Source organism: Lactuca virosa, chromosome 9 (genome assembly GCF_052849685.1).
Source record: "Lactuca virosa cultivar CGN04683 chromosome 9, Lactuca_virosa_CGN04683_v6, whole genome shotgun sequence".
In the NCBI taxonomy this organism is placed as follows: domain Eukaryota; kingdom Viridiplantae; phylum Streptophyta; class Magnoliopsida; order Asterales; family Asteraceae; genus Lactuca; species Lactuca virosa.
In genome coordinates, this window is record NC_136434.1 from 293,050,683 (window position 1) to 293,122,771 (window position 72,089).

General features: G+C 39.2%; 3 protein-coding genes and 1 pseudogene across 7 annotated transcripts; 3 read left to right on the forward strand and 1 right to left on the reverse strand.

Annotated features, from left to right (window-relative positions):
- The first annotated feature begins 26,932 nt into the window (after window positions 1-26,932).
- On the forward strand, window positions 26,933-28,960 carry LOC145136403 (putative protein phosphatase 2C 59). The gene is made up of 3 exons (XM_079070522.1): window positions 26,933-27,076; window positions 27,166-27,213; window positions 27,878-28,960. The coding sequence occupies exon 3, from the start codon at window positions 27,900-27,902 to the stop codon at window positions 28,788-28,790; it is 891 nt and encodes a 296-aa protein (XP_078926648.1). The 5' UTR covers window positions 26,933-27,076; window positions 27,166-27,213; window positions 27,878-27,899; the 3' UTR covers window positions 28,791-28,960.
- A 482-nt stretch (window positions 28,961-29,442) lies between these two features.
- On the forward strand, window positions 29,443-31,576 carry LOC145136402 (pentatricopeptide repeat-containing protein At3g62890 pseudogene; annotated as a pseudogene).
- A 16,966-nt stretch (window positions 31,577-48,542) lies between these two features.
- Window positions 48,543-53,924, forward strand: LOC145137935 (zinc ion binding / DNA binding protein). The gene is made up of 10 exons (XM_079072078.1): window positions 48,543-48,957; window positions 49,257-49,327; window positions 49,415-49,605; window positions 49,704-50,607; window positions 51,049-51,152; window positions 51,280-51,339; window positions 52,001-52,051; window positions 52,250-52,320; window positions 52,643-52,845; window positions 53,352-53,924. The coding sequence occupies exons 1-10, from the start codon at window positions 48,857-48,859 to the stop codon at window positions 53,708-53,710; spliced, it is 2,115 nt and encodes a 704-aa protein (XP_078928204.1). The 5' UTR covers window positions 48,543-48,856; the 3' UTR covers window positions 53,711-53,924.
- A 1,517-nt stretch (window positions 53,925-55,441) lies between these two features.
- LOC145141372 (Cytochrome c oxidase biogenesis protein Cmc1-like protein) lies at window positions 55,442-58,214 on the reverse strand. Of its 5 annotated transcripts, none has more exons than XM_079074653.1 (5): window positions 58,082-58,214; window positions 57,835-57,950; window positions 56,110-56,184; window positions 55,824-55,928; window positions 55,442-55,632 (listed from the first exon to the last, which is right to left on the reverse strand). In XM_079074653.1, the coding sequence occupies exons 3-5, from the start codon at window positions 56,152-56,154 to the stop codon at window positions 55,531-55,533; spliced, it is 252 nt and encodes an 83-aa protein (XP_078930779.1). In that variant the 5' UTR covers window positions 56,155-56,184; window positions 57,835-57,950; window positions 58,082-58,214; the 3' UTR covers window positions 55,442-55,530. The 5 variants fall into 5 exon arrangements, with proteins under 5 accessions (XP_078930779.1, XP_078930782.1, XP_078930783.1 ...); XM_079074656.1 differs by lacking the exons at window positions 57,835-57,950; window positions 58,082-58,214 and adding exons at window positions 57,023-57,293; window positions 57,421-57,807; XM_079074657.1 differs by lacking the exon at window positions 57,835-57,950 and having other exon boundaries at window positions 58,082-58,160.
- Between the last annotated feature and the right edge of the window lie 13,875 nt (window positions 58,215-72,089).

A 72,089-nucleotide genomic window follows, 5' to 3' on the forward strand; every position in this document is an offset into this window, starting at 1 on the left:
TTCTCCATCTTTGTTCATATTTTGGTGTTTATCCAAGTAACTTGAGAGGGGAAGAAAATTTTCGTGATTTCTTACTTTATTTTCAGTTTATGTTACAAAAAATGACCTTCAGTTTATGATTTTCTTTGCAAAGCTTCTCTGAAGTAGTCTATTTAGTGTTTTCTCTAAAAAAGATTAGAGATAGAGAATGAAAATTGTTCCAGATCTGTTTCTTGCTCATATCTTCATAGCTTGTTGAGCAAGCTGAAAAGTAAAGAAGGTTTCGTGAGGAAGAAACCCCTTTTTAGACCCGTTTTTTGTTTATTTGTCGGAGGATTGTTGAGCAATTTCAGAAAAAAAAATTATGAGTTTTTACTTCATTTTCTGTTTATATGATACAGAAAAACGATTTTAGCTTAGATTTTCTGTAAAGAACTTCAATTCCTGAAGCATTTATTTGTACATACAGCTGTGTTGCTTGTACATTTTACAAAACTCTTCAAAAAAAAAGAGAAGGGAGGAGAAGTTTTGATGGGTCTTAACCCACCCTTAGTTCATAGCTTTTCAGAAACTTCATTTAATTTATGCCTTTCCATTTATCTTCGGTAGTTTTGAAAAGCAAGAGAATTCTTATGAGTTTTTACCATCTTTCAGATGTCATATCATCAAAGGACTATTTCAGTAATAAGTCTAAATGCACAAGTCTATTTAAGTTGTGCTGTAATTTTTGCACATTTCAAAGGGTAAAAATTACTTCTACCCTATAGCTTTACCATTTTGGTTAATGGTTTTCAAAAAAAAAAAAAAAAAGTCGTGCGTGTTTTTATTGCAAGATACATCTCATTATCTTTTACCACACTAAAAAAAATACAAATTACCATATCACTTCCACAGTTTACAACACAAGAAATAGTATAAAAAAAGAGAGAAATAGTTGGTGTTTCTTTTCAGTCAACAGAGCCAAAAAAGAAAAAAAAAGGAGGGGTAGTACGGGTGTATACAATATACTGTGTACACTAAAAACCAAAAGACAAAAGCATTTTCGGGTGGGACCACCTGGTCCAATTCTCGATACACAAAGTCAAAACTATAGCTTTGCCCGACATTTGCTGCTACTCTCCAAATATAAAAAGGCGTGCGGGCCCTACACGGTCAAAAAAGCTAGTAGAAAGTCAAGAGGTGGAGCCGACCTGATCCATCCCTTCCATGGAACACCCAGTCGGTGATTTTAATCAGTCCATCACCGACCGACTGTCGTTAAGCGACCACGGAAGCCCTAGCAGTGACGAAAGTGTTGCTCCGACCTACTTTATGTTCGATGACATCCAATCACCCTCTTCTGTGTTCAATTAATAGTCGCCCACCAGAGCCAGGGCACCACCAAATCGCCTGCATCCACCGGATCCCACCTGGCCTCCTTCTCGTCGCAGACAAGAGCCACTCAGTTAACCCAGTCGACGGACATCTTCAACAAGCCATAATTCCCGTCACCGGGAAACGAAGCCAAGACATCACCGATCAATTTCAGCTCAATCAAGCATCGCCATCATCAAGGGGGAGAAGGGTCGTCGGTACCATCCTCGCATCACAAGCCATCTCCAAGCGAGGGTATAGCATACCTGTACAGCCAAACCAAAAGCCCCAATCTCCTTCTACAAGCCACGATTTCCAATAACAAAAATGGGGAGTAGTCTCCGGTAGCTGAACGACCACCACCAGCTGGAGTCACATTACCAGTCAAATCACCACCGGTATCGATGGGCGGCCACAGTTCCTTGAGCCGCCGCCGCTCCAGTCTGCACCGCCGGTGGTCGTCACCCGAGTATCGCCAATTGCTATTAACCTCGCTGAGAAGCATCCGACAATAACATCAATCGACGACTCCCGCTCTCTCGATCCGCCGGTCCCTGTTTCTTGATTCATCGTTGGGGAAGCGGAGACACAACACCACCAGTTGGCCATTTCCTCTAGTTGGTCAGTGGGCAAACTCTAGCCCCTGAGAAAACATAATCGATGAAAATCGGAACCCGATTATCACCGACCGCTCTCACCCATCTGAAGGCAGTTATAGAAACCTCACCCGTCGCCTCCAATGTCTCCACCAGCGAACTCGCCACTCCGATTAGCTTCGCACGCATCGTCGCCACTCACCGGCGAACTCGCAGTTTCATTTCCTTCTACAGTCGGCGTCCTCCGGCGAGGAACAACCCACCTCCAGTCACCGATGTTTTCCTTTTCGGAGATAGATATAATATGAGAGTGGGATATGACTTGAGGACTTTTTCAAAGATCAAACAAAGAAACACACTGGGCCCAAAGCTGATAACCTCACACGCTTTCTTTAAAAAAAAAAAAAGAAGGTTGATTAAAAAGAAACATAAATAAAAGGAAAAGTTTGGGCCAACAATTAGTAAAGGGTTGGCAACTTGCAAGCAGGCTAGTACTTTTTGCCTTGGGCTCCCCCTATCACGAAATTGGGCTAAAATTTTATTTTTGGGCTTCTTCCAAATGTGACACTTCATGCGATTGGGCCACATCAACAAAAAATAGTCCAATTTTGCAAGAGAAAAATAAGCAATTTAATACCCGCGCATCGCAAGCTCCGCTCAACAAAATGCGTTGCCACTCGGACTCACGCAACGTTCTCAAGAAAATAAAAGGGGGAGGGAGAAGAGTAGTATGCTACTGGTACTCGCGAAGCACAACAGACAATCTGAATCAATTTATTATTTCAAGAAAAATACTAACTATTTGATTGAGTTGTCTTTTCAGATAATCGCTCCAGCGCTGCGATACTCAGAGTGCGCCAACAACAAACTCGCGGAGCAAAGCCCGGCCTGTAAAATATTTACAGGGGACTTGTGAAGTGTGCACCGCTGACCAGTCACTCAAAGTTCCCATCCAGCGGGCATAGAAATATAAATCCCCACCCGGTGCTGGCTACGGGTCTCGTCCCTCTCACCGAGGTGCGCGCGCGACGCTCAGAGCGTCTATTTCTATGAACAACTTTCAGCTGTGACTGGAACGCGGGAATCATGGACCAAGTACGTTGTATCTATTTACAGACTTCGGAGCTCGACAACAGTCTCAGAGACTATATGGCGAGGTTATGCCTCCTAGCTACCCCGACCCGACATTTTATCGACATCAGTATCATGCAATGCTCTTTAGCAGCCTCGGTCTGCATGATCGCAACAACAGTTATGCTGCATCTCACCGACCGGCTCGCACTCCTCTCAATGAAGGAGTATCCATGTCAGCTCAGGATACATAAGCAATGTTTGGCTCACCGCACAACCCCACAGCTCTCGTGGGCGAGGTTCGGTCATTCTCTCTATTATTTAATGCTTTGGTGCTTTATCTAGTCCGATCCGATTGTTAGCAAACCAATCGCATCAGACTAGGGGGACTTGACGACGCACAGTTTATATGACTAGTTCCAGTCCGATGTCATTGGTCGTGTACCAATAACACCAGACTGGGGAGACTTGATGATATATGGTCCACTAGCATGGCCCAGACTGCTCTAGCGTGCCAGCCTAGCCTGGCGCGCTCCTGCCAGCCTTGCCTGGCGTTCTCCTGCCAACCTTGCTGGGGACTCCCTTGTCAGCCTCGCTGGGGACTCTCCTGTTGGTTTATATGACTAGTTCCAGTCCGATGTCATTGGCCGCGTACCAATAACACCAGACTGGGGGGACTTGATGATATATGGTCCATTGGCATGGCCTAGACTGCTCCAGCGCGCCAGCCTGGCCTGGCGCGCTCCTGCCTAGCGTTCCCTTGCGAGCCTTGCTGGGGACTCCCTTGCCAGCCCTGCTGGGGACTCTCCTGTCGGCCCGGCCAGGCGCTCCCTCGCCTGGCACTCCCTTGCCATCCTCTCCTGGCGCGCGCCCGCCAGCCCCGCCCGGCGCCTTCGTGCGGCCTTGCCCAACTCCTTGCTAGTTGGGCCTGAATTGGGCTGGCCCAAGGCCTAACCCAATTCCCCTTGACCTAATTATCCACTATAAATAGAATAGTGCCTCCTCCTTGAAGGAGGACTCTCTCCCAAGTGGTCCAGCCACCACTATCCTTCCCTTGGCTCAGCCGCCACCCTATACTCCGGCCGGGTGGCTCAGCCGCTACCCGCCGCCTTCGGCCACCATGCACCACCACTAGCACCAAGATGGTTCTCTCCAGCTATGGAGGACCATATCAGATCTTCTAGCTGATCTAACTTGACCGTCGAAGCCCGCTCCCGGGGCACACTCCCTGGGTCAGCTCTAACGACTTTGCACTGTGATATCCAGATCTTCGCCGCAGCAGAAGACCAGAAGATGTGCCGGAGGTCGATGTCGCATCACCGCATCTCCAACTCCGGCTCCCAAGTCAGCTCGGACCCTTTCCGATGTTGCCACTGGACCTGAACCAGGGACACCTCCTGGTTCCTCAGAACCTTGATCCTCCGATCCAAGATCGCGATCGGCTTCTCAACATAATTCAGGCTCGCATCCACCTGAATATCTTCTAGTGGTACTACCATCGACTCGTCGGCTATACACTTCCTCAACTGAGACACGTGGAAGGTATCATGTATCTGGCTCAACTCCGCAGGTAGCTCTAAACGATATGCTACCCTGCCCACCCTCGCGGTCACCCTAAAAGGACCAATGTACCGGGGCCCCAGCTTGCCCCTCTTCCTGAATCGGATCACTCCTTTCCACGGAGACACCTTCAGGAGTACGAAGTCACCAACCTGAAACTCGAGCTCGGATCGTCGCTTATCCGCATAACTTTTCTGGCGACTCTGAGCTGTCAGCAACCTTTGTCTGACCTGCTGTATCTGCTCAGTCGTTTGAAGCACTATCTCAGTGCTACCCATCACTCGCTGCCCTACCTCTCCCCAGCAGATGGGAGTCCGACACCTCCTCCCATACAACAACTCGAAGGGAGGCATACTAATACTCGAATGGTGGCTGTTGTTATAGGAAAACTCAGCCAATGGTAAGTACGTGTCCCAAATCCCTCCGAAGTCCAACACACATGCTCGAAGCATGTCCTCGAGCGTCTGAATCGTCCGCTCACTCTGTCCGTCCGTCTGTGGGTGGTAAGCGGTGCTGCAATGCAACCTCGTACCCAACTCCTCATGGAATTTCTTCCAAAATCTGGAAGTGAAACGTACATCTCGATCTGACACAATCGAGATCGGTACTCCATGCCGCGGTACCACCTCTTTCACATACATCTCTGCCAGCCTCTCTGCGGAAAAGCTCTCACTAATAGCAAGGAAGTGAGCGCTCTTCGTCAGCCGGTCAATGATCACCCAAATTGCATCGACACCCCTCGCGGTCCTCGGTAATTTGGTGATAAAATCCATGGAAATCTGTTCCCACTTCCACTGGGGAACCTCGAGTGGCTGCAACTTGCCATGCGGACGTTGGTGCTCGGCCTTAACCATGCGACAGGTCAAGCACCTCTCAACAAACCACGCCACATCCCTCTTCATACAGGGCCACCAATACTCTCTCTTCAGGTCCAAATACATCTTAGTAGCCCTGGGATGGATCGAGAACCACGATCTGTGCGCCTCCTCCATCAGGATGGTACGTGCCCCGCCCGTAAACGGCACCCATATGTGACCCTGAAAGGTCATAAGCCCTCGGCTATCGGTAACAAACTCAGATACCTGCCCAATCACCCGCTCTCTCTTGCGGTTCTCCGGTCTCACAGCCTCTGCCTGGGCCTCTCGGATGACATCCAACACCGGAGTCATCACCGTCATCCTCATACAAATATCTCGTATCGGAGCACTCTCCGCCCTACGGCTCAGGGAATCGGCTACAACATTAGCCTTTCCCGGGTGGTACAGGATCTCGCAGTCATAATCCTTTACCACATCCAACCATCTCCTCTGGCGCATGTTCAGGTTGGGCTGATCCATCAAGTACTTCAAACTCTTGTGGTCCGTGTATATGATACACCGAACCCCATACAAATAGTGACGACATATCTTGAGGGCGAACACCACGGCCCCCAACTCCAAATCGTGGGTGGGATACCTCACCTCGTGAGGCTTCAGCTGCCTCGATGCGTATGCTATCACGTGCCCTCTCTGCATAAGCACCGCACCCAACCCCGATATCGCTGCGTCACAATACACCATGAAATCCTCCATTCCCTCTGGAAGGGCTAACACCGGGGCTTCGCACAGCTTCTGGCGAAGAGTCTCAAACGAGGTCTGCTGCTCTGGCCCCCACGTAAAAGCAACGCCCTTCCGGGTCAACCTAGTGAGTGGCACGACAATCTTAGAGAAATCCTTGATAAATCTCCGATAGTAGCCGGCCAACCCCAAAAAACTCCTGATCTCGGTGGGGGATCAAGGCACCTCCCAACTCATTACCGCCTCAATCTTGGCCGGATCGACCAATATCCCATTCTGATTAATGAGATGCCCTAAGAACTGGACCTCTCGTAACCAGAAATCACACTTGGAGAATTTGGCGTAAAGCCTCTCCAATCTCAAAACCCTAAGGATCTCCCTCAAATGCTCCTCATGCTGCTCTCGGGATCTCGAATACACCAGAATATCGTCGATGAACATGATCACCGATCGATCTAACATCGGCCTGCACACCCTGTTCATGAGATCCATGAACGCTGTCGGTGCATTGGTGAGCCCAAAAGGCATCACCACGAACTCGTAATGCCCATAACGAGTCCTGAACGCCGTCTTCTGGATATCCTCATCTCGCACTCTCATCTGGTGATATCCAGACCTCAATTCTATCTTGGAGAACCAAGACGCTCCCTGTAACTGATCGAACAGATCATCGATCCTTGGTAAGGGGTAACGGTTCTTGACCGTCAACTTGTTCAGCTCCCGGTAATCAATGCACATCCGGTGTGAACCATCCTTTTTCTTGACAAAAAGGATCGGCGCTCCCCACGGCGAGCTACTCGGTCGAATAAACCCCTTCCCCAGCAGCTCCTGAAGCTGGGAGGATAACTCCTGCATCTCTGGCGGCGCAAGGCGATAAGGCGCCTTGGCGATAGGTGCTGCCCCTAGAACCAAATCGATACGGAACTCCACCTGCCTCTCGGGAGGCACGCCCGACAACTCCTCGGGAAAAACATCCGGGAACTCACGCACTATCGGAACATCATCAATCGAACTCGATCTCTCCTCTGCCACCCGTGTATCCATCACATAAGCTACAAACCCGCTACATCCCTGCTGTAAACTCTGTCTTGCTCTGGCAGCCGAACAAAATGCTGACCCACATCGGGTACCCTCGCCATATACAGTCAGCACTCCCCCACTAGGGTCTCGTATCGTCACCGTCTGCCGCTCGCAGTCTATAACCGCCCCAAATCGGCTCAACCAAACCATACCCACTATAACACAAACGTCCCCCATCGCAATCGGGACCAGATCTATCGGGAACTCAAAACCGAAGATCTCGAGTACACATCCTCGAATCATGTCAGTAGCATACACCGCTCGCTCTTCAGCTATGGAAACTCGTAGAGGTCGACTCAACGCCTCTCGTCGAATACTGATGTGCTGACTAAATGCTAATGACACAAATGATCGACTCGCACCCGAGTCAAATAACACCAAAGCAGGTACAGAACTCACAAGAAAAGTACCTACGCATATCACAATATAAGCACAATATCTCAACTCAGCATAAATAAATGATTGAATACATACCAGCCACGACATCGGGCGCTGCGCGGACCTCCTCCGCTGTCAACTGGAAGGCTCTCCCGCGAGCCTTCGGTGCCTCGGCCTTCACTGGCCGACCGCCGGTAGCTCGTGCAGTAGCAGGGGCAGATCCCTGCGCTGATCCCTGTGACAGCTGTGGGCACTCGGCCCTACGGTGACCCGTCTGGTTGCAATGAAAGCAAACCATAAATCCCTTGGGGCAGTCCTTGGCTATATGCCCCTCCTTGCCACATTTGTAGCAAGCACCCGCCCGACACACTCCATCATGTCCCTTGCCGCACTTCCCACAAGTGCGGCCCTTCTGGCCTCCAGATCTCGTATCAGCGGGCTTAGCCTGCTTGGCTGCCGGCTGTACCTGTACGGGTCGCCTGTCGCTCCTCTGAGACTCGGCCTCCTCCCTGGCCTGAGTCTCTAGCTCAATCTCCCTCTTCCGGGCATTTGCCTGAAGCTCAGCAAATGTCCGGTACGTCGAGTTCGCCACGAACTCGCGAATGTCACTCCTCAGTATGCTCAGATACCGGCTCATGCGTGCCTGCTCGGTAGACACATGCTCAGGGCAAAACATCGCCCTCTATGAAACTTCCTGGTGATCACAGTAACAGAATCAGTACCCTGCTTGAGGGACAAGAACTCCTGGGCCAGTCGTTCCCTTTCCACCGGGGGAACGTACTCATCACGAAACATAGTGGTGAACCTCTCCCAGGTCACCGCAGTAAGCTCAGCAGGGGTGAAATCCGCCGACACAAACTTCCACCAGTCCTTCGCCCCCAAGCGAAGCTGGTTCAGCGCGAACCATACTCTCAGATGCTCCGGACACGAGCAGGTGTAGAAGCATCCCTCAATGTCGGAAATCCATCTCATCGCAGCAATCGGATCCTGCGTCCCAACAAACTCTGGTGGATTCGTGTTGCTGAACTCCCGGAACAACAACGAGTCACCCCCCTGAGGTCTAGCAGCAGCAACAACTGCAGTAGCTGCAGCGGCTGCAGCCTCAGTAACCGTTGCGTATCTCTCGTCAAACGTCTCAATCAGGGTGGTCTTTATAGACCCAAACATCTCTAGTATCTCTGCGCAGATAGCCGCAGTCACCTCATCGTGGATCATCTGACGAAGCTCCTCGTCACTCACACCGCTGGCCTCTGCTCTGTGGCGTGTCCCAACCATGATGTCACTGAAATACAACATAAAAATATCAGAGACTCGCTCGAGTATGTACGCACTCGATAACCCATCCCTACTTGTTCCTTAGTACCCTAAGGATTCTTATTTGGACTGCGCACTGATCCGGTGTTTTCAGTAGTACGGGCCCTATACTACCGTCCACACCGCATCAGTATTCACCCCAAGTCCTCCTCCTAGGATCCCAGATCACAAGTACTCTACTTTTCGCGAAGCACATGCTACCCTTCGGTAGGCCCCTCGTAAGCTCCTCACTGCTACTTACTCACTCTCAAGCATCTCATAACATCAGTAATCTCCTAGGCTAAGGCATCACAAATCAGGCCACTCTAGTCCTAACATGAATACCTAGCCTTCTCTATCATACATAACATATCATATCATATCTCATAACACATAATGTAAGGGTATTTTAGGAAATCACCGTTCGGGCGCTGACTGGTCGTACACACAGCTTCTTTCCGTTTTTCTCAAATTCTTTTACTTTTTAGAAAAATTGTTTCTTTTGTGAAAAACTTTCTCAAATCCTCAGTTTGAGTTCAGATACACCCGTAGGTGCATCCGAATCCCACAAACCAAGGCTCTGATACCAACTTGTAACAACGTAAATTTTCAAAACAATTTTTCATTTTTAAAACATAATTTCATTCATAAGATATCATAAGAAACCATTGTATCACATGTCATCACAATAAAACAAATCCCAAGATCTCTAATACATAAATTCCATCAGTGTGTACAGATCATGCCGGCGCCTTCCCGCGATCCTCACTGGTACCTGAAACACATCACACAAACACTGTAAGCATAAATGCTTAGTGAGTTCCCCAAAATACCACATACGCCACTCAAGGCTATAGCTCTACAAGACCTTCCGGTCCATGTGTCTCAGGGGACTTCCGTCCCACAATCCTGGTAGACCTTCCGGTCCTACCCATAATGACCTTCCGGTCCATATCATAATGACCTTCCGGTCCATAACATACTACTCATAACATAACATAGCACATGCATATTAAATAACAGCATACATCACATACTCCTCACATAAGACCTTCCGGTCACACATATTACCACTCTAGGTAAAGTATAGTGACAAAACTCACCTCGTACGATGTCGGATAACCTCTCGTGCTCAATAACCCGACCTACCCTATTCCTATCAACACAATAACATTTCTAATTAATACTTTCTCTTGTCCTCATTTCTAAGGAGTGGGTAGAAGACCATTCTACCCCTCCCAGGTCTCTCTCTAGAACCAGCTTAACCAGAACCCTATGGTCAACTGAAGTCAACTCAAGTCAACGGTCAAACTTTGACCAGACTCGTCGAGTGCATTCGTGTGACTCGGCGAGTCCAGGCGTCTTCCGAATCCTCATAGGTCCTCACTCGACTCGTCGAGTTAACCTTTCACTCGACGGGTTACTACCGGCCATGAATCGTGGGGCAACCCGACTCGACTCGTCGAGTCCCCTTATGGACTCGGCGAGTTCCTTCCATGGCAACACTCAAATGACCTTCTGAGGTCAGATCTGCTTCTCTAACCTATAGATCTGACCTTACCATACTCAATAATCACGTAAAGGTCCGACCTTTACACTCATGCAACGTTCAATATGCTTCTTTTGGTGAAATAGCCTCTAAAATGACAACCTAGGCTCATATCTCTAAGGAAGTAGCATAAAGCAGGGAGGTTGGGGCTCTCTGGACCTCTCAAGGTCCAGATCTAGAGTTTAACACTCAAAGGGACATCAAGCATCATATCCAAGCCAATAAAGGATAGAGAAAACCCTAGATTCAAGGGTTCTTCACCAAAACAGAAAAGGGTTCGATTTAATACCTCAAAGATGGAGTTTCCTTGCTTGAAATCACAGAATGGCAACCCCCTTGACCTTCTTTTGCTAGAATCTCCTTCTTCTTTGCAAAAACCACACCAACAAAGATTAAAATAGCCCTACTCTTCACACCATACACTCAAGCTCACTAGGGTTTCTCTCTCTAGACTGGTAGCCGCAAATGAGGGCCATGAGGTTCCTTAAATAGGGCACATGCCCGAGGATTTAGGGTTTCCACCCACAGCGCCTACTCGGCGAGTCTACTCTTGGACTCGTCAAGTAGTTCATTAAACTCACGTGGCCACCCCGCTTCTACTCGACGAGTTATAGCACCAAATCGTCAAGTAGGTCAATGATTCACAAAATAAATAATTAAAATAATATACCTGGAAATCCGGGTGTTACACCCCCAACGAAATACAACGGCCTTCTTCGTCAGCCGGGTCAAGGGTACAACTATCTTGGAGAAATCCTGGATGAACCTCCGATAGTAGCCGGCTAATCCCAGGAAACTCCGAATCTCGGATGGAGATTTCGGAACTTCCCATCTCATCACGGCCTCCACTTTGGCCGGGTCGACCAATATCCTGTTCTTGTTGACCAGGTGCTCCAGAAATTGCACCTCACGCAACCAGAACTCGCATTTGGAGAACTTGGCGTACAAGCTCTCCCTCCCCAGGGTATCCAAAACCTCTCGCAGATGCTCCTCATGCTGGTCCTGCGTCTTGGAATAAACCAAGATGTCGTCAATGAAAACAATCACAGATCGATCCAACATTGGCCTACACACGCGGTTCATGAGATCCATGAACGCGGCAGGAGCATTGGTGAGCCCAAAAGGCATCACCACGAACTCATAGTGACCATATCGCGTCCGAAAAGCAGTCTTCTGCACATCCTCCTCTCTGACCCTCATCTGATGATAACCCGAACGCAAATCAATCTTGGAGAACCAAGATGCTCCCTGAAGCTGGTCAAAGAGATCATCAATCCTCAGGAGTGGATAACGGTTCTTCACTGTTACCTTATTCAGCTCCCGATAATCTATACACATCCGATGCGACCCGTCCTTCTTCTTTAAAAATAAAATCGGGGCTCCCCAGGGTGAACTGCTCAGTCTGATGAATCCCTTGTCTAACAGCTCCTACAGTTGTGTAGACAACTCCTGCATCTCAGGAGGAGCCAACCGATATGGTGCCTTGGCTATCGGAGTCGCATCAGGGACTAGGTCGATCCTGAACTCTACCTGCCTCTCCGTAGGTATTCCAGGCAACTCCTCTGGAAATACATCCGCAAACTCTCGCACCACTGGAACATCACTCACCATCACCTTACCCGCCTCCTGGGTATCCAAGACATAGGCGACATACCCTGCGCACCCCTGTTGGAGATAGCGCCTAGCTCTCGCTGCTGAACATAAAGTTGGTCCATGTTGTGGCCTCTCGCCCTGAATCACCAACTCTCCCCCACCTGGGGTCCTGACCCTGACCAACTGTTGCGCACAGTCGATCACCGCCCCCATTGGGGCTCAACCAATCCATGCCTATAATAACCTTATTCCCCCTCAAATGGTATGGGAACCAAGTCTACCAGGTAGCGCTCCTCGAACAACCTCAAAACACAATCCCTGAAAACCTCTGATGCTTGCACTGATCGGTCGTCCGCAATCTCGACCTCCAGAGGGCAATCCAACATGCCCGAAGACTCGGGAAACCTCTTGCTAAGTGCAAGGGAGACAAACGATCGGGTAGCACCCGGATCAAACAATACATGAACTGGAATACTGTTCACATGGAACGATCCTAAACAGAGCACATAATATAACATATCAAAATCACAACGACATATAATAAAATATTAGAGAGAAGAAATCATACATGTCACCACATCGGGTGCGGCGTGTGCCTCCTCGGCTGTCAACTGAAACGCTCGGCTCCGCACCACTGGAGCCTCTGTCTTGACCTTCCGGCCATCCACAACTCGTGCTGTCGCTGGAGTCGGCGCCACCACTGACGCTGCTGCTGACAAACTAGGGCAGTTGGCCTTTTTATGGCCCCTCTGATTGCAATGAAAGCAAATCAAGTATGATGTCTGAACTGTGGGGTCGGGCAGTATAATCCCTGCCAAAGTGCCCCGTCTTGCCGCACTTGTAGCATCCCGACAATCCCGCTCTACAAGCTCCCTCATGCGGCCTACCGCATTTCCTGCAGCGGCTCTGGCCCGACTGGCCCTTCGACCTAATATCAGATCCCTTGGGTTTCTTTCCCGAAACCCCCGTAACCTGCTCAGTCTCTGCCTTCCTCTTCCTGAGGTGCTCCAAGTCAATCTCCCTTTCCCGCGCCCTGGCACTCATGGACTTCAGGGTCGGGCAAGCTGAATAGCTGACATGCTCCCGGATATCAGCCCTCAACATATCATGGTAGCGGGTCTTCCGCATCGCCTCATCCCCCGCATACTGAGGTACCAGCAAGGCCCTCTCCCTGAACTTGGCGGTGATCTACGCCACTGTCTCGGTCGTCTGTCTCATGTCGAGAAACTCTCTGTCCAGCTGCTGAAGCTCCACAGCTGGCGCAAAATCAGCCCTGAACCTGGTCACGAAATCTGACCAAGTCATAGCCTCGATTGTTGGGCTCCCAGCGAGTCACCGACTGACTCCCACCAATCCCTAGATCTATCCCTCAAACAACCCGCAGCAAAGCGGACCTTCGACCCCTCCGAGAAGAAGTTCGTCAACTGCGCAGACTCAATGTCTGCGATCCATCTCCTGCCAGCAATGGGGTCCTTCACCCCGTGAAAGTCTGGCGCACCACTCCCCCTGAAGTCCTTGAAGGACAGTGTGCGTGTACCCGACTGGCTGGACGCCGAGTCCCTCCTGAATGCCTGGAGGCGATCCTCCATCAACTCGATAATTTCCTCCTTGATCGACCCGAAAATGATAGGGGTCGACTCAAGGATACCTCTAGTGATCTCAGACGCGATGAACTCGCGTAAACCGTCATCAACCTGCTCGGATCCCGCACCCGAGCCCGATCCCGAACCTGATCCAGACCCTGAACCTCCCGCTCCATGACGCGTAGTCACCAATCTGAAATAAAACACATAAATGTCAGGGTCATACATACTCTCGAGATGTCTCACACGCTCTCCAGGTCCTTGGTTCCATCTCAGCCTCCCTTGACTCGAGTACGGATCCTCTGCTTCTAGTAGTACGGGCCCATCCTACCTTCCACATCTATCCGTACTTTCCTCAAGAATTGCCTTGACTTCACCAAATTACTTATACCAGTTCTGCTCTCCAAGCTAATCTCATCCTAGGCTTGACCTAGGGCCCTCTCCGACCTACTCTCCGCCATCAGTTGCATAAGGAGTCCCTACCATCCTTCCCTAGCTAGTTTGCGAATACTTTTACATATCCACTTACTAGTTAGTTAAGGCTAGCTAGAACCCCTATAAGCACAAAGAAAGCAACATTCGTGCATTGAGTAACCAAATCAAACATAACCCAATTAGGATATCCTACTGCTGACTAGACAGCCCTAGCATACAGCTCAATAAGCTCATACAACAGGCATGTAAGGCATCCTTCCTAGATCCTTAGTTCTATTCTAGCATGCAGTTCTCAGAATCATATAACAGGCATACAAGGCATCCTCCTAGATCCTTAGCCCTAATCTAGCATGCAGTTATCATAATCATATCATATAACGTAACGTAACAAGTATGGGTATCTTGGGGAAAACTTACTTGAGCTCCGCCGGTCGCACGCATCACACACCTTGTTCTTTCTCAAAATTCTTTAACTTAGATTATAGAAGACTGTTTTCTTGTAAAAATCCTTCAAGCCCTCGATTTGAGTCCAGACACCCCCGAGAATGTGTCCGAATCCCTCAAACCAAGGCTCTGATACCAACTTGTAACATCCCAAAATCAAGACCCAAAAATTTTTGTTTAATTATATTACTTCAGAAATAGCTCACAGAAAACATAAGTAAAATTGTTTCAACACCAATTTACAGATTGCAAGTCTCGAACACCATAAAAGTTAAGTGGTAAAATATCATAGTACAATCCCAGAAAACTCAATGTGGAAATCATGTGTGTGTGATGCGCTGCTACACCGCCGGCTCCTTCCCCTTGGATGAAGAGGTACCTGAAACCAAAACTGAAACTGTAAGCACAAAGCTTAGTGAGTTCCCCCATCATACCACATACCAAACAACATACATATTTCCGGACAGTTCTGGGGTGCCCGACCTACCCATGTCAAGCCATTCTAGGGTGCTGACCTACCCATGTCAAGCCGTTCTGGGGTGCTGACCTACCCATGTCAAGCCATTCTGGGGTGCTGACCTACCCATGTCAGGCTATTATGGGGTGCCGACCTACCCTCCGGTCTATCTTAACCGGACACAGGGACTATTTCACCCCCTACTACTAGCATATAATATCATATCATAATCATGCTGACATATAAACATATCACACAATAGCAAACCAGACAATTATCACAAAGACAATTGTCTCCACTAAACAACTGCTAGTGGGTCGACATTGGTGCCTTAGACCCACTTCTACTGGAAGGTAACTCACCTCAATGCCGCGTAGTGTCTGTACCGCCCTCGATGTGAAGATCGACTCTCATCGACTCCTCAGTCCCTACACGACAACTCTACTAAGTTATCAATTCGTACTCACAACCCCTACAAGGTTCAACTCAAATCCGGGTCAAAGTCAACTTTGGTCAAAGTCAACCTCCAGTTGACTTGACTCGCCGAGTTGGTCCACCAACTCGTCAAGTCCTTATCTTATCAAAATGATACAACCCCCGACTCTACTCGTCGAGTCTAGCAAGAGCTCGACGGGTTCTCCTTCAACCATAATATCGGGACCATCTTCAACCGACTCGCCGAGTATATCCTTGAACTCGTCGAGTTCATCTTCATCATATGAATGTGTTCAGTTTATGACTCGCCGATTTATATGAACAACTCACCAAGTCTGTCTTCATGGGTTGGGAGATTGCCTTGGACTCGCCGATTTTGCTCATACACTCGCCGAGTCCCATGATTCCCAGGTCCATAATCACGTCCCTCTTTGTTGAGTCCCCTTCTAGACTCAACCAGATTCCTCAAAAACAGAAAATGTTGGGGAATCAATACACGACTCGCCGAGTCCCAAGAACGACTCGCCGAGTCCCCCAAAGTCCATGTCTATAAACTCGATTTTTGTTGTGCTCATCTCATCCAAAGGGTAGACCTGACCTCCTAGGGTCGATATAACACGTAAAGTCACGAACTTTACGTCCATGCATGGGTCTTTAAGCTCAAAAGATCCAAAAATGAGGTCTACAAGATGCATGGGGCTCTCATGGCCATAAAGTTGGCACCTTTATGCCATGAGAACCCTCCAAGGTTCAAGATCTGAAGCCATTTCTCTACATTACACCCTACAACCCGAAAATGGCTTAGAAATGCCCCAAAGATGACAATACCCAAGCCCTAGAGTAGATCTAACAAGTAAGAAGTCAAGGTAGGAGCTTTTTACCTCAAACAAGCTGGAAATGCAACCAAATCACTGGATCTACTGACTTCCTCTTGAATCTCCAAGTCTTTCCTTCCTTCTTCCAACTTCAAATCACAAAGAATGACACAAAATAGTTCAAGAACACTCAAAAGTTGACTAGGGTTTGGAGGTGATCGAGGCTGGGGTGGAGGCCTCATAAAGTGTTTAAATAGGGTGCAAACCCTCAAATTTAGGGTTTCACTCAGACAGCTCCTACTCGCGGTCACTTAACCCCCCCAATCCGCCGCCGATCCTACTCGACGAGTTGGGCCTCCAACTCGCCGAGTCCCAGTGTAAAATATGAAGTTTTGCTTGAATTTAATTACGTACCTGAAACCGGGTGTTACACTTTATATCCATGGAAAGGTGACGAGAAGCCATACGCTTCTAACTACTCCTCATTACCTAACAACTTTCCGAACAAGAACCCAAAATCCCTAGAAGACCGAGATGTCAAATTACAATTATACCCTTGGCCTCTAAAGACACAATCAAACACTTGGATCACGTATACCCTAACACCCACATCCGAAATGGGCCAAATCGTTCCTTTCCCAAGGCCCTAACCCTTATGACAACTGATGATTGGGCCGCAACCCCTAGCAACGAAGCACTTTCAAAACTAGGTGTTACATATAACGAATTGACCAAGAAATATACGAAATGATATGATCCATTAGGAATTGATTTTCCATTTATTTACAAAAACAGTCTCTATTAACACAATATATGGTTGTATTATTTATTTAATAACTAATGTTGATTTGCATAAATTCAATTTGTCGGATTAGTCTGAAATCCGAAGCCATAGTTTGAATTACAAAGGTGCCCCACGGTCAATTTTCATGAGTGTTGTTTAAAAAAATGGATTTTACAAATAACAATATTATGAACAATCTATAAGAATTTTCAAAATTAGAATCGTTTAAGGTAAGTTTGAATTTAAAAACTTCCATTATATTCGTATTTTATTATACTAAAAATACAAATTTTTATTTTCGGAGACAAGTACCAAAGGTGGGGAAAAATGAAAGAAAAAAGTCACACGCAAACCCACCAAAGTCAAACATATGAATTAAGAAGGAAATCATAGAGGAAATTAAAACTTAAACTGAAAGCAGATAGATATCCCAAATATGGGAGCGGGTCGATCTTAGACAAACATATTATTTTAGACTAGTGTAACATGTGTTTTGGATGTTGATAACTCTACAAACTATATACCGTTTTATAATGTTTGTTTTTATATTTGGAACCATATAATTTTTAAAGATTTTTATGTTTTCTTTTATCAGAATCTTCAACATCCACTATTTCACCACATCCACCAATAAAATATGAAGTGCTACGCGTTGAGGTTAGACAATAGGGTCTTGCTGATAGGATCGAGTTAGAAATGATTCATGACTTTCACCGTGCGAAAGAGAAATCGGTGGAAAACCCATTACTGCATTCTATTGCCGAGGATCATAGAAAATTAGTGTTGTGTAATATGAAAATGTTCCTCATTACAATGTATAAAGAAATACAAGTGTTTGTTAACTCAATGTAATGAATCGAAGAAGCATGTGGGGAAAGTGCAACACTAGATGAGTAAGTGGAAATGGTTGATACTGCATTTGGCATAATTGGAAGCTACACATAATTTCTTGAAGTTTATATAGACGCTGCATGTTTGCACCATATGCAAGTTACAAGTAATCATGAGAATCAAGTCTAAATAAAGAAAATGCAATGTCATTTTAAACTTAAATATGAAAATTGTTATGATTTTAATGATTGACAATACTTTTCGTTATAATTAAGTGAACGAACCTTACAAAATGATAAAAGAACCTTACAAAAGCTATTGTGAACTTAATTTCCGATTGACACATTGATACAAATTTTATATGCTTGTTTTTAATTTATATAACCTACCAAATCTAAATCAGCTTAAAACACAATTAGGCAGTGTACCTAGTCATGAAATAATATAATTTTAGGTAAGAACGGTTTGTCGAACACTTGGGAAACGGGAATGATTTCAGATTAAAAAGATCTACTAAAAGTCACCTAGTTAAGAAAATAAGAAAAAGTGAGGGTGTTGTTATGATTTTGCAAGTTCAGAAAACTTAATAATAGTCAACTTTTGAATACCACGGTAATACCCTATCAACCAATTCATTATATATATATATATATATATATATATATATATATATATATATATATATATATATATATATATATATATATAAGGAAACAAAATCATATATTTCAATTGTCAATTGTGTTTAGTGTTTACAGTTTTAAGAACATGATATATATCATTTAGCCGAATTAGTCAATAGTTACTACCAAGTTAAATTAAAAAAAATGTTACTTTAATGTTATTTCTATAGAATTATTTAGTAAATTAAAGAACAACGTAATAAATTCATTTACTAAATATCAAAATCACCTGATACATGTCTTTGCTTTTCTTTAAATCTTACAATAGAAAATTAAAGGAAGTTGGTATATACCATTACCAATTTGTACCAAACAAATTTATTGGTAGCCAAACATGTTGGTACCAATAGGCACAGTCCTGAGATTTTGGAGGCCTTATGGAAAAATTAAATCAAGGCATCATATATGTCACACCCCGCTAAAGCGGAAACACAGGGCGTGGCAGTACAAAGGGTTTCATAGCAAAAGTTAAAAGACAACACCAACCATAGTATTAAAAATCATTACAAATTTACAATGGGTTTGAACAACTTTTAAACGAAATTACAATGTAAATTGAAATACAACACATGCGAATGCTCCTAAAAGTGAAGTGTCCCTAAGTGCCACTTACTCGATGATTCCTGAAAAAGTATGTAAAACGAGCGTCAACTATAAAAATAGTTGGTGAGTACTCACAGATAAACAAAATAATACTGGTTCCATGAATTGAAATCAAAGTTTTGATAAAAGTTTCCAATAATAAAAGTATATTGTTAAAATGAGTAAATAAGTTTGTAAAAACAAAGTTCTTTGTCATCATGAGAGATAAGGTATGTTGCCCAAATAAGATGCAACATTCATATTCTCATGGAAGATAAAGTTCGTTACTCAAACGAGTAAACAAGTTTCATTGCTAAAATGAGCAATCAATTTCGTTGCTACAAGGAGCAAACAATTTCATTGCTAAAACATGTATATAAGTTTTCAGTAATAAAAGTTCGTTGTTGTAATGAGAAACAAAGTTCATTGCTATAATTAATAAACAAGTTTATTGCTATAATAAGTAACGAGTTTGTATGTGTATGAGCAAACAATGAGTTCTCAACCAAACCTATGACTGAAGCCCTATCAAGATCTATGCTTATCGTTCCATAGATTAATATGGTATCATGCACTCCAGCAATAGGGCGAGTGAGGAGTTGTCAATTCCTAATAGCGCTATCCATAATGACCATTGGCTCAAAGAGTTAATGGTTAGAGATAAGGGAAGGGCCTTAATACGATAAGTTCTCATGTTCCGTGTTGCATAGACATACATAGAGAGATATAGCAATAAAATAGCAATCATGTTTGATACAAATCAATTTAAATACAACATTCAAATAATATTTTTTCGGTACATGCTTTTCCACCCCAAAACATAAAAACTGAAAATAGGGGAGTGCGTGAATACTCACAATGCATTGAGATGATGCAAATGATGCCTTGAACTACGTTCCACGTGTACCACTACCGATTCCTATAATAATGGTATTCGCTAGTGAGTCTCTAATGGAAATCTAACACTAGTATACTTACTACTACAATAGAATTATGCCAATATTGTGTCAAAATTTAATATTGATAAGTTACAAACATTTTTCTGAAATGGTGAAATTTTATAGCTCATGTGATTAAGACAATTTTGGATATTAATTTCCAGATTTTTGTAATATTAATTGATGGTATTTCAACACATTTAAATGTGTTTTAAGCTCTTAAAAAGACAAAATATTATCAAACAATTTCCAAAAATTCTCAAACTTTGCATTTTCATTCTAAACACATTAGAGGTCTTCCAGAAATTTTCCCTTGAATTTTTGTTGTGATTTACTATTTTTCCCAATTTTTAAACCTTCATAACAATATAAATTTGTGAAAAATAGGATCCAGATGATAAAAATTCCCAAACTTTTTATAATACTGCCATTACACATACTTGAGCTGGAAAAAAATATAAAAACGGTCTTCTAAATTGTTTAACCTAATTTTATGATTTTTGTGCATTTATTCTAATAAAAATTGAAATAAATAGAAAACAGTTTCCAAAATTACCCAAACTTTTTGTATTACTGTTATTAAACATTATTAAGCTGGGGAAAATATAAAAATTGATTTTTAAACTGTTTAACCCAATTTTATGATTTTTGAGCATTTATTATAATAAAAATTGAAATAAATAGAAAACAGTTTCCAAAATTGCCCAAAATTTTTGTAACACTGTTATTATACATATAGAAGCTGTGAAAAATATAAAAGATATTTTTCAGTTAGTCTTTCTATTTTTCTTTGTTTTATCCTCTTAAATAATCATTAATTGGAGAATAATTATTAAACAGTTAAAGTAAATTACCAAATTTTTTGTAAAGTTCATTTACAGTGTAAATAATCTGGGAAAAATCCCTAAGGTGGTTTTTATCTACTGGAATCCGATTTTGTGTATTTAAGTGTACTTAATCTTAGAAAATAGAAGAAAAATAGTATACAGAATAGAAAAATCATCAAAATTGTTATGTAGCCTCCTAATGTACTACAAGGTGTTTTGGTAAATTTTTATGAATTTTGGATGAGCAGAACTATTTTTTCTATTTTTAGGCCATTATAAATACAAAAATCGGGGAAAAATAGGAATGCATTATGAAAAATTCTGAAAATATTTTTCTAAGTCTTATACCTCTGGTAGCAACTGCGAAAATTGTTATATATCATTTTAAGATTCTCTAAAGTGCTTTTATGATTTATTGGAGCCAAACAAAAAGAAAATTCAAAACCATATTAAACAGTAACAAAAACCGATGAAATTTAATTTGGGGTCAATTCTTAGCATAGGGGTCATCCACGAATTTACCTAGGATTTATAGACATCAAAAAGTATTTTATATGATTTATTGCCCTATTTTATTTCAACAATTATAATAATTCGAGAAAAATGAATTATTTTCTTAAAATTTGTTGAACATCTCATTTTGTTGATGGGAATCTGGGAAAAATCGGATTTGGTCAGAAAAGGAGTTTTAGATATTTATTTGGAAATAAATCCTTCATGAACATATTTGAAAGCTTTTAACAACATACTTTGATGATCTAGCATCTAAGCTTGAAGATCATCACATGCATGTTTGTTTGAAGACCATTCATGAGTTTGAAATGTTCAAAAATCGTTTTTGAAAGAAAACTTAGAGTGCATGTGGTGATTTTCCACCAAAACTTGTAGAAAAGTGCATTTTCATGATCTTGACTTAGGTTTAGGTCCTTGGATTTCACCATTTACAACATGCATGTTGTTTTTGGGTGAAATCCTACCACCATCATCATCAAAACTGAAGTGAATGAACATGCACACATATTTTCTAAGAGAAAGGTGTAGAAGAAGAAGGAAATGCAAGAAAAACCTTGAAAACATGGAGGAAAATGAAAGGAAATCGTGTTCTACCTTAATGAAAACCACTAGATGATGAAGATTTTGAGTTTGAGGTGTATTCTTGGACTTATTCTCTGGAAAATTTCGTGGGTATAGAGAAAGGAAGAGAGAAAATGGAGTGGTGAAGGTAGAGAGAAATGATAGAAAATGAGAGAGAAGGTGGAGTGTGAGAGAGAAAGAAGTGATTATGTGTTTTGGGAAGAGGGGGAGTGTCTTGGGAAGAGGGTGGCCGGTTTTGGGGGATAAGAAAGGGTTTCCCTCTCTTTTATTTTTATAAAAATTCAAATCTTTTATAAAAATATCAAACTCTTTTATAAAATATACACTAAAATCAAGTTTTTATTCATAAAACCTTTATTTTTGATTTATAAATTAAGGGTAATGTTAATGAGTTAAATTTTATTTGCCTTGAATATATTATACTAATTTTAATTATTATACGATAATATTATAAGTTTCATAATTATTTTTATAGAAATTTTAAGGTTAAAGTTCATAAATATGAGTTTTTTATGGCTTTTAGGGTTTTGGAGTTAAATAAACTTTGAATATCAAAATAAATAGAATATTTGAGACTTTAAATTATCTTATGGTATTATAACTCTTTTATAGTTATAAATAATGTTTGTAATTTATTTTTTTTATCGGTTTATTGGCATTCTATGTAGTGATTCCGAGATTCAAGCGAAATTGAGGAATCAAGTATACTAGTCCTAGTCTTCAACTTTGACTTAAGTTTCTATGAGACTTTGACCTAATTTCTACCACTAGGTCAAGTGCATGATGTGTGTATATGATTCATGAAAAGGTGTTCGAGTCAAAGAGTGACCCGAATATGGATAGTCTCTACAGTTAAGTAGTTATAGAATTCACATATCAATGTGAAATCTATGCACACTATCCATTGATTCTAATTGTTTCCAAGTTTCTAGTAGGTTATAACTTAGCTTCTAGTTACTAAGTCTAGTATGTGTAGTGCCTATATGTGCAACTAAGTTTAGTCAAATCTAAAACCGACTCGAATTTTGACGACTGTCACAATATATTTCTTGTAAAATATTATTAAGAAAAGACAAAATTACAAAAATGGTCACTGTGGTTTGCCAAAAGTCACAAAGTCAGTCCCTGCTAATTTTTTTTGATGCAAATGGTCCTTGTGGTTTGTAAAACTTGCAAAGTTCGCCCTTTTTACTAACACTGTTAGTAAAACGCCGTTAGGGACTGAATCTGTATGGGCATTTTCATCTTTTCAAGTATAAAAAGACTGAATTCGTGACATTTGACAAATAACAATATTATGTCCATATGGTTTGTCAAATGTCACAAATTCAGTCCCTTTATACTTGAAAAGACGAAAATACCCTTACAGATTCAGTCCCTAACGGCGTTTTACTAACGGTGTTAGTAAAAATGGCCAACTTTGCAAGTTTTACAAACCACAAGGGCCATTTGCATCAAAAAAAATTAGCAGAGACTGACTTTGTGACTTTTGGCAAACCAAAGGGACCATTTTTGTAATTTTGTCTTAAGAAAATTTCTTACAGACAAAAAAAGTCCACTACTTGATCACAAATCAAAATTCTATCAAAAAAATGATAATACATTCATTATGTTTTTTTTTTCAAAGATTGAACATTATCATTATCGAATTTTATAGTATTATTTTCAAATACATTTTACTCCACTGAGCGGACTCTTCGTTATGATGACATTTTGGTGCTTTTTTTATAATATATCCTATTGAACTAATAATTTAACTATTGTTGCATCCCTCAAAACTAAAATCGTGATCCTTTTCATATACTTAAATTGACATTATAGCCAAATACATTTTCAAAATTTGAGTTAGTTATATAATATTAAAGAAATTTCTCAATCGGAGGCCACTTAAGATTGGAGCTCCCGTACGACGGCACGACCCTAGGGCCGCCACTGGGTACCAATTATATTTGGTATGTATTTGTAGGAAAAAATTTATACTAATTATAGTTAGTACGGTATATAGTTTAGAAAAAAAATTAGCATCGTACCATGTCCACCACTGTACATTACAAGTGATTATAACATAAATCGCTCAGCTTTAAAAAAGTGTGTTGAATACTCAATACACGATGTACTTTTATTTACATGTTTATTAAAATTATTAAAATATAATATTTTGAAAAATATATTAAATTATAGCAATATAATATACATATAAAAAAGTTACTAATTTAAATTATAATGTAGGTAAAAGAAGAGGACAATACATTGATTATGGTAAAAAAAAAAAGTTAAAATGTATCATAAGGGGAGAAATTTTATTGTTACAGAAAAAATGAAAATAAAATGTATAATACACAAATAAGTTAAAACTAATAACAATTTTTATTTTTTTGTTAGACCTGACAAAATTTAACACGATACGATAACTCATTTAGCGGGTTTGAGTAAGATATTAACGGGTTAACACGATACAATACGTAAATTAAATTGGTTGAGTTAAGGTCAAAACTTTCAACTCGAATATGACCGGTTTAATTATATTTCATTTTTTTTATACATTTTTTATAAATATATTATATATTATAGACATGTAGTTGGTCAAACTTAAAAATTAAAATTAAAATTCAAACTTTCAAAGTGATTTAATTTTATTCCTCACCACATATTACTTTTGCTCTCCATCTCTAACATTTTTCATTTTGTCTTCTAAACTTATTATGAATTTTGTCATTCCACCTCCGAACGCAGTATTTTACTTTTTTTCTTTTCTCTTTCTCGTCTCCTACTTTCCAACCTTTAAAATGTTTCAACTCAACATGACACAATATATTTACAACTTTACAATGTCTAAACCTTAACCCAAAACCCGATACAAAATCAATACGAAAATAAATAGTTTGACACGATACGATAATTAAACGGGTCAGGTTAAACTCAACAACCCCTCTCAACCCATTTAATGTCTTTACACTGACACATTTGCCTGATGTATATATTCCTAAAAGAGTAAGGGACGAAATCTACATGTAGTTATGTAGTTAATAGTTGGAAGATCATTTCTATAATTTAGTCTACCAAAACAAATCCCCTTAAAAGTCAGTCCTGATAGCGTCTTCCTGGAACTTGCCGGGAGGAGTGCAAGCGTAAAGGACGATAAAAAAAATTGGTAGAATAAAGTTTGTTAGGAAAATGACTAATAAAACCCAAAAGTATTTACATATTGTCAAATTTAATCCATAAGTTCAATGGTTGGGGTTTTGGACCTTAAACTACCAACTCATGTCAGAGGTTTACCATTCGTTAAAAAGTGTCAAGCATCACCCTCTTTCGTTTCTATTTAATGTCTAAGTTTAGTTCATGGTACAGTGACTAGGACTGCCGAATTCAAAGAGTTACTATAATACATAAGATATGATTTACCGTTCAAAATGTGCATTTTTGTGAAACACTTCATATTCAAAAATAGACTATAATATAATTGTTTCTTTGAATATTTATTTGTGAAAAACAAGCATATATGACGTGATTCAATTGCCATAAAGTCAAAAGGTTATAACAATTTAAGGCAACGGAAATTTGTAACCATATTGAGAGGCCTACATAAAGAAAAAGTATATCACAAAACCTCTTTTCGAGAAAACCTAAAAGATAGTAATTACCTTTTTTTTTTAAAAAAAAAAAGATAAAACATTTAAAATGCATATTTATAGGGCATGTTGACTTGTCATTGTACGTTCAAACCATGAATCATCATGTTGTTGCGAATCTCGGTTACACTTCACCCATCAAACCTTTATGAATTTACTAATATATCCGTTTGATTTTTTACAAAGTGTATTTTAAAACTACTAACCATTTCTAGCAACTCTCTTTCCTAATTCTTGCATTAATTGTAGTTGGAGTTTGGATGCCATAAAAGCATTCGAGAGGTTGGTTAGTGTATAACTCAAATTGTTTAGAACAATCATTTGAATTGTAGCATGTACATGTGAATTGCGTTCCACAACATTCTACAATGTCTACATGGTTGATGAGTTATGATTACACAAGAAAGTTACAATTTTAAATCATATTTACCAAAACAATCTTATTTGATATGTTAAAATAGCTAAGTATTAATTGTAGACCATATTGGCTCTTTTTTTATCCTATACACTTGTACCGATCTCATATCATCTTGTTACCAACATTACTTGTTTAGTGCTTTATTGAAGCATTTCAACAACTTATATTATTTTAATTCCTACATTTTAAATGCAAGGTTAAAAACGTTAAATACATGAAGATTTTTAAGAATTCTAAAAAGAACATAAAATTCTTTAAGACATTCATTTAAGTAAAAACAAAGATATATAAACGGAGTCTCAAACTTCTCAGGATTAAGGTTTCTATAGTATAAGTTATCAAGAGAGTTAATTTCTATCGTAAAACCTAACGAGATTTGATATTTGTTATCTTCTCATGTTGTTAAACCTGAAAAACAATACTATTAAACTATAAAAGACAATACAAATCTTTATGTCTCAGTCATGGACGGAGCATATATAGGGCCAGGGGGCTGTGGCCCCCCCTAATTTTTTTTTTATATATAGTCCATAAATATTGAAAAGGTTATATATTATGCCAAAAACTATAAAATTTGACTTTGGCCCCCTTGTTCTTCAATTTTTATATGTATTTTATTTTCGGCCCCCAAATCATAACTTCAAGCTCCGTCACTGGTCTCTGTATACAACCAACGATCGTTTGATCATGAAAATCATATTGTTCAATCGTTAGACTTAACAAATCTAGCCATCAAGACCTCTAGGATTTTTGCCGAATACTGGCAAGATGCTTCAAGAAATGTTTTTATAATTCGGTAAACTTCCATGCACACAATTAAATAGTAATGATGAAAAGAAAACACAGTCCTTATGCTTATTTAAAATTTATGAAAACTACAAGGTCTAATCAAAACAATTGTTGAAGATGAAGGGGGCAAATGTTCATTTGAGAGTATATAGTGGATCTTGGATTGGTGCCCCGTTTATGAGAAGACGAGCAAATGCAAAAGTCAAAATGTCAACTTTTTGACCTAGCTCCAGAGATATTTCTTGGATCTTCTTGAATCTAATCAATCATCTTCACTTCGATTGTTAGGATCAGATCTCAACCGCGTTTGGTGCTACCAGGTGAGAAATTTCTATCTATATATACATATATTGTTGTTATTGTTTTTTATTCTGATCTTATAAATTTCCGATCTTTTTTTTTTTTTCAGATTCACTCTTGATTAATCAACGAACGAAGTTGCGTGATCTCAGAATTGGTAATTTCTGAAGTTTTATCCGTAATCTTAAGCTCGTTCGTTGAATTTGCATACTAAGTCGGTTTATAGAAACAAAATCTGTCGTATCGTTGTCGATTTGTTGTTACGAGGAGCTTTAATTATCTTGAATACATCCAAAAACCTAATTTTGACCAAGAGTCAAAATTTTGATCCAAATCGTGTTTATCATTTTCATGTTTCATCATCAATTTTAGATACTCCTTTTTTTCTAAGTATAAAAATTAATCATAAGATGCCCTTTGGTTGACTTATGATTTCATATCCTGTTCTTCCAGAAATGCAAAGATAATACGCTGTTTGATCTTAACATCTTTTTGGTTTATATTCTTAGCGTTTGATCAAATTTCAAGGTCAAAATTTAAATCATTCGATGTAGAATTCATTTTCTTTCGGTTATTCCTATTGAATTCACTACCAATTTGGGGATCGGAAATACTTGCAGAAATAGTCAATTTTTGTAGTGTATCAGTTTGAGTTTAAATGTGGATTGAGCTTTCTCTGGACACTTTACTTGTATTTGATTTATATCTAACATGATGCTTTTAGGACAGTGTAGACTAGTTTCGGGTTGCTGAAAGAATAACCAGGTTGCAGAAACTACATAAATGTATTAACTCGATTTTATTTTGCATCACTTTTGTAGGAAATTTGATTTGAAACTCAACATGGGATACCTCAATTCATCCGTATCATCCGCCATCGCGGGTCAACCCAACGGTGAGTCACCGGTGAGTGGCGGCGGTTTAAGCCAAGACTCAAAATTCAGCTACGGATTCGCCAGCTCACCCGGAAAGCGCTCATCAATGGAAGATTTCTACGAGGCAAGAATCGACGGCGTTGACGGCGAAACCGTCGGTCTCTTCGGCGTCTTCGACGGACATGGCGGCGCACGGGCGGCAGAATACGTGAAACAACACCTCTTCACCAACCTAATCAAACACCCGAAATTCATCTCCGACACCAAAGCCGCCATAGCGGAAGCCTACTCCCACACGGATACTGAGTTTCTCAAATCCGAAAACAACCAGAACCGTGACGCGGGGTCCACCGCGTCCACGGCCATCCTCGTTGGCGACCGGTTACTGGTCGCCAACGTGGGCGATTCCCGCGCGGTTATTTCCCGCGGCGGGAAGGCGTTCGCGGTTTCTCGGGACCACAAGCCCGACCAAACCGACGAACGCCAGCGCATCGAGGATGCGGGGGGGTTCGTGATGTGGGCGGGGACATGGCGTGTGGGTGGGGTGCTCGCAGTGTCGCGGGCGTTTGGTGATAAACTCTTAAAACAATACGTGGTGGCGGATCCGGAGATTCAAGAGGAGAAAGTTGACAATTCGCTTGAGTTTTTGATTTTGGCGAGTGATGGACTTTGGGATGTTGTGACAAATGATGAAGCTGTGGCTATGGTGAAACCGATTGAGAGCCCTGAAGAGGCAGCGAATAGGTTGATGATGGAGGCTTCACAGAGGGGTAGTGCTGATAATATTACGATAGTTGTGGTTCGTTTTTTGGATAATAATAATAATCATGGTGGGTGTTCGACTTCTGAGAGAACATAGAAAGAGAGATGAGATAGATCTCTTTGGGTTTAATTTATAGATTTGGTGTTTTATGTTTCTAGTGTTTGAACTTTCGACTGTGTTTTGTGTTGTTTTTAAGTTCTTTTTTTCTTCTTTTCTTTAAGGTGCGAGTTGGAAAAGTAATAAATGTATAAGTACTGTTTATTTTATGTCCTATTTATGTAATTTCAAAGTGTGCAAAGTACGTTTTGACTCTAATTTGTGTACTGTTGAATGTACGACTATATTTATGCAACATATGTGAAATTTGAAATCTTTAATCTTTATGAATAATACGTTGTGATGTTTCAATTATTGATGATCGATGATTGCATACTCAGACAAATGATATTATATTTTATTACTTGTTGGCTTTCAGTTACTTTATTTTAGTTCATTAAAAGAGCCTTATTTATTAAATGTGACGTTTATTTATTTGTTTATAGAGGAGTTTGGTGAGTCGGCAAGTTGGTTGGTGGCAATAGATAAAAATTTGTTTTCTAATTTTATTTAATAGTTCGGATTGATTAAAACTTGATTGAGTATCAAACATAGTCTTAATCTACTGAAAGTCAACGTCTGACTATATCAAACATAGCCTTTAATCTAATCGATCTAACCGAGACATATGAACAACCCATAACCCAATATAATAAAAAAAATGTTTGCACTACATCTTCTAGGGAGAAATCTGTTTCAAGTTTCTCTTCTTTAATGTCCATTGGCATACTAAAATCGCCGATTTCCCTCTTCAAACAATTTCCAACGCCTATAACTTCCACTTTCCACTATTTATCACTCCCAACGAACCCTTCCCTCCACCGAATTAAACAACTCCATGCCCGCCTCATCGCCGCCGGGTATGACGGCGACAGCCATTTCACAGGCCAACTCCTTGCCGCTTTAGCTCAGTCGCAATCAACCCCATTGCAGTATTCTCTTTCGATTCTCAATTCAACTCAAAACCCGTCTCTTTTTGCTATCAATAACCTAATCCGATGCTTCGCCAAGAGCGAATCCCCTCACCAAGCTCTCTCCCTCTACTCCTTCATGTGTAAAAATGCGCATTTTCAGCCTAACAACTATACCTTTCCCTTTTTATTTCAAGCTTGTAGTAAGTTTATGGGAATTATCGAAGGGACTCAGATCCAAGCTCATGTCATAAAGCTTGGGTTTTTTGTTAACGTGTATATTAGAAACGCACTGATTCATTTGTATTTCACTTCTCATGAGACTAAACTCGCGAAAGATTTGTTTGATGAGAGCCCAGCTTGTCGAGATCTTGTTACATGGAACGTAATGATAGCAGGGTACGCAAAGGCTGGACATATAGACAATGTAGAGAAGATGTTCGATGAAATGCCTGAGAGAGACGTTATATCATGGAGCTCATTGATAACAGGTTACGTGCAGAATGGATACTTAGAACAAGCATTAGACTCTTTCAAAAGAATGATGGATCTTCAATTGTCACCTAACGAATCCATTCTAGTGATGGTTCTTTCAGCATGCGCTCAATTGGGGTTGATTGAAAAAGGTAGAATGATTCATTCAACTATAGATTCATTAAATTTCCCAATGACAATTCACATTCAGACTGGCCTCATTGACATGTATGCTAAATGTGGGTACATCGATAAAGCTAGAAACTTGTTCAACAAAATGGCAATAAAAGATCTTTCATCATGGAATGTCATGATATGTGGATTAGCCATACATGGACTAGCCATGGAAGCCATTGATCTTTTTGAAAAGTTTTTAACCAAAGGACTTACACCTGTCAATGTGACCTTCATAGGAGTATTAAGTGCATGTAGTAAAGCAGGATTAGTCGACAAAGGTTGCCATTATTTCAAACTAATGATGGAAAAGTACAACATTGACCCTGAAATGGAGCATTATGGGTGCATGGTTGATCTTTTAAGTCGTAAAGGTTTAGTACTTGAAGCCATTGAATTAGTTGAAAAGATGTCAATCCCACCAGACCCTGTTTTGTGGGTAACAATTCTTGGAGCTTGTAGGACACATGGATTAATAAAACTTGGTGAAGAAACTGGTAAAAAGTTAATCCAATTAGACCCAAATCACTATGGGAATTATGTACAATTATCTGAAATTTATGCAAAGTCATATAAATGGGAAGAAGTTGTAAGAACACGAGGTATGATAAATGGTCGAAATAGTAAAAAGATTCCTGGATGGAGTTTGATAGAAGCACATGGGAAAATCCATCAATTTGTTGCGGGAGATAGAGAACATGATATGAGTATGGAGATTTACAAAATGCTTGATAGGATGAACACTAGGGTTTTAGAGGCTGGTTATTTGCCTAATGTTGTACAAGTTTTGCATGATTTAGAAGAGGAAGAAAAGATCAATGTGATTAAAGAGCATAGTGAGAGGTTAGCAATTGCATTTGGTTTGTTGGTAATTGGGAGTGGAAAATGCATTCGGATAGTGAAGAATTTAAGGGTTTGTGGAGATTGTCATGAGATAACGAAAGTTTTATCGAAAGTGTTTGAGAGGGAGATTGTGGTGAGGGATGGAAGTAGGTTTCATCATTTTAAGAGAGGTGAATGTTCTTGCCAAGATTATTGGTAGAGAGATCCTTACAACAATTTTTAGGGGACTGATTGTTGTTGACTAACTTATAATTGTATGTGAGATTCGAACCTGTGTCAACTTTATTTTAGAGTGTTTCATATCAAATGATCACCAGTAAGCCATCTTGAGAGTGGTTCGGTGTTTTAACACTTCTCTACTCTAATAAATAAATATTTTTGTCACATGTTAAATACTCATTCATTTTGGCACATCGTATTTTATAATTATTTTAAATTAAATTTTTTTTCTACGTGTCATTTTATGGATTTTTTCTATTTTATTAAATTTCATATAATATTTAAATGTAATAATTGTAATAAATGTAATAATAAATTAATATCAATTTCATTAATACAACTTTTTCTAATTTCAAAATTCCTAAATTCAAGCCCAATTATTTTTCTTACAATTCAAAGTTTCTAAATGTTTAGACCTTAATATTTTTTTTTTTACTTTTTTAATAAACTTGTATATATTATACAAATCTCACAACTAGTTCATAATAAAATGGTAAACCTTAACCATCTAGACGGTCCACAATGCATGCACCTCAAGACCCACACTGCATGCGCCTCAAGACCCATCAGGTGTGGCTAAAACGTGAAACATTTTAAATATTTCGAGTGTGTTAGGTTTTGAACCCTCAAACATTCCATAAGAAATGTCGGCACCTAAACCATTAAGCTCACGATGTGGACTGTGGGACTAACAACAATAAAACATGGTTATTATTTAGTAAAATTGTTTTAATACTTCTGTATTTCGGTTACTTGGTGTGTCAAACAAATTGAGTTGGATCAACAAATAAAAAATACAAAATTTCATAAACTCTAACCAAAAAAAAAAATACAAAGCTCTAAAATAATCAATGTTACCTTCACTGCTCACTATGGTATAAACTAGAGAATCAATGTTACCACTTACCACCAACCACCTATACAACAATCTCCACCAAGACTTTTGAGCCCACCAATGGACCTCATCAAGCATATGTTCCCCCATACACAAGACAGTTTATTTATTTATTTATTTATTTATTTATTTATTTCATTTCTTTTCTTTGAATTTGGATTTTGGCTGGTAGCAAATATATTTCTCTCTCCCACTTTTAATAAATATGAGTTTTGATGATGTTAAAATGTTTCGTGAATTCAGTGGTGATTCCATTATTTTTCTTTTGTTGGGGGTATTTTTGCATATTTTTAAAAACATAAAGGGCTTTTTAACTAAAATTTAAATACTTGAAATATTCGTATGTAATTTTTTTTCCCATTGGGGCATCTGTCCCCACTCTCAAAGCCTTAGATCCGCCAATGTGTGAGTTTAACGGGTTGATTTTCGACAACCTCATCCATATCACCCCAAACCAAAATCTCAAGGAGTATCATGTGACACGTAAAGTGGTTTATTTACATTGGAAAACTAACTGGTCAGCAAGGATTTCACTAGGGGTATTATTCGTTCGATTTATTCGGTTCGGTTCAACCAGTTTTGACTTCTTAAACATTAACCAAAACGAAACGAATAAAGTTCGGTTTATTTGGTTTTCGGTTTAGTTGGTTAGGTTTTGGTTAAATCCGAATAACAAAAGTTAGGATGTAAAGTGTATATTTTATAACAAACACGGATAAAAGTGTAAAACCTATCATTTTTATATTATTTGGTTATTAGACGGTTTTTGTAAAATTTAATGTCACGAGTGATGACAAGTTTTAATAAGTTTAAATGCTGTATATTGATGTAGTGTAAGTTATAACTAAGATGCAAGACAAAATATATAAAGTGAATGAGTGAGTAATATGTTTGATTTAACTCTCATGTTAGACCTATGAGAATAAAGGTCCAGAAAAGGATACAAGAAGTTTAACAACATTAGCATGATCCAAATACAGGTGTAATAATCCTCTATTCTTATTTATTGTTACGTTTTCTTTTACAAAACCAAATGTCCAAATAATGTATTGGATAGAAAGCTATTAATTGGAATATGAAAACATATTTTGGGATATGAATATTGAAAGTTAAAAAGCTATATATATATATATATATTGAAAGTTATATATATATATATATATATATATATATATATATATATATATATATATATATATATATACGGGATAGGGAATATACATTACAGCCCCACCTAAGCTTAGATACTAAACCTCTAAAATATGTCGGTTTAACTTAGTAAATATATCCAGTTTGATTTTCACTTGGTAAATATATCATCATCGATAACATTTCTTTCCTTCATTATTGTTTTACCATCCCTAACTGCAATATTTATATAGTAAAACGACGTATTTTCATGAGGTTTAGTACCTAAGCTTAGGTGAGGCTGTAATGTATATTCACATTTCCCATATATATATATATATATATATATATATATATATATATATATATATATATATATATATAATAATGTTAATCCGTTTATTCGGCTTAACAGAATGGTTGAAATAGAAACCGAAAATCAAACCAAATAAGATTTTAGATATTCGGTTTAACCAAAAACCAAACCAAAAACCGAATAATCCGAACCAATTAAACCAAACATAATTAGGTTCTGTTTGGTTATTCGGTTTCTTTTATTTTCAATACCCCTAGATTCTACACTTGGGGAGTGAGACCACAACTGAATGAAACCCTAAGATTGCCATTACTTGACTTGAACATAAGTGCATCATTTGTTCAAATCCAAAATACCATCGTGGTGTTTTTTAGTTGAGATTGATAGGTTTTTTAGTGTTTGATAGCGTGTATGATTGTGGATAAAATGAAAAAGAATATAATGAGTATATGTAGGTGAAGTGGAAAAAGAAGATAATGAGTATAAAATTGACAAAATTGCAAAAATGGTCCTTATTGTTAGCAAAATTTATTTGGTTTTGGACCTTTTGGTCCAAAAAGGTTTGTTGGTGCATTAATGATCCATTTTTGAATATGGTGTGTGGTTCTTATCTCTATAATTGGTATCTTTTATAATTGGTATCTTTTATGGTTTTGGTCCAAACCCAACCTTAAATGACAAAAATGCCCTTAAATAATTTTGTTTTAATTTTTTAATTAGTTTTTATTATTTTCAGTAAAAAAAATAGAAAAAAAAACATCCCCCAGCCTACCCTACCCTACCATAAAGGGAACACCACAATCACCACCACTGATGAATCTTAGAAATCGTTGACGTTCTTGTCGGACATGCTGACATTCTCGTCGGACATGTCATCATTCTCGTCGGACCCCTCGAAATTCGACTCTCATGTAACGGATTTGATATGGACATCACATTGAACCTCATCAACATCACCATTCTCACAGGTGCTTTTGAAGATTTCCATATCCTATTTTTAGATCTGACCATCGTTACCAACATCTTAAAAACACTAACCATAGCACCGTTTGGAAAGCCTTTCCTTAGAACATATCTGAAAAAAATGCTCTGATGTGTAGGGTTGTTTCTTCACTTTCTCGTGCCTAGAGGACCAGAAGGTCAAGTTCACCTTGAACCTTCTTTGTTTGGGGGCAAAGGACCTGTCAAAGATAGTGACTAATGCTTATTCTCTTGTGGAGAAGGTTGTAGCGACTTGGGAATAGTTCACGGAGATGTTCCGTATTGAGTACGTTTTATTGGTTGAGAGGGAGAGGTTAGCTCAGGAGTATATGTCGCTGAAGCAGAAGACAGAGTCGGTGACATAGATCACTAAGATGTTTATAGATAGAGCCATTTTCTGACCCGAGTATGTTACTTCGGATCAGGTTCATATGTCTCGTTACTTGAGCACGCTCAAGACAGAGATCCATGAGTTTTTATCGACCCAAAGATATAGCTCTTTCTTTGAGCTGTAGTCATTTGATCAGAGGAGAGAGAATGAGATTGAGACCCAGACCAGAGAAAATAGGTAGAACCCGGTTCAGACACAACCAACAGTAAAGCGGTTCAAACCTGCTAATTCGCGATTCATAGGGCAGCGGGGTCGTACTTGTGGCAAGTGTGGGAAGGTACATGAGAGTGTATGTCGATCATCGACTGGATGCCATAATTATGGTAGGCAGGGCCATTTTTGCTAAGGAATGTCGCCAGCCACATCAGCATATCCCATTGTCGAGCGCTCGTATTAGTTATCATTGTGATCAGGTGGACCATATAAAGGGCTAATTTCCTTTACTTGCTGCTAGGCCCATGCAAGCACCGACCCTATCGACTATTCGGATCACAGACGGATACCAGGGGAGAGTTGAGGTCCCATAGGCCAGAGGTCGTGTTTTTCAGCTCATAGTAGAGGAGGTCAGGGTGGCGCCTGACGTAGTTACTGGTTTGTATTCATTTATTTTCTATTCAGTTATTTCATGTATGCTTATGCTCATATTTTTGATAGGTACCTTCATAGTGAATGTCTTGTCTGCTCTTGTGCTTTTTGACTTGGGTGCGAGTCAGTACTTTGTGTCTCAGTCTTTCAGTAAGGGTTTCGATATGACTCTTGGGGAGATGGAGTGTCTGTTGCGAGTTTCCATCGCCAACGAACACAAGGTTTATGCTTCGAGTGTTTCTCGGGATTGTACTTTGGAGATATTTGAGGTGTCTTGTCTGATTGATTTGATTCCCATCCTTATGGGGGTTTGTGTGTGATTATAAGAATGGAATGGTTGAGCATATTCGAAGCCATGACCGATTTTGAGAGGAAACGAGTGGTAGTTCGAACCCCAAGTGGGGGAGAACTGACTATTATCGTGAGGGTAATAGGGTTGGTTCGGCCTTTTGTTCAGCTGCCAGGGCTCAACAGTATCTTCAGCATGGGTGTCTGGGTTATCTTGCTTCGTGGTTAATACTCTGTATGAGGGGAGAGTCTCGGTTTCAGATGTTCTAGTAGTCAGAGAGTTTCCAGATGTATTTCTAGAGATTTACCCGATATGTCTCCCGTGAGGCAGGTAGAGTTCAAGATCGATTTGATCCCCGGTGCGACAGCGATTGCTAAGGCGTCATATCGCCTCATACCACCAGAGATGCAGGAGCTGTCCTCTCAGCTTTAGGAGCTGTTGGGCAAGAAGTTTATCGGACCGATTAGTTCACCCTGGAGAGCACCGATTATGTTTGTGAAGAAGAAGGTTGGATCTTACCGTATGTGCATAGACTATCGAGAGTTGAACAAGTTGACAGTGAAGAATCGTTACCCACTCCTTAGGATTGGTGACCTCTTCGATCAGTTGTAGGGTGCATCTTGGTTCTGCAAGATTGATCTGAGGTCGGGCTACCACCAGATGAGAGTCATGGAGGAGGACGTGGAGAAGACAACGTTCAGAACTCGTTATGGTCATTATGAGTTCTTGGTGATGTCGTTTGGTCTCACCAACACACCTGCAACGTTCATGGATTTGATGAACCAGGTATGCAGGTTGATGCTCGACCGGTCAGTTATTGTTTTCATTGATGATATCCAGGTTTACTCCAAGACCAGGAAGCAGCATAACGAGCATCTTCGGAGTTACTTGGGGTACTAAGACAGGAGAGGCTTTATGCTAAGTTCTCCAAGTGTGAGTTCTGTTTATGAGAGGTCCAGTTTCTAGGACACCTCGTCAATCAGAACGGGATTCTGGTCGATCCGGCCAAGATTGATGCAGTGATGCAGTGGGAGGTACCAAAGTACCCATCTCAGAGTCGAAGTTTTATGGGTTTGGATGGTTACCATAGGATATTTATTCAAGATTTCTCCAAGATTTTTGTTCCTCTGACCCCGCCTAACAAAGAAGAGCCTGGATTCCGTTGGGGGCCTGAGCAGTAGACTGCATTTGAGACTCTGAGGAGGAAGTTATGTTAGGACCCGGTATTGACCCTTCCTGAGGGTGTTGAGGACTTTGTAGTATTTTGTGATCTGTCAATCACAAGATTAGGGGCGATACTTATGCACCGAGGTAGAGTCATAGCCTATGCATCCAGGCAGTTGAAGCGTCATGAGGCTAGGTATCCAATGCATGATTTGGAGTTGGGGGCTGTGGTTTTCGCCATCAATATTTGGCGACATTTTCTCTATGGGGTATAATGTACCATCTACATGGATCACATGAGTTTGAGATATCTTATGGATCAGCCGAATCTAAACATAAGGCAACGCAAATGGCTTGACGTGGTCAAGGATTATGATTGTGATATTTTCTATCATCTGGGGAAGGCCAATGTGGTTGCCGACGCTTTGATCCATATGTCGGTTAGTACTCCTGTCCGAGAGCACTATTTGAGGATGACCATCGACTCCCCACTTCTGTATTTGATCAGGGGGGCTAGGGCCGAGGGAGTCAAGAGGGAAAATTGGAAGAATGAGAGGATCAAAGGTCAGATTGACAGGATTTTCTATTGATAGTCACGTACTTATGACCCGGTTCAGTCAGGTTTAGGTTCCATTTTCTGTTGGGGTCCAACAGACAGTGATGAAGGAGGAGCATAAGTTCAGGTTTTCGATCCACTCTGGAGCCACAAAGATGTATTGAGACTTGAGACTTAGCTATTGGTGGTCGTACATGAAGAGGGAGATAACATGGTATGTAGAGAGATGCTTGACCTATCGGATGGTCAAGGCTGAGCACCAGATACCGCACAGCAGGTTGCAACCCTTAGAGGTTCCCATGTGGAAATGGAACAGATCACAATGGATTTCATCACCAAGTTTCCTAGGACAGCCAAGGGATTCGATGTTATTTGGGTCATTGTCGATCATTTAACCAAGAGTGCCCATTTTCTTGCCATCCGAGAGAGTTCTTCGGCCGAGAAATTGAACAATGTGTATGTGCGTGAGATTGTCGCTGGCCATGGTGTACCCGTTTCTACCGTATCTGAACCTGATGTACGGTTTACTTCTCGATTTTGGCAGAGATTTCAGGAGGAGTTAGGTACGTGGCTGCATTTCAGCACGACTCATCCCTCTCAGATTGATGGTCAGCGGGAGCAGACTATACATACACTCGAGGATATGCTGAGGGCTTGTGTCATCGATTTTAGTGGGATTTGGGATTCTTACCTTCCAATTTCTGAGTTTTATTACAACAACAACTATCACTCTAGTATTGGTGCACTGTCGTACGATCTTCTCTATAATAGGAAGTGGCATACACCAGTTTGCTTGGAAGAGGTCGGCCACAGGGTCATGGGGATGATTGAGGTGGTCCTCCAGACGACGGAGCTCATTCAACAGATCAGGAAGAGGTTGCAAACATCTCAGAGCCAGCAGAAGAGTTATGATGACAGTCGACGTTGTGAGTTAGAGTTTCACATTTGAGATATGGTTTTAATGAAGGTATCACCCTAGAAGGGTGTTATACGCTTCAAGAAGAGGGGCAAGTTGGGTCCCCGATTTATCGGACCATTTCGAGTAGTGGCCAGGGTAGGCAAGGTGACCTACCGATTGTATCTACTCGAGGATCTTAGTCAGATTCACATCACCTTCCACGTGTCTCAGCTTCGGAAGTGTGTGGTTGACGATTCAGTGGTGGTTCCTTTGGATGGCATTCAGGTTGATGAGCGTATGAATTATTTGGAGAGATTGGTTGATATTCTGGATAGGAAGATGAAGACCTTGCACAAAAAGGTGGTGCCTTTGGTCAAGGTCTAGTGGCAGCATATGAAGGGTTCCGAGTGGACCTGGGAGCCCGATTTAGAAATACGTGAGCATTATCCAGATCTATTTACAGTTGAGGATTTTGAGGACAAAATCTATTTCAAATGGGAAAGAATTGTAACACCCAGTTCCAGGTAAACACTTTTCTGAATATCTGATTGAATTCTTTGGAGTTTAACCTTGGTTACAACGTGAGCACTTATGAGTCACGATGTGACCACGCTGGAAGAAACGCGCATATCTTTAGGAGTCATGACGTGACCACTTATGGGTCACGACGTGAGACCTGCTGTGAGCTAAACCCTAATTTCAGGGATTTCTCCCATATTTAAAGGAAGTGAGGGCTAGGGTTAGCCCACCCTCAGCCTCCATCACCTCCTAACACTCCCCCTTGAAACCCTAATCCTATATAGTTGATTTTAAGCTCCATTTGGGTGTTTTCTAGCCAAGAAGAAAGAGAGATAAAGATTTGTGCATCAACTCAACATTCAAGCTTCACCATCATCCATTTTTACACCTTTTGGACCCCTGTGAGTTTCCAAGATCAATGTTTTACGAGTCTATAAGCTTAGATCTAAGTTGGCAACTTTATGGATCTCTAGTGTCCTTTTGATGAGATAAGTGTTGGATTCGAAGTATGGTTAGGTTTTGGGACCCTTGCATAAGATCCTAACCCCATTCTTTTCTTGTTTTTCCCTAGCTTGTGTTTGGGACATGCATTGGACATGCATCTCCAAAAAACTATGGTTTTTATGATGTTCTAGGATAAAGAAAGCCTTCTGGGAAGTCTGAATTGCAAGGCTTAATGGATTAAGAGCTTATAGCTCATTTCTGTCCATAGCGTCATCACGACGTGACAACTTGGGTGTCATGACGTGACAATAGAAAATTTATGATTATTTTGTTTTATTAGGTCACGACATGACCAATAGATGGTCACAACGTGACGATTGACTGAGTAACCTTGGAATGTTGACTTTGATCGTTGATCGTTAACCGTTGACTTTTACCGTTGACCAAGTTTGACTTTAGGTCAAATGGGGTAATTTGAGTCGTAGATTGAGGCTTGGTCCTTGTTTGTTGTATAGATAACATGTAGATCTGATATTTGGAGCAGTGATCAGTTCAACTATCTTTTGGACTTTGAGGTGGGTTTTCCTCACTGTACTTGTGGGTCGAAGGCACTAATGCCGTCCCACTAGGTTATGTTATGTATCCTGGTATATAGGATGTTGATATATTGTAGTGACCTGTTATATTGGTAGATCTGTTTGATTACTTGTACTTGCTGATTATTGTTAATTTGTTGCATATGTCGACATATTGGTGGTTGGGTTGAGGCGGTAGGTCAACAAACCCTGGATGGTTGGGTTGAGGTGGTACTGCTTTATGTGGTAGGCCAACAAACATGGGATGGTTGGGTTGAGGCGATATGCCAAAAAACCATGGATGGTTGGATTGAGGAGATATGCCGACAAACCCTAGATGGTTGGGTTGAGGCCACGAGACAACAAACCCTATATGCATGTATTGTAATTGTTATTGTATTATTCTGTGGGGTATTTTGGGGAACTCACTAAGCTTTGGCTTACAATTGTGCATTTCAATGTTTCGGGTGGGGGAAGGCGAATGTTTGATCATACACATCATCATACAGATTTTTATGATTTGAGAGATGTTTTGATACTCTGATTTGTTATGATATTTTGGGAAAACAATGGTGTATTGTTACATGGTTTTTATGAAAATGAATTTGAAAATCAAAAATTTTTCACTATGGTTTTTTAGATGTTACACACGGTGATGGAGTTGGGTTGGGATTGGCATGAACTATCTAATATTGTACTTTACCATTTTTCTTAACTCTGGGTGCTTATAACATTTAAAATAACAAATTTAGAAAAAAAAATCTTTAAAAGAACCTGCTAGGTGTATGAAATGTGCTCTTTGAAAGAACATGTTCAAGCATTTGATTTGATTGATGACCTTTCTTTCTATAACTATGGAGAAAACATATTATTCCCTGATAGGTTTTGTAGTAAACTCATGTTAATTTATTGAATGTCAAGTATGAATAACTTAAAGTGTTGATAGTTTTTACAATTTTATTGTCTTATTTAATTTGTATAAAAGACCTTACATTTTATGATTCTTTTTTTTTTGTGTTTTAACCGAAAGAAAATTATGTAAAAACCCTTATATTTTTCCATTTTTCCATTTGGTTCTTTAGTAGGTTTACTGGTAATCTTTCAGCTTTATATAATTCTTTTCGCTCAACTTTTTTTTTTCAAAAGAGCCCTTACATTTGGAAAAAAAACCCTTACTTTCTATAACTATGGATAAAACATATTATTCCCTATCACGTTTTGTAGTAAACTCATGCTAATTTTATCGAAAGTCAAGTATAAATAACTTAAAGAGATGATAGTTTTTACACTTTTATTATCTTATTTAATGTGTATAAAAGACCTTACATTTTATGATTTTTTTGTGTGTTTTAACCTAAATTAAATTATGTAAAAACCGTTACATTTTTCCATTTTTTCGATTTGGTTCTTTAGCAGGTTTGCCGGTAATCTTTTAGTTTTGTACAATTCTTTTCGCTCAACTTTTTTTTTTCGAAAAAACCCTTACATTTGGAAAAAAAAATATATGATCAATATTAGGGATGAGCATAGGCGGGGTACCCGCCTCATTTGGCGAGAACCGGAACCGGAATCGGAACCGACGGTTCCTAGAAAGTTAGAACCGGAACCGGAACCACTCTAGGCAGTTCTCAAATGTTTGGAACCAGTCCCGGAACCGGCGGTTCCGGTTCCGGGAGCGGGTAACCCGGTTAGATTTATTTTGTTAAATTTTGTCGATAAAACCGCAATTTAGTTCGATCCAAATCAAATCAATTCGGACCAAAGACGAACAAAATCGGACCAATATATTCTAAACCGGTCTAAGTAACACACATATTTATATGAAATAATGTGTGTATATATATATATATATATATTTAAACCGGTTCCGGCGGGTACCCAGCGGGTAGCGGTTCCGAAAAAACGAGAACCGGAACCGGAACCGCTTAAGGCGGTTCCATAATTTTAGGAACCGGAACCGGACCCGATTAAGGCGATTCCAGTTCCAAAACCGGCAGTTCCGAGGCGGTTCAGGTTCCAAAAGCGGGTACCCGGTTCCGATGCTCATCCCTAATCAATATGATTTAAGATCATATATGCAACTTGCAAATTTTAAAAAACAATTTTTTACAAACATTTAGTCCATATATGTTCATATACATTTACTACTTCAAAAACAAACAACACCTAAAAGGTTAATTAGTGTAAATATCAAACAAAGAAAATCTTAAAGAAATTACACTTTCAATAGTTAATATATATATATATATATATATATATATATATATATATATATATATATATATATATATATATATATATATATATATATATAATCAAATTAAGAAAATGTTAAAGATGGACCGAATCCCAGGGCTATTGATAAACAGTGTATGGACCTCTAAATCTGGAGAGATGAAAAAAAGGAGATATTCACTTTATATTCGTCTAAGTTCCATGAAAGATGAACTGAGAGACCATTGCTGATAAACCCTAGATTTTGGAGAATCTCCCTCTCCCAACAAACGTACCTCGAATCATCATTCACCCTGGAGGAAATCAAAAGCACGATATGGTGTTGCGATGGGGAAAAGGCACCTGGTCCTGACAAACTAACCTTCAAAATTATAAGAGTAAAGTGGGAACTTATGAAGTGGGACATTTTGAGGTTGTGTAAAGCATTTCCAAAAGCATGACTCGTTCTCCTTGGGTTGCAACTCCTCATTTATAACCCTAGTCCACAAAGTTAATGACCTTGTGACCCTATGTGACTACCGTCCTATAAGTTTAAGCAGTAGCATGTAAAAGGTGGTGGCTAAGGTGCTCGCCAACCACCTGAAGTCGGTGATAGGTTATGTTGTTAGTGATGAACAATTTGGTTATGTTGAAGGGAGACACATCTTGGAGAACCTCTTATGATAAACGAGATTCGCTCCTGGGCAAAGAAGACAAAACTGAAATCCTTCCTTTTCAAAGTTAATTTTGAAAGGGCTTTTGACTCCATCAATTGGAGATATTTGGATTCGATAATGGAACAAACTGGTTTTGGCGGATCTAGAGGAAATGGATCATTGGGTGCCTTAAATACTCAGTTCTCGTTAATGGCGCACCCACAGATGAGTTCAAGATATCCAAAGGGGTTCGTCAAGGGGATCCCTATCCCCTTTCCTTTTTATATTAGCAATGAAAGGTCTAAATGTTGTTGTCAAGACTGCCTTTGAAAACTCGTTATTCCATGGTATCACGAAATCTGATTTTGAGCAATCCAATAAACACAATTTGGAAATTAGGCCACTTCCAAATTCGAAACACAGAAAATATACCTTATTGTTTTGTGTTCTTGAGAGATATAACAAATAAAAATATGATTTTCGTGTATATGAGTTCCAACCCTTTTTCTGGAACCAAATAAAGTTCTTATACTAGAGGGAAAAGAGGTTATGGCGGTTGCCTCCACATTTAGTGCCAAAACTGGTAGTTGTGAGACATAACTAACGCTTGCATCATCAAGATGTCATCAGGGGAGTTTTGACGGAATATTTCATGGAGCCGATGTAAAATCCGTTTAGGTTTCAGGGCACTACCCCGATCCCCACCAGGGGCTCTGCCCCTTGGAACCCGCTAGGGGTGCTGCCCCTAGACCCCACCAAGGGACTGCAGCCCCTTGGAACCTTGCACCCAGGGGCACTGCCCTTGGACCCCCGTATTGACGAGTTTACATTTATCACACCGAGTGTGCACCCCGCACCTCCAAGCTCGGTTAGTAAATGGAGTTCGACTTATCTCATTATTAATAATAATTACACCAAAATATTTTGATAACACTAAAATTATCAACAAGTATTAGTCTGTAGGAAGAGTTCATTTCCTTTCATGTATCTTGGGGGTCCCATGGGGGCCAATATGTTGCTAACGAAACATTGGGACCCAATTATCGACAAATTCTGGTCCAAACAATCTTCGTGGAAAGCAAGGGTGTTCTCCTTTGGCGGACGCTTGACTTTAATTAATTTCATTCTAAACATTCTTCCCACTTATTATATATCACTTTTCAAATCTCTACAGAGAGTCCTAGGTACTCTTGAAAAAATTCGTCGGAGGTTCCTATGGGGGGCAATGCTGACAAGTTTAAGACCCATTGGGTTGATTGGACTAAGGTCACTACCCCTATCAACGATGGCGGGCTCGGAGTGGGTAACATAAAATCCCAAAACATCGTCATCCTCACTAAATGGTGGTGGAGGGTTCTAAATGAGAGATCAAGCTTATGAAACACGGTGATCTCAAGCATCCATAATCTAGCAGGTAAACCAGCCACTTATATTGCCAGGAAGATATCGACATGTATATGGAACAATGTAGCAAATGTGATTAACACGGCGTAATGCATGGATCAAGCTTCGCGAAAATAGGGTTTGGGCACTGATCGTGTACGCCCAACATACTCAATTTACGCCCAGCGTACTAAGGATGCCCTAGTACGCCCAGCGTACGCGGCTCAACCCAATACCGCCCTAACTTCAAACGATCATAACTTATTCGTTTCAACTTCGATTTCGACGATCTTTATATCCACGGAAAGGTGTTGAGAAGCTCTACAACCTTATCAACTATCCTTTGCCTTAAAACCTAGCGAACTTAAATCCAAAATTCATAAAAGGCTTGAACTATCACTTTACGGTTATACCCTTGGGCTCCAAAGCACCAAGCGAACTCTCGGATCACTTAATCTACACCACCCACATCCAAAGGGGTCTAAATCCCTCTTTCCCCCAAGGCACGAAGCCTTATGATAACTGGTCTTCGGGTCACGACCCCGAATTATGAAACGATTCGAAACAGGGTGTTACATGTCTGGTATGGGAGCTCTACCTTTCAATCACGCTTTCCTTCCTTGTATTGAAAATAAACTGTCAAATGGTGTCATGCTGAGGAACGTATTTCAATTAATGGCTTCACTTGGAATTGGAAAGTAGAACCACATGATGCTGAATCTCTTCACGAGCTGCTACAACTATACACAAGTATTGGGAACTTGTAGAATATCCCTAAATCAAAATTCGGATTCCATTTTAATTTGAACTCTGAGCTTCTCTATCAAGCAACTCCAGGGCTTAATAGACTCAAAACTAATTCATTACAGGGATAAAGGAATATACTGGTCAAAATGGTACGACTCAATGTTCGTTGTTGGGTATGGCGTGCCTCTATGGGAAAATTTTCGATGGTTGCCACTCTAAAGGCTATGATTAAGATTAACAATTTGATATGTCATTATGCGGAAATAATCAGGAAACAGTCGATCACCTACTCGTACACTGTGAATTCACCAAATTAGCCCGATAATCAATTTTCAAATGGATCGAGTTGACGGACATGCAGTTTAATAACGTGACGGAATTCTCGGACCACACTGCTTCATGGGGGAATTGCCCAAGGAAAAAGCAAAAACTCAACTCTATCTTATTCTGCTTCCTTTGGAACATATGGCTAGCTCGTAATGAGACAATCTTCAAGAACATAAAGAACTCGACTGCAAAAGTTGCTGACAAAGTAATTACCCTCTCATACTTATGGTGCAAACACATAAATGTTAAGGGGTTGCGGTTCCTGGGCGGATTGGAGCTACGCTCCTATCCCAGTTTTATAATCTTTATAATGAAAAAATTACAAAAATAGCAAATTTCCTTAATTTATTTGTAGAAAATAGCCAAAAAAACCCAACATTACAAAAATAACCATCAAAATCGCAGATGGATTAAGGCCATCTGCTATTTCCTCATTTGATATCCGAATGTACAAGTCGGTAAAGCACATACGTGCATTATGAGTTGTATGTTCGCAAATGTTTTTTTTTAATTTTTTTTCCTATAAATAGCTTCACACCATTTGCGATTTCTTATGAAGTTCATCTGCGATTTCCTCTGAAGTTCATCTGCGACCTTGGGGTTTTTCATTTTTTAACGAAAATACAAGTGTTTAAAGCACGGATAAAAAGATAAAGAGAAAATTACCCCATTTGAACTATTGTGTATCCGTGCTTTATACACTTGTACTTTCATTAAAAAAACGAAAAACCCCAAAATCGCAAATGGACTAAGTTCATCTGCGATTTTAGTCAGGTGTGAGGGTATTTATACCGGAAAAAATAAAAAACTAAAAAAAAGCATCTGCAAACGTACAACTCATAATGCGTGCCTATGCTTTACCGACTTGTACATTCGCAGATCAAATGGGGAAATCGTAGATGGGCTTAATCCATCTGCGATTTTGATGGTTGCTTTTGTAATGTTGGATTTTTTTGACTATTTTCTACAAATTAATTAAGAAAATTAGCTATTTTTGTAATTTTCTTCTTTAAAATTTAGTTTTGTATTTACTCATGTGTTACTACTCTCTTTGTTTACTATCCTTAGCTCCTTGCTAAGTGTTTCTTTGCCTCTTTATATTTAATATATTTTCTTTATAAAAAAAACTATAAATATCAAACAAAGAAAAATCTTAAACAAATTATACTTTCAATAGTCATGACTATATAATAATCAAATGACTAAACTGCACAAATGGTCCCTGTGGTTAGCTCAAAATTGCCACTTTGGTCCAAAAAAGTTTAGACTAGCACCAAAGGTCCAAACTTTTCATTTTGTTGCGAGTTTGGTCCAAAACTTTATGAAAATATTTAAAATGACGGAATTGCCCTTACTTTTATATTTTATATATATATTTTTTTTTTCTGTATTTTTAAGAAAATCAAAAATAAAAATACCACCCACCCCTACTATCTCCCACACCCATAACCACTTTCATCTTCCTATATCCTCCCAATCCCACCGGAACAACCGATCGTAAAAATCAGAACACCGCCGTCACCATCGCCGGGAACCACCATTGTTCGCCGGAAACCACTATTACTGCCTGAAATCGTCGCCATTTACACCCGATTATGCCATATCCTACCATCATACTTGTTAGCTCGTCGGATTTGTCTCCGTCGATCATCGATTCATGGTTTTTAAACTGTCAGTCACCTAAAACGACTCCGACGACATATAAACCATCAGATTCGTCCTTCTCCGGCTTTGAAAACCCTTCAATGCAAGAAACCATTAGTCGTTTGTCTCCGACTCCATCTGTCGTCGAACGACCACCGGAGTCGTCACCCCTTTCTCTACTTATTTTCTCCGGTATGATTGGTTTCATGTCTAGATCTGGAGTCCCTAGATTCGTTGCCTTTCGTGGTCGACCTGCAACATCGTCCCCATAAAACCTTATTCCAGTCGTCGCCGCCATAAAACCCTAATCAACCGGACCTAATGTTTTTTGCAAGAGGAATAAAAACCCAAGGGTTTTTCAGCGCCACTTTCATCAGATCTGGTCGACTTACATCGTCTCTCTGTCTTCTCCGTCGGAAAATCGAGGGTTTTCTAGCTACTGTCAGTGGTATCAACCGTGCGATGGTGACGTTCATATCTCTAATCGACAACGTTGGTGGCGTTCATATCTTTGGTCAGCGACGACGGTGGCGGCGTTTATATCTCCGGCCGGTGGTGGTGGTGGTATTTCTCTTTGTAAAAATCATGTAGAAAATGGGTATTGTATAGGGGAGAGAGAGAGAGAGAGAGAGAGAGAGAGAGAGAGAGAGAAAGAGAGAGAGAGAGACGAGAAGAGGGGAGAGGTGGGGGTGGGATTGTATTTTATTTATTTGTTTTTTAATTATTGTAATAAAAGAAAATGAAAAAACAAAATCAAAAGGGCAATTCCGTCATTTTAAATATTTTCATAAAGTTTTGGACCAAACTCGCAACAAAATGAAAAGTTTGGACCTCTGGTGCTAGTCCAAACTTTTTTGGATCAAAATGGCAATTCTGAGCTAACCACAGGGACCATTTGTGCAGTTTAGTCTAATCAAATTAAGAAAACGTGAAAGAAATTACACTTTCAAGACAATTTTAGGAAAAAAAAAATGGGCATCATTTTCTATGTTATCACCCAATCCCTATACCACTGTCCCAACAACCCCACATTTATTGTCATTTTACTATATAAAAGTAGATGCCCTAAAGTAAAAAATAAGTCCTGTTAAAACTATACTTTTTTCTCTTGCAAACAAATTCAATTTATTTAAAAATATACAAAAATCCTGGTTGACCAAATTTCAGTATTTCTATTTTATTAAAAGTATATACAGAATATCGTTAACATTGATTTCAGATTATAAGCTTTTTTTTACCAACAAAAGTTCGATTTAAAATTCTTATAAATTAATTAAATTATATATACTTAATGTCATTTATTGGAAAACAAAAAAATATTCCCTTCAAGATATATACAAATAAGCCTTGAAATTTCGCGTACTTTTGTCAATAAATCGCACGAATTAAAACCATATAAATATCTTTCCTAAACCCACTCACCAAAACCCTGAAAAATCTCTCTCTCTCTCTCTCTCTCTCTCTCTCTCTCTCTTGCTTTTCAGCAAAACTTTTGAGCTACGATCATCCGTTACTTTGACTAGTATTTTGTTTGATCATCACCGAATAACCCCAAATCACTCGATTTTCAGCTGGATTCACGTGCATTTTCTCCAAAACGTTTGTTATGGTAATCGTCTTTCACAAGTGATTGCATTCGAGTTGCGATTTTAGGGATAAAGAAAAGGGTTTTACAGAGCACTAGAGCAGGGTTTCTTCGAAAAAGATATCGGAACACACATTGCGTTGCAGACATGAAAAAGAAAGCGAATAAAGCTTACAAAAAGGAAGATTATTCGGAAGAATGGTGCTTCGTCTGCAAAGATGGTGGCGATTTAATTATTTGTGACCACAAGTGAGTTTCCGAATTCTATTTCAAGTGGTTTTTTCACACATTTGGTCCAAGAAAGTTAAATGATTTGACAGGTTTTCGTTTACAAGAAGTTGACCCTTGTTTGGATGTATATTTTCTAAACTCAAGGGTATATCGGTCTTTTAGTTTGATAAACAGTTGAATGCATGAAGTCCCCAAATCAATTCTTCTAGACGATGTTGATCTGTCATCAATTTCTCCATTATAATATAATTTTAGGGATTTAGTCACCTCTTTTCTGAATGAAATTTAATAAAGGAAGTTACTTTCACTTGTTTCAGGGATTGTTTGAAGTCATATCATCCCGAATGCGCACAATCATCTGCAAATTCCAAACGTCGATTTATATGTGGTAAGCCACTCGCATTAACTTCAATTATGCATAGATTTATAAAATAATCATATCATGCTAAAATATATGTTCGGATTCTATTTTCAGATCTGCATAAATGTGATATTTGTGATAGAACTTCCGATCTAGTCCATTGTTATTGTTGTCCAAAAGGTGTATGCAGACGTTGTATCAAATCTGCTGATTTTGTTCATGTGAAAGGGAAGAAAGGATTCTGCAATCATTGCTTGAAGCTTGCACTACTTGTAGAAGAAAAGAAGGATGTTGACTCTGATGGGGTATGAATATGATCACAAGTTTAAACCTTTTCATACAAAATTTTTAAAAACCTTTCTAAATTCTATCTTTAAATCGATGTTTTTGGTGTGTTTTTCAGGAAACTATCGACTTCAATAATCGTAACACTTATGAGACTTTGTATAAGGAATATTGGGAGATTATTAATAATACCGAAAAGTTAACTCTTGATGTTCTAATAGCTGCAAAAGGGCAGTTAAAGTCCGGAAAGAATTATGATTCAGATAAGTATGATGATCATAGTGATGACAACCAATGTTCGGATTATGAAGAAAAAGGTGATGACATGGAATTACATGAATCAGCAAAAAAAACAAAAAGATCAAAGCCCGAATCATCATCCAAAACAAAAGGGAAGTCAAAAGCGAAAGAGAAAGAGAAAATGAAACCAAACAAGGAAGAATTCATGGGATGGGGATCAACACGTTTAATCCAATTTCTTGAAAACATAGGGAAAGATACAACGAATGCGTTATCACAAAGGGAGCTTGAAAAGATTGTAAAGGGATATGGTAAGGAGAAAGATCTTATTCAGAAAAACAAGATAATTGAATGTGATGTATGGTTACGTTCTATTTTCAAGAGGAAAACGATTAAACTCAACCGAATTTATGATTCTTTGGAAACCCATTTGGCGGAAAATCAAGTGTCATCGGATGATGATGATGATGATGAATTAGGGTTTGATGATGATGATATGGATTGTAAGGAAGAGGAAGTGGTGGCATGTAAAAGGAAGAAAAAGAACAATGGAGATAAGTTAATAGAGAAGGAAGAGCCAGTGGTTGATATTACGTGTTTTCGTTTTGCATTGATTGTTCCTGAAAACATAAGGCTTGTGTATTTGAGAAGAAGTTTAGTGCAGAAACTTGAAAAAGAACCTGAGAGCTTTGAAAGTAAGGTAATAGGAAGTTTTGTGAGAGTTAAAGAAGATGCAAATGGTTTCTTTCTAAGGAATGCTTATCGCCTTATGCAAGTAACTGGTAAGTTTTTCCTTTTAAATACATGATATCTGTACATATACGTATGCGCCAGGCATAGATTTGTATGTATCATGCGCTTATGGCATACTTGTATGCAATCAGGCGCCCTACGCATACTTGTATGTGTGCCAATCAGGCGCCTAACGCATACTTGTAGTATGTAATCAGGTGTGATAAATACTTATCACACCTGATATCTACCGGTTGATAGATATATCAACCGGTAGATCAGGCACCTGGTGCATACATATGTGTATGTATTAAGGCACCTGGTGCATCCATACTTGTATAGTTGTATGCAATCGGTGCCTGATATGTAACGTATATAACATGCACATTGCGTCTGATGACACATGCATCATATTGTGTTGTGAGTTTATTTATTGATTTTTACTTGCGTATTTATTTACAAGATTTATGTTTGCTTTAATGTATATGCAGGCGTAAAAAAATGTTTGGTTGGTGAAAGTGAGCAGACTTTTATGCTGCAATCTTTAGAAACGGATATATGCATTAATTTGCTGTCAGATGATGAGTTCACTGAGGTAAGGGAGTAGATAATTTATCTATCTATGTACATGATCATTTTAATATGTTATCACTGAAAGCCATTAATAATCAACTAACAAATATAAATTTAAATTCAACGGTTTTGGACTTTACTAATTTCAGGAGGAATGTCAAGATTTGAAAAACAAAGTGAAATCCGGCTTACTGAAAAAGCTTGAAGTGGTAAGCTTACACATTAACTCAATCGAGTGTTGTTTTATTGCTTATCTTATTTATTTCATCACCTATTATTAATCTTTGGTAGGTCATTTACTCATGATTGAAAAAAAAATCTTTTAAATGTAATAATAAATAAGTATATGAAGTACGAGAGGGTAGTAAATGCGCTTCTAATTTACTATTGCCAATAAAATTGCTAAAAGAAGTAAGGAGATATATAATTAAATTCTTTCATACTGTTATGACCCGGGATCTAGACCTCGTGACAGGACCAGTGCTAGTGCTTGAAAAAGCCGTGAACTCCCCTGTAACCTAGCCTCCTGTTTGTTTGCAGGAGAGTAAACTAAGCTATTAACCTAATATTACTCTATTGATTGTTTTCAAATTCCAGCCTATCTTATTTCATGAATGACTACCCTTTAAATAGGGATAAACAAAAGACTCAAATCAGGAAACAAAGACTTCTAAAAATCGACTCAAATAATAAAAGATCCTAATTGCCAAAATTAAAAACGGAAACAAGATAACTTCCTAGAATATAAAATACTTATTATCTATTAACTTAAAGACCTATCAAGTATGATTCATAACACATACATGCTAAATATTATTGAGACCCACTTTTAGGAGATAAAAAATTTAACCAGATTTACTTGTATGACAGGTTGAAGTTGAAGAGAAGGCTAGGAGTCTTCACAAGGACATTGTAACACATGTAAGTCTTGAAACACGCATTTTTATTTTACAATTCGCTACATAATTACTTGATAATATAATGCACCATATATTATTTCTTGTTTAATAAATGGTGCTTAATTAGGCAATACACAGATTTCAAACATGGATTCTCTTTATTGTTTTTAGTTTATTAATGCATAATTTCAACATCTAATGATGCTTGCTATTATCATAGTGGATTCCCCGAGAGCTGGCTTTATTGAAACACCGTATTGATCAAGCAAATGAAAAAGGATGGAGAAAAGAATATCCTTTTTTAGTAGTCAATAATTAATTTGTGTATATGTTCCCATTTGAATGATATATTTAAGGGCTAAATGCGAGAAATAGCAACATGGTTCCATTTATATCTATATTATAACCTCTTTACTTTCATTTTTTTAATCTTGTTATGAAATTATACTCTAAAAAATATTTGCATTTTGATGACAATGCTATAATTGAAAATGAAAGTGTGAGGTTATAAATTATAATAAACATATCAATGAAAGTAGATTGTTATTTCTTGTATTTAACCCTATGTGACTATTCTACACTATTTGGTCCTTAACCTATGTGAGTATTTTACGCTACATGAGTATTTGGAAAGAAGGCAATTCCTACAAACTCCAGAAAATCAGACAAAATTACTTGAAAAGATCCCCACTGTGATTCCAGATATTGAAGAAGCTGAACCTCTTGAAGATGATAAGAAAGATAACAAAGACTCACCAAAATCTATTCTAATACATTCATCATCTGGAAAATTTAAAGACATTGGCATTACTTCAGGTATGGTAAATATTTTCTTCTCAAGTAATTTACATTTTTGGTCCCTTCACTATAGTTGTTTTTTCAATTTTGGTCCTTATTTGATGTTAATGCAAAAATGACTACTTTTGGTCTATGAGTGTAGCTTATTTTTTCAATTTTTGTCCCAAATAGTCATATTAACCTGGAACATGGCAAAAAATGTTATGAAAATCTCAAATAAACTTTTTGGGACCAAAATTGCAAAAAGCTGCTATACTTAGGGACCAAAAATGTAATCTACCCTTTTTCTGCCCTCATCATTTCCTATGTTCCCAAAACATTGCTTTTTATATAAAAAAATTATTTTTTACTTGATGAACTTAAATAAGGACATGACTTAATCCGGTAAGTTATATATGAATCAGGCTCCTTGTGGGCCTACCTGATTTTACATCTGACATGATGCCAAGTCAAGTTTTGTTGTAAGAATAATCTTTTCTTTTTTGTTTTCAAAACATTGATTTACAATTTAAATTTTGCAGAAGATAGTAAACAAGAAATGCCAGCATCTGAAAAATACGCAATGGCAATAAAACTCCAAAAGTTTTTCGAAAACAAGCCAAAAAAGCCATCTATTGTCAAAAACCCTACTCAATTGTCTGACTCAAGTGATGAAAAGTCAACCGTTGATATAAGCAAGGAGGATCTTGAAGACATTAAAAGCTCTCAATGGTATGTTATGAGCCCACGTGGCGATAAGGTGGGGCCCGTCTCGTTGTCGGTGCTTAAAAACTGGAGTCAAACCCGAGTTGCATTGGAGTCAAAGATTTACAACTCAAGTCAAACTGAAGAACAGGCGAAACCGTTGACCGATGTGCTTCATCTTGCTTTTGATGGAAAATAATGTTTTTAAGGATTCTTTTGAAACTTTGTGATTCGGGTATTTTAGTAAGTCGAATTCGTATATGAAGTTTATAAGTAAGTCTATTAGTGGTTTACTATTGAAGGCCTCATAAAGGACCAGAGGTTTTGGGACATGGGTGTTTATAAGGGTTTGACTGGTTTTTTTAATATGTTTAAACTAATGGTGTTTATGTTAATTGTGTGTGCTTTAAGTATAGCCTTTTGTTCTTTGAGTTCTTCCCATGATGCTAGAATAGGATTTGCTAAGAAAGAAAATATTTAATTTATAAAAAAAACATTTCAACATGTCAAAAGATCATTTTAGCATATGCATCACTGCTTAGGGGCTATTTCTTTTTTTTTTTTACAATAAGAATAAAATGGTCGTTTAGGGGTTATTTGTTTTTTGTCTGCAAATCTGTGTGATCATTTTTGTCTGCGCCGCGCAGACATATGTCATCGCAGAGTGTTTGTTTTTGAAGTGCGCAGACCTAAAAACGTCTACACAGGCCTTCTTGGCCCAGACATTGACTCGTGTCTAGTCTTCACAACTTATTATGTTCCCTCCAAATTTTTTTATATTTTCAATTCTCTAATCTATACAAATTTAATACGATACACTTATTTCAAAGAACCAAACATGTCTTTTTTTCCTTTTTAATTTTATGTGAATAAGTTCATTTAAAGTAATATTTTATAACCGTCGTTGATTTAATAATCTTATTTAATATAAAAACATCATAAATATGCATCATCATATCTTTTTTTATTTTTAATTTTATATGAATAAGTTCATTTAAAGTAATATTTTATAACCGTCGTTGATTTAATAATCTTATTTAATATAAAAACATCATAAATATGCATCATCGTAATTATAGTCATAACAATGTAATTTGTTTTTTAAATTATTATAACAATATGTGGAAAATTTACCAAGTAATATAGAGATGTTATATTTTTATTTATGTTTTTATTAATCTATTTAAAATAAAAAAAATTATTTTTAATTTTATACTGTTTATTTTAATTGAATAGAAAATCATGATGAAAAATATAAAAATCAAAACATATCTTTCTACAAATGTGTTCATCAAAATTAGTTGTTTGTATATGATTGTTTTTAAAGATAGTTGAAAACTTTTGAAATGTATAAAATTGACTAAAACAACATTTGTATAGATATTAAAATTAAAATATAATAATGAAAAAGCGATTGTCTAAATTATAATTTTAAAATTTATATATATTCTACAATTATTTTAATTTGTTTAGAGGCTGGTTTGGTATTATTTTTATGTATAGTGATATAGAAATATTGGTCCCTCATATTGATTTTATTTTATGTAAACAAAGCAATCTTTCGGTGTTGAAAAACTATTTTAAGTTTGTAAAATCAGTTTATTTAAATTTTAATGTTGAAAAACTATTTTAAGTTTGTAAAATCAGTTTATTTAAATTTTAAGTTTATCGTTAAAATAACATACTTCTTATTACAGATTGCAGATGTTTGATTCACCTGTTCTGTTGCAGAGGATTGCAGATATGATCTGCAGACTACAGACGTTTTGGCTTCGAAAAAACAATCAGCACCTTAGTCTCCTTAAAACGGTTGGTTTATTTATTTTATTTAGAAAAGAAACATATACCTTATGCTGTTATTACATTCTCACAAAATCCATAGAAACAAGCTACAAATTCTAGTTATATATGATTTGCAACATCTCAAAAATATATGAAAATCAATTTTGTTATTTAATGAATTGTATTTGTATCATTCCATGCTCCACTTTTGAAAAAGTTATCTAGGGTTTTATTTTATTACATGATGTTCTCAGTTCCAGAAGCTTCTTTCCTATAAGCTTGTAGTCTCTCTTTCAGTTTCTTACTCTCTTCAAAATTTGCCTTCCTCTTCACAGCTTTCTATCACCATGAAAACAAAAGAAATGAGAAACAAATACACAGCTAACACCAGATTACGACATGTCCTCATTTTAAAATGTTAAGAGTCTGTTTAACTGATTTTCCCATGTTTATAAGATTCTTGATTTCAAGTATTAAAAAAGGGAAAAAGAAAAAAATAAGATAACACCCAGTTATTAAAGAAAGCTTACTTCCTGTCTGAAACACTTGTCGAGCTTTATCTTGAGATCTGTGCACTCACCAAAGAATTTTGCATAAGGGTGGTCCAGGTGGCACTTCTGAAACTGTTCAATTATCTACACAAAACACAAGAGCATAATCAATAAATGTATGAACAATATGAGACATTATTATATTGAATATTGTGAACTTTGTCGTTTGGAATATAAAGATAAAATGATTATTTATTCAGATCTCATGTGTAAAAGCATTGTTATGGTTATATGATTGTTTAACATAGAAGAATAGAAAACTTACTTCAGCACACATTGGGTGCCTATGTAACGTCAAAGGAGGGTGCATTTTGTGTCTTCCAAACAAATATTTTGAAAACTGCACAAAATAAAACATTTCATAAATTTAATTTCATATTATCATAAAGAAACAAGTACCAACAACCAACAAGAACACTAAAACCATATAGAGGCTCTGAGTTAATCTGTCTCTGAATGAAAACATGTTGATTGTTTAGACATCTGAATAACTATGTTGTATTATTAAAAATGACAATTTTACCCTTCTAACCTATTTTGACCGTTACTTCTATAAACTTAACTAACTTCCTTTTCATTTTTTTCTGAAACTATTTATACTTGAAATATATAAATTTCAATCAATTTTTATTTTCTAATAACCTACCATCAAAATTGATAAGTTCATATAGGATGTTTAGCCACTTTAATTACCACAGCAGATGAACAAAAAAAGTTTAGCAACTTGAATTATGTTCTCAGTAGCATAATAGCAAAAATGATGAAACCACTATAGATACAACATCAAACTTTCAGAAAATCAACATACACACAGTGTGATTGAAATATTAAAAAAAACAAAACAAAACAAAATTTATCAGACAAACAAAGTACTCAATCATCAACAAAATACTCAATCAGTCTTCATACAAAAGAAAGCTACATAGACTTCTGAAATCACATATTTTATGCTCATATATAGAGCCAGAAAAAATTGAATCAAAATCAAATTCTTTTTCTACCAAACGAACTGATACGTCTAACAACACCTAAACCCTTGGTTGTTCATCATTGCCGTTTTATTCCTAATATTACCAGCATATGAAATAAATAAATAAATAAATAAATAACTAGATCAAATATGACGAAAAGAACAAGAACCCAGATGGGGATTGAAGCAAAAAGGATAAATTAAGTACCTTTATAACGTGGAAAATAAACCCTAATTTCTTGGAAGAAGTAAAGTGGGATTTGGTATAACGGTTGTTCTTTGAGAAGGAAACAAGAGCAGATCCTGTAAATGAAAGCTATCTATCGTGGTGGTGTTCAACGGAAGACGATGGTGGAGGCGTCGAGGTTCAAGGAAGAAAATCGCCGGCGCTTGTGGTCGCTGATGGGAGGAGATCGACGGAGGCAAGGAGGAGGACGGCGGTGGGAGGCGTCGAGGTTGAAGGCAGCGACGGTAGTGGACTGGAGAAGCGTAAGAAGAAGAAAAAAACGGGAGCTTGTAATGGTTGTGATGAGAGAATGCGATGGAAGGGTATTTGGGTAAAAGGGCATTGTTACCAAAATTACATTCAGAGTTGTTCAGACTTACCCTCGTATCTGACCAGATGATCCCCACTCCATTAAGAGGTGCGAAAAAATGGGGAACCAAAGGCTCCTAATCAGACCGATTCAGAACGTCCTCTTAATCCAGTAATCCATCAAACAGATTAAAATTTCCAGATACCTATGTGAAGATCTTATAGAGGGTGTGTGGAGAGGAACCTAATCTACCGCAGAAACCTAATAATTTAATCGTGTTTGGACTTAGAGTACATATATCCTTTGAATTAAATCCTCCAAGCTCCATATAGCAAAGCATTAAAAAATTCAACTGATTGGAAGCATATATAAAAACAGAGAGGGAGATGAGATCTTGCCTCAAATGGGATCCGGAAGTAGCCGGAGGATTTGGCAAAAGAATAAAAAAAAAAACTTGCAAACTGAATCGGCCGCAGTGATTTACCTGGAGTGAGGGAACAGTAAGCTGACGAGGCGGAGGTGCCGATCAGCAGGGCAGACGACGGACGGCGCAGTCTAAATCAGATTGAATATTTTCTCAAAGAAGTAAAGCGCTCCTGCCTAAAATAACAGAAATGTAGAACTTAAGTAAAACCCGTCATCAGGTTCATCACAATTCAACTCATAGAACCCTAATTTTATAGAGAACAACCAATAGATGAAGAAACAGTATACAAGGGAAGAAAAGGAACCTTAACGGACCAACAATGAAAGATGAAGCTGATTAGACTGTTGAGCGAAATAATCAAACGAGCATACGTATCCTACACTCGGGTGCCATTCAGAAATGGTGTATGTGTACCAAGGACTTATGCACAGCGAAACAGGATTCACCTTTTCGATCCGATCCAATCCGAAAACAGGATTTGGTCAAAACCGAACTGGATCGGATTTAATCCAGTGACCGAATTCAAACTGGTTTAGCATTTTGGACTATCGGATTTACCCCCGGATGGAAAACCGGTTTCTCGCTAAAATTGATTTTTTTTTACCCTTTGATGCCTCTAATGGTTCACAGTTCACACTCAAAACCCTAGAAACCTTAGGATCGAAATATTGGAGAGGGGACGAGAGGAAAACAAACTTCCCTAGGTGTGTATGTAGGGATCGATTTCTGCTAGGGAGATGGTCAATCTTTATAGTTGCTAGAAACCATGATATGAATTTTAAAATAATAGTATTTTAATCCAATTCAAATATGTTTCCTTATCGGTTACAGAAGGTTTCAAGAACCTTTATGGTTCCTTGTCAAGGTTTCAATAACCTTTATGGTTTCTTGTCAAAACTGTCCAGGCATCGAGGTTCTAGAACTGCATTCATTGCTCAACTTTTGAACAATTATAATTTAACATGTGTACTTTCAATTAATTATAATTAATCCAAAATTAATTTCCAGTTAGTTTCGATTAATTCTTAATTAAATATAAACTATTTCTAGTTAATATATTAATCATATAATATATTATTAAAATATATATATTTCTCCTAATATCAATCCTAACTATTTCTGACCTAAAAAATGAGATTATGAGTCGATGAAGATCTCAGCCACGCTGTACAACAGTAATAACGTTGGAGAATCTAATTTGAGCTATGATACTAACTTAAAAAAATATAAACTTAAAATTTTCAATGTTAATACTTTTACAGAGGAAATATCTCATTACAAACACACTTACAACACTCAAACATATGAATTCTAAGATTTAGTACAAACAAACTCACAGATTACGACAAACAAACCCTAAAGAAGGAAAAACCATAATATGGATACAAAGAGAGAGAAAATGAGAGATATCACTTGTGTGTGTATGTGTGAAAATATGTGTTATGAGAAATAACATTGAGATGAACATATTTATTATAACACCCTGTTTTGGATCATTTTGTGATTCAGGACTCGTGGGCCGTAAATCGATTATCTGAAGACTTTGGGGCTTTGAGAAAGTAAAGTTTAGGCCTTATTGAAGGTTGACAGGTTTGATTGTGAGATCTAAGCCCTTGAATCGTGAGTGAGAACCACGGGTGAACTGGGGAAGGATAGGTGTCAAACTACTTGCAAGGATTATGGTTTTGAGTTCGACTTGTTTTAAGCCAAATTTAACAAGATAGGGTTGTAGAGCTCTTCAAGAACTTTATGTGGGTATAAAGAACTCCATAATCGTAGTTGGAACGAAGAAGTTATGGTTGTTTGAAGTTTAGATGAGAATGAGAAATTAGTAGTACGTTGGGCATACCTGGGAAGTACGCATGACGTACTTCATTAAATGAAATGCGAGACTTTACCCAATACGCTGAGCGTACCTAAATTACATTGGGTGTGATTACACAAGGTGCAAACCCTAATTTTTAGGGTTTGAGCCTTATTTAAGCAACTTAACTTCTGGAAACTCTCTCCAAACTCATCCTCTGGCTATCCAAAGCATCATCTCGAAACCCTAGCCTCATTTGTGAAGATTTTGAGCCTCTTGAGTGTTTATAGGTATTTTTGGTGCATCTTGAAGAAGAAGTCCACCATTGAAGCTTGGTGAAGCTCAAGCTGTTGGATCTTAAACTCATTTGTCATTCCTCGACCTCAGAAGGTATAAAGCTTGAATCTTTATCACTCATTTCACTAGATATAGAATTAGCTCATGTTTTGGTCCCATGGATTGGATCTTGTGAGTAGAAGTTACTCCAGAACCTTTGAACATCATTTTTGGTCATCTTGAGGCTATTAAGTCATAAAAATTAGATCTTGGGGGTTGTAGTTCACCTATGGATGAGTTGTTGACCTATTTATGAAGTTATGGACCTAGAGCTTGGTTTTAGGCTCCATTAAGCCATGCAAAAGCTTAAAGTTGTCAACTTTATCAGTTAAGGCCTTTTTAGGAGTTAGATCTGAGTTTTAGACGAGTCGTCTTAAAGGATTAAGCACTCAAAAGTGGAGATTGGACATTAGCAAATTACGTTGGGCGTATCATCTTGGTACGCAGAACGTAACGGGATTGCCCCGAATTCCCTTTCTATTGAGGCTGCGTGTGCGGGGCGTAATTGGTGGGTACACATGGCTTGCTCACTAGAAAGCCTTTTGGGTCATTTTTGGGCCTTGGGTCATTTTGGATTTGGAGCATGGTTAGATGGGTCAAGTAAAGGAAGGGTAAAATAGTCTTTTACCCATTAGCATGATGGAACATGATTGGACCTTGGATTATGGTTCATTTCCCTAAATATTGATTAGGATGGTTTTGGTTATGTTCAGTGTGAGGAGCTATGTAGCAGCAGCGCGTGTGTGTTTCGATTATCTTTAGATTGAGGTGAGTCTGTTCACTGTACTCGTGGGTTGAAGGCACCAATGCCGACCCACTGGATTATGTTTATAGGAGGATTGTTGTCTTTGTGACACTTGCTCATATGATTATATGTGATTGTTGTCTTTGTGACTTATGCTTATATGTATATATGCTTATGTATGTGGGGTAAAACAGATCCGAGGGTTGATATGAACCCGATACAACTACAAACTGTTATATGGAGTCATTATGGACTCGGGGTTGGTACAAACCCGAGGGATGATATGGACCCGACACGGATACAAGTTGTTACATAGAGTCATTATAGACTCGGGGTTGATATGGACCCGACACAAGCACACGTTGTTATATTTGTATACATGTTGTATGTGGTATTTTGCGGAACTCATGAAGTTTTGTGCTTACAGTTTTATGGTTATTGTTTCAGGTAATTCTAGTTCGAAAGGGAATGAGCCGACGTGACTGCACAACATCCCCCAAAGTTTTGTTATGTAGTAGTTGTTTATGACTTTTACTCTGATGTTTAAATATTATTTTCACCTTGAATGATTTTGGGAACGAATTGTTGTATGGATTAATGTTTTAAAAAATGAAAATTTTTCCATGGATTTTTGGGACATTTCATTTATATAGCAGGTCAAGTTTGGGTTATAGTCGGGTCAGACATGGACCAAATCAGTTCATGGTGATCTGTATGTCCTTTGTATCTTCCGATGAAACAAGCCTCGGTACATATATAATCACTCTCTTGCCCTCATCACTATTAAGCATTTTATCTATTTATCAATTGCCCAATTTTAGTCCTTCTGTAACTTACACTAACCAAAATAAGTTGGTTTAATTAACCAAAATATTATACCATTGTTAGTTTGAAGATATTAGAAACATTAGATATTTCAACATAAAACTAACAAAAATAATACTTAGTGCTATAACCCTTTCCAACGATTTCAAGAGCGATTCCAAAACCTAAAGAAATTGTATTGCTAGTTCTAGTTTATCAAAATATATAAAATCTTGAAAGTTATCCAAGAATCAACATAAATACTAAAAAAAATTCATAATTAACACTCTTTAACAAAAACAACGAAAAGCTTACTACATTAACTCTCAACCAAATGATTCACTACACTCACTAAAGTAGTTAATCAATAGGACTAACTGATCTATGGCTTTAAACAAAAATGAAGAACAACAATAAATGGATTAGTGTTTTATCTGAGTGATTATGAGAGAAAAACAGAGAAAGATGAGATCTTATAATTAAGATTTATCAACGATTCCAAGTTGTTATGTTAATTGATCTACTACGGGAGAGGTGTCTAGAATGGTCACGTCGACTTGGTTGTTGGATTTCAGAAAGACTATATGTCGAAATGATCCTGCCTCCCGACTGTCCTGCCTGGCTGATCTTTACTTGTTTGATCTTGAAGTAGACTTTGGAATTGTTGATGAATCTAAACTCTTAAGATAATAGTCCCACGTAGTATAAAACTAGACTAATATGTAGCGTTATGTACATCTAGGTCTTTTGAGAAAGGTGTAAGGCGAAGCTCTGCCCGATTCATCAACACCAGACACTTTGTCAAGTGAGTGTGTAGTTATTATCTAGAACATAATCTTAACTTAAAAATATCCATATAATAAATGTTGCTTGTATTATCTGTGATATGTGTTATTTGTAAAGATAAGATAGTAACATTTGGATTAGGAATTGTTGTAAAAATCAATTGCCTTTAGATTTAGGTCTTGCCTTAGATTAGGAATAAGACTTATAAAGGATGGATTAGTGTTAAATAGGCTTGACATTGTTTTGGTCAAAAAATAATTGAACTGAAATGGACCAAAGTGTATGAGAGGCTGTGATGTTCAATGTAAAGCAAATAAGTAAAATGAATCAAAACAACACAATTCGTTTACAAGGAAAGCCCTTGATCCTTGTTAGAATCTCCGTCACCAAACCTTGGGAGGTGATAATAATCACATGCATTGATGTTTTTTATTGATTAAAACGAAAATTACAGAGAAAATGGAATGAGTATGAGTACAAGTGATAGTATTCTGCTAAGTCTCGTGTGTAGTGTGATGATTACAAGTGTTTTATATAGTCAAACCCTAACAACTAGAACTCTGAGAATTCTGGGATCCTCCAAGATTACTTATAGCCATTTGCTTGACTTGGTCCTCCGAGTCTTCTGCATAATGGTGATGACTATCCGTTGAGTATATGACTTTGACCAGTTATTTCTGCACATGTGAGAAAGACAAAAGAATATATGTTCGTTATAATAATAAAATATTAGTCAGGATCCTGGAGTATATTCGGGATCCTGAGGTTTGAGGATCCCGAGCTTTTAAGGATCCTTAGATTTGAGGATCCTATAGTAGTTTCAGGATCCGAGCCCTAACAATTGCCCCCAAGTTATTCCTGAAATTAAGTGAATTAGTTTCGATAATATTACATGGATAACTTGAAGTAAATAAATGAAAAGAGATAATAGTAATTTTTAAATTTTAACGTTTAACGGCTAGAATAATTCAAATTCTAACGGATGAATTACTAGCCGTTATCAAGCGGTCAAATCAGCTGTTGGTCCAGTATAAATAGAGATGGTTTGCCTCACGATTTTCTTTACTCTTTTAGCTCCCACTTTCAACGTTCATTGAGTATAATTCGAAGGTATTTTTCTTGTTTTCCTTTCTCGTTTTATCTAATCTCGATCATGGGCAAGAAATCTACTCGTTCTCTTGGAACCATCATTGCTATTCCTGATGATGATTTCACAGATCAAAAGATTTATCCTACGAGGAAACTTGCACTTTTACCGACGATGATATCGAAATGTTGAATTCGTCCGAAACTTTTCCTATTGGCACTATTTTTAGGCCCTTTGATGCTAGGATTCAACCCAATTTCATTTCTTCTACTTGGGTCTCTCTTCCCGAGTATACTTTTACCCTTGGGCTTTCCTATCCTTTCTCCGAAATTGTATCTGAGTTTTTCGAGATCACAAAGATCTCATACATCCAATCTATGCCAACAATTTGGAGGATCCTCTATTGGCTCGAGCATTTAATCGTTCTAGGGATCTTTCCATCGGTCTGAATGAATTAGCTCACGTTTACGATCTCACAACTTTTGGGAATTCTTGCTTTTTGTTGAAGGTAAAAGCCAATAGATTTCCCCTCATATTGAAGTTCAAGCACAATGACGGTGCTTGGAAAGGGAAATATTTCTTTGTCAGCCATGACTCCGTTCCCAATGGGAACCTTTTACCTCAGTCTTGGATTAGAAAGGGTAGGATTCTACATTTCTATTAGGAGGATCCCAATATTCACTTCTCTTATCTTTTTTGGTGTTTTGCATCCTTTAAGTTCGACAAGTTGGTCCCTCCTGCTGAAGATACAGAGAATAGACTAAAAACATTCTCCACTTTGTCTGAATCAGAGAGGTCATTCAAGCTTAACCAACTCGATTTTCAAGAGAGCTCATCTAACACTATCTCCACATCGAAAGGTAAAAAAATCCAAGCTTTTCCTCTTTTTTATCGTATGGGGGATCCTGACTTATTATTCGGCTCAGGATCCAAAAGCACTCGTTCTGGCGGCCATTTTACCCTCGCTGATCTGGATACAGCGATGTCCAATGGCCAGTTGGTGGTGAAGAAAGAGAAGACCTCGCCTTCCATTCCTAATGCGAGAGCTCTTATATATTTGGCCGTGAAAACTCCAGGATCTTGAAAAAGAAAAACTTCTGAGGCTGCGGATTTGTGCCTTGAGAACCTCAGTATCGAAGATTCCCTTGGGAAATTGACTTCCTTTTCTTAGGCGGTGAGCTGGCTATTTTTCTTTACCGGTCGTTTCCTTTATTTTTATTGACATTGTACTTTTTTCAGGTTTCTGCTCATGTTTCTCGATTCACCGCCGATCTTAGGATCCGTGCTGAAAGAGTTGAACATGTTTTGAAGGAACAAGAGAAGATATGGAGGGCAACCAACAAGGATCTTCTTCAGAGGGTGGAGAAGCTGAGCAAAAAAAAGGCTGAGAGGGAGGAATAGAATACCTTGGAGATCGAGGAAGTTATTGCCAACGCAAAGGCGAGCTCGACGATTGCTATATGGGAGGCCAAGATCAAATTGGTTGATGATCTCGATAATTCAGGGTCCTGGAACGTAGCTGGTTGGTGCAAGGCATTAGCCAAAATAACTGGCAAGCCTGCCACTGCTACTGAGGATCCTAGGTCGAAGCCTGCGGGAGAGGAGAAGGAGAAGGGTGCAGCCGATGATGACTAGGCTAAGGTCTAGGCCTGCAAGAAGTTAGTTTGAATAGTTTTTTGTTTTTAGTTAATGATGTAAAACAGTTAACTCTTGGTGGGTTGGTGCACAACCCCTTTTTGAATGCAATGGTTGCATTTTCTTTTCATATCTTTCTCTTGATTCTTCTGTGTGACTTGTTAATTGTTATGATATTAGGATCCTTAGATCACTAGGATCCTGAAGAACTCAGTTCCTGAAAATAACCCTAAAAAGCTCTTAGTAAATTATAAGCAACCCTTATGAAATCAAAGACTTAAGTTCTGGTAATCAAATAATCTTCGTTTAGGATCCTCAAACTTTACTTATAGTTTTTCAAAAGTAAGGATAGATGAAACCTGGTGATCTTAGGAAAAGTTTGAAGTTATGAACTCCTTATCTTTGTATGACCTTGATTCTTGAAGGGATCTTTATTTTAGAAGATTTTTAGGAAGGATCTTCACTTATTTTTTCAAATTTCAGGAAGGCTCCTTAACTTCAACCTGAGGAAAATCTTTGCTATGAATCTTCTTTGTTTCGGAGAGTATCCCATTTTCAGCTAATGTTTGTGACATGTTTCTTGGGGAAAATCCCAACTTTAGATAACATGTAGATGCTACGAATCTTAGTAGTTTTCTTGGAAAATTTTCAAACTTAGGAGTTTTATGGGGAAGATTCCAACTTTGGATAACATTTAAATGTTATAAACCTTAGGAATTTCCTAGGGAAGATCCCATCTTGTGATAACATGCAAATGTTATAAACCTTAAGAATTTTCTGGGGAGGATCCTAACTTTAGGTAACATGTATATGTTATAAACCTTAGAAATTTCCTGGGGAGGATCCCAACTTAGGATAACATGTAAATGTTATAAACCTTAGGAATATTCTTTAGGATCTTAACCAATGTTCAGAAATAAGAGGGTTGCCAAGTCACTGAAGCGTGAAATGATCCCCTTATTCACATCCCACAGTTAGATATCGTGCGTCCAAGCGAGGTGTATAAACCTTAACTCGTGTGAAAGAGGTAATTAACTCTTTAAGCCTTAGAGGGTATTAAGTACCGTTATTCGTAGGATAGATGATTAGTCTCTATCCTTGGGAGATTCATCTTGTGAATCGTCGGATGTTTTCAGTCGCGGGACCCTCATTGGTTCCTTAAGTACCATAATCCTTGAATGTTTGCCTATTCAAGATCATGGGGAGTTATGATCCTTAAACATCGGGATCCTTAAAGATTAGGATCCTTGATTGTCAGGATCTTTGGAGATCAGGATCTTCGGTTCTTTGCCTGCAACAAACGTTAGCTAGGGGTGGGCATTAGCCTGGCTAACGCACCTCCGATGCTTAAGTTAGTAATGATATTTGAGAATGAATAATGAAAAGCGAAGGATAAAGGATAAATAGCATGCGTACCTTGAGTGTATCGAGAAATGACTAACCTTACCTATATAAAATAAGCTTTAAGATGTATTGCGTTCCAGGATCTTGGTAAGATATCTCCATCTAAGGTGGCTAACCAATATGCCCCTTTACGTGCTTCAGCGTCTATGAGGTATGGCCCTTCCCATTTGGGAGCTAGTTTACCTGCACTAGGATCCTTGGTATTTTGGAAAGTTTTTCTTAGTACCAAGTCTCCTATTTGGAATCTCCTGATTCTTATGTTTTTATTGTATGCTCTGCTGATCCTTTGTTGATGGGCAACAATACGGATTTTGGCAAGATCACTAAGCTCATCTATGGTGTCAAGATCTTGGGCCAGGATCCTATTGTTGTCCTCATGGTTTTGGAGTAGATATCTTGCTGTGGGGATCACCACTTCTGTGGGGATCATTGCTTCTGTTCCAAACACTAATAAGTAAGGGGTTTGGCCTATATCTACCTTGGAAGTAGTTCTATCTGCCCACAATACGAAAGGAAGCTCTTCGAACCATCTTCCTTTCTTCTCATTCAACCTCTTCTTTAAGTTGTTTACTATAATTTTGTTGTTGGATTCCGCTTCGCCGTTGGCTTGGGGGTGAACAGGAGTAGACGTTACCATCTTGATTACCCAACTTGTGCAAAAATCTCTTGTTCTTTTTCTTATGAATTGGGATTCATTGTCGCATATAATTTCAGTCGGGATCCCGAACCTGGTCAAGATGTTACGTTTGATGAAGGAGACCACCTCTTTGTCTCTTATTTGTACATAGGCTTCAACTTCTATCCACTTTGAGAAATAGTCAGTCATCACTAGCATGAAGACTTTTCCTCCAGGGCTGCTAGCAGTTTCCCTACTATATCCATTCCCCATTTCATGAATGGCCAAGGGGAAACGATAGGATGTAGAGGTTCTACATGTTGGTGCAGGATGTTGCTATGTCTTTGACAAGCGTCACATTTCTATGCATGGAGAAACGAGTCCTTCTTCATCGTTGGCCAATAGTATCCTGTCCTTAATGCTTTGGAACATAAGGATCTGCCCCCAGTGTGGTTTTCGTAGTCCCCCTCGTAGATTTCCATTAGGACTTCTGCAGCTTCGTGATCTTCTAGACACCTGAGGTATGGTTATGCCACAGATTTTTTTATACAACTTACATTGGATTAGAACGAACCTTGAGATCATTGTTTTGAATGCTCTTTCGCTTTTCTATTCCTTGGGGATTGTGCCATTTTGGAGGTACTCCATGATAGGTTGGATCCAATATCCTGAAGTTGGGGAAGAATCCTGAATGTTGGGATCCTGACGTTGGACCGCTGAGTCAGGATCTTCGATCGCGGCAACGTCATGAGAGTCTTTAAGTTTCTTGGTGGGATCCTCGATTGACGATGTTAATATGTGGATTATAGGGATCTTGGTTTCCGGTGGGATCCTTAATGAGGATCCTAGATTGGCTAAGGCATCCACTTCAACATTGTCTTCTCTAGGAACCTGGTTTAGGCTGAATGTTTTGAATTCCGAGACCAGGTTTTTGAGGACTTGGAGATATAGAGCTAGCTTTTCTCCTTTATGAAAGATCTAGTATGCCCAAGACTCATTATAGAATGATATTGCTAATAATATATGATCCTATAGGGTCACACCATATAGAAAGTTATCGTCAATTGATTATTTATTAGTGTAATTTGATTATTAATAAATATATCAACACTTATATTTAATTGGAAAATTATTATTTCATGGAAATAATATTTTACTAATTGGGATTTTAGTATTTGTGGAAATAATATTTATTGGAGTCAACTGTCAGAGTTGACCTGACTCGCCGAGTGCACCCATGTGACTCGCCGAGTCCACTCATCTTCTCAGAGGTCTTGCTAGGGTTTCTCTCCGCTCGTCGAGTAAGACCCCCAACTCGTCGAGTATCACTGGGTCAAGAACGCTGGGACAAACCCGACACGACTCGTCGAGTCCTCCTATAGACTCGACGGGTCTATCCAATCGAGTTCCATACTTGGGAACTCGAAATCAGATCTGTAACTCCAATCTCTAGATCTAGCCTCCCAATGTCCAAAAGTTACGTAAAGTTTCGATCTTGATGGTCATGCATGTCATATTTTGCTCCATATGCCACCATAACTCCATTAATGTTTCCACAATGAAAATCTCTTCATTTGGGCTACTAAAGCTCTGAACTTTCGGACTCTCTGGACCTCACAAGGTCCAGATCTGAGGTCTAGTCTTAACAAGGGGTTTGATGCATTCAAATCCCCAACAAAAGGTGATGCAAGCCCTAAATCTCAAGAACATGAGCTCTAACCATTCTATAAGGAAAGGTAAAAGCTTTTTACCTCTAACTGAAGCCTGAGATGAAGAAGAACAGATCCACTGGCCCCTCCTTCTTGCTCTTGTGATGAAACTCCCTTCCTCTTCAAGAAAATGAACCAAAAAGATCACAAGATTAGCTATCCTCTCTATTCAAGCTCACTAAGGACGTTAGGGTTTCTCTAAAGGGTGTAAGGGTGCTGGTGAGACGAAGTGGAGGCTATAAGTGTCCTTAAATAGGGCACAAACCCGAGAATTTAGGGTTTCCATCAGCAGCGCTGACTCGGCGAGTCAGCTCACAGACTCGTCGAGTCACCTCATTAATCCACGTCACTGAATGCGACTCTACTCGAAGAGTTGAGGCACGAACTCGTCGAGTCACTCCACAACTCAAAATAGATACTATAAAAAATATTACATCTGGAAATCTGGATATTACAATTCTCCCCCACTAGAATCAGACTTCGCCCTCGAAGTCATGCCCCTCAAATAGCTCAGGATGCTGCTCCCGCATCTCTGACTCCGACTCCCAAGTCAAATCGGATCCCCTCCGATGCTGCCACTGGACCTGAACCAGAGGCACTTCTTTGTTCCTCAGAACCTTCACCTTTCGGTCTAAAATCGCGATCGGCCTCTCAATGTAATTCAGGCTCGCATCCACCTGAATGTCCTCTAGCGGTACTACTGCCGTCTCATCGGCCACACACTTCCTTAACTGGGACACGTGGAAGGTGTTATGAATCTGAATCAACTCCGCGGGTAGCTCCACTTGGTATGCTACCCTACCGACTCGGGCGGTCACTCTAAAAGGACCGATATATCAGGGCCCCAGTTTGCCTCGCTTCCTGAACCGGATCACCCCTTTCCATGGGGATACCTTCAGGAGTACAAAATCTCCGACCTGAAACTTTAGCTCGGATCGTCGCCTATCCGCATAACTCTTCTGGCTACTCTGGGCTATCGGTAACCTCTGCCTGACTAGATGAATCTGCTCAGTCGTCTTCAACACTATCTCCGTGCTGCCCATCACCCTCTGAACCACTTCTCCCCAACAAATGGGAGTCCGACACCTCCTCCCATAAAGAACAAAGGGAGGCATACCAATACTCGAATGGTGGCTATTGTTGTAAGAAAACTCGGCCAACGGTATTTAGGTGTCCCAACTTCCTCCGAAGTCCATGACACACGCACGTAACATGTCCTCGAGCATCTGGATCGTCCGCTCGCTCTGCCCGTCTGTCTGTGGGTGATACGCAGTACTGAAATGTAGGCACGTGCCCAACTCCTCATGAAATTTCTTCCAAAACCTGGAAGTGAAACGCACGTCTCTATCCGATACGATAGAGATTGGCACCCCATGCCGTGCTACCACCTCTCTCACATAAATCTCCGCCAACCTCTCCGCAGAAGAGCTCTCACTAATAGCAAGGAAGTGAGCACTCTTCGTCAGTCGGTCCACAATCACCCAAATCGCGTTGACTCCACGCGCAGTGCTCGGTAATTTGGTGATAAAATCCATCGAGATCTGTTCCCACTTCCACTGGGGAATCTCCAGAGGTTGCAATGGACCATGTGGTCGCTGGTGCTCTGCCTTGATCCGACGGCAGGTCAAACACCTCTCAACTACCCAGGCAACATCCCTCTTCATACAGGGCCACCAGTAATCTCTCTTTAGGTCTAAATACATCTTAGTGGCCCCAGGATGGAACGAGAATCTCGATCTATGAGCCTCTTCCATCAATATACTCCGATCTCCGCCCGTATAGGGCACCCAAATCCGCCTTCGGAAGGTCATAAGCCCTCGACTATCAGTCACAAACTCGGATACCTGTCCAATCACCCGCTGCCTCTTGCGTTTCTCTGGTCTCACGGCCTCCGCCTGGGCCTCTCGTATGGTATCCAAGATCGGAGTCATCACTGTCATCCTCATACACACATCTCTGATCGGGGCATACTCTGATCTGCGGCTCAGGGCGTCGGCTACCACGTTAGCCTTTCCCGGATGATACAGGATCTCACAGTCATAGTCTTTCACCACATCCAGCCACCTCCTCTGGCGCATATTCGGGTTGGGCTGATCCATGAGATACTTCAGGCTCTTGTGGTCCGTGTATATGGTACACCGAACCCCGTACAAGTAGTGGCGCCAGATTTTGAGAGCGAACACCACCACCCCCAACTCTAGATCGTGAGTGGGATACCTCGTCTCGTGAGGCTTCAACTACCTCGAAGCGTATGCTATCACGTGCCCTCTCTGCATTAGCACCACACCCAGCCCAGATATAGATGCATCACAATAAACTATAAAGTCCTCCATCCCCTCGGGAAGAGCTAACACCGGGGCTTCGCACAACTTCTGGCGAAGAGTCTCAAACGAGGTCTGCTGCTCAGGACCCCAAGAAAAAGTAACGCCCTTCCGGCTCAGCTTGTTGAGGGGGACGACAATCTTGGAGAAATCCTGAATAAATCTTCGATAGTAGCCGGCCAACCCTAGAAAACTCTTGATCTCGGTAGGGGACCTCAGAACCTCCCACCTCATGACTGCCTCAATCTTGGCCAGATCGACCAAAATCCCATTCTGGTTAACGAGGTGTCCCAGAAACTGGACCTCTTGTAACCAGAAATCACACTTGGAGAATTTGGCATAAAGCCTCTCTGATCTTAATACCCCCAGAATCTCCCTCAAATGATCCTCATGCTGCTCTCTAGATCTCGAATAAACCAAAATATCGTCGATGAACACAATCACCGACCGATCCAACATGGGCCTGCACACCCGATTCATGAGATCCATGAACGCTACCGGTGCGTTGGTGAGTCCAAATGGCATCACCACGAACTCGTAATGCCCATAACGAGTCCTAAAGGCCGTCTTCTGGATGTCTTCCTCCCGAACTCTCATCTAATGATATCCAGATCACAAATCGATCTTGGAAAACCAAGATGCACCCTGCAACTGATCGAACAGATCGTCGATCCTTGGAAGTGGATAACGGTTCTTGACCGTCAGCTTGTTCAACTCCCGGTAATCAATGCACATCCGGTGTGAACCATCCTTTTTCTTGACAAAAAGGATCGGCGCTCCCCAAGGCGAGCTACTCGGTCGGATGGATCCCTTCCCCAACAGCTCCTGAAGCTGAGAGGATAACTCCTGCATCTCCGGCGGCGCAAGGTGATAAGGGGCCTTGGCAATACGCATCGCTCCCGGAATCAAATCGATCCAGAACTCCACCTGCCTCTTGGGAGGCACACCCGGTAACTCCTTGGGAAAAACATCTAGAAACTCTCTCACTATTGGAACCTCGGCGATAGAACTCGATCTCTCGGCAGCAACTCGCGTATCCATAACATACGCTACGAAACCCCTGCA

Bases quoted from the DNA above. Each gene is read 5' to 3' on its own strand.
- LOC145136403 (XM_079070522.1), top strand. From the start codon at position 27,900: ATGGGATACCTCAATTCATCCGTATCATCCGCCATCGCGGGTCAACCC.
- LOC145137935 (XM_079072078.1), top strand. From the start codon at position 48,857: ATGAAAAAGAAAGCGAATAAAGCTTACAAAAAGGAAGATTATTCGGAA. The intron at 48,958-49,256 runs GTGAGTTTCCGA...CACTTGTTTCAG, and splicing joins TTAATTATTTGTGACCACAA to GGATTGTTTGAAGTCATATC. The intron at 51,153-51,279 runs GTAAGGGAGTAG...TACTAATTTCAG, and splicing joins CAGATGATGAGTTCACTGAG to GAGGAATGTCAAGATTTGAA.
- LOC145141372 (XM_079074653.1), bottom strand. From the start codon at position 56,154: ATGCACCCTCCTTTGACGTTACATAGGCACCCAATGTGTGCTGAA. The intron at 55,929-56,109 runs GTAAGTTTTCTA...TGTTTTGTGTAG, and splicing joins GGCACCCAATGTGTGCTGAA to ATAATTGAACAGTTTCAGAA. The intron at 55,633-55,823 runs GTAAGCTTTCTT...TCATGGTGATAG, and splicing joins ACAAGTGTTTCAGACAGGAA to AAAGCTGTGAAGAGGAAGGC.